The sequence below is a fragment of the Coptis chinensis genome, chromosome 2, assembly GCF_015680905.1.
Source record: "Coptis chinensis isolate HL-2020 chromosome 2, ASM1568090v1, whole genome shotgun sequence".
Taxonomy (NCBI): Eukaryota; Viridiplantae; Streptophyta; class Magnoliopsida; order Ranunculales; family Ranunculaceae; genus Coptis; species Coptis chinensis.
This window is the reverse complement of record NC_141457.1, coordinates 56993667-57054614: the sequence shown is the minus strand read 5'-3', so window position 1 is coordinate 57054614 and position 60948 is coordinate 56993667. Positions and strand designations below refer to the sequence as shown.

The window sequence follows — 60948 nt, the reverse complement described above, 5'->3', positions numbered from 1 at the left end:
TTGGGACACCTCATACTTCACTTTATGCTTTTGCTTTTGCTTTTTCTTTTTGTTTTCTTCTTGACCAAGATAGGTTTTGGAGAATGCCATATTTTAAGATAAGGGCCTCCATCTCTAGTCTTCTGAGTTGAGGGCTTTGACCTTTGACTGTGATCGTTGACTTTGACTTTTTCAGCACTTTTTCATAGCAACTTATGGTATTCATGATAAGCATGATTAATGCTCCTTTTGGTGCTAAGACACAACTTTTATGATAAGTGGTCTGAAATTCTCTGTAACCTGAAAAAGACAATAAAAACTATGAGTTGTGTTTTCATTAAACGTAAGAAGGGCTGTAATATAGTAATATAAGGGTAATAAAATGCACATTTGGGAGCTGATCACCACCCCCAAATAGCATCTTGCTTATCCTCAAGCAAAGATGAGAGAAAAAACTAAGATTATAAATGAGTGATTTATTATAAGTTATACTAATCTCGTTTCGCTGAGTGCGATTGCATTTACCATATGCAACAAGGCTTTAAACCACTAGGAATTCCCTAGTGTATTCTTAGTGGATGAGCTTTAAGCTTTGTGAGAGTTTTCCAATGAAGGTACTCACAAACTTCTTCTATTTAGTACAAAGGGTCTTGTTTCCTTATTTATTCTCAGAAGTCTATACATCTAATTAGTGGGGGAATAAGGACAAGCTTCTTTGAACTTAGAATAATATATGTTCAATATTTTAATCATCTAAAGATAAATATGCAAAACATGAGTAATAAAATGCAAAAGTAGAGTCGTTTCTGAGTCTTTTGGAGAGCGTCCTTAAGGTGGGTTCTCACAGGGGTGTGTTGCAATCACAACTCTCTAATAGATTCACTCAAGGTTTGTTCTCTCAAGTGCAGTGGGCACTTATGTTTCTCACATACTCAAATGATGTCCAAAGAAACCAGGGTCGATTGGTCACGGCTGCCACTTACTATCATACCATCATATTCCTAATTGAGCTAGAGGTCTTTTATTAGGAGTTACGGAGCTAGGGTGATGGTTTAGAAAAAAAGAAGGGAAAAACAAAATCTGATAAGTTGAGAAATTGGGTCTTCAAGCTACTTATAAAAGCTACTTATAACCAGAGAAGAACCTCATTTTGTTCTTTTGCTTCTGAATTTTGTTACATTCTTTTAGCCCTTTGGTTTTGTGACTCTATATGATTTTGAATTTTTGGGAGTTCTAACTTTGCTTTTGTTTTTGTTTCTGATATCATCTCCTTTTGATTTTGAACTTTTGGGAGATTCAATTTTTGACTCATTTGATTTTTTTAGAGTTTTGGTTTTTTATGGGTCTTTCTTTTCTTTCTTTTTCTTTTCTTTTCGAAGCAAATAATTGTTCTATTTTTGTACAAGATCTTCTCTTCTCTTTTTATGATATCCATCCAGTTATCAACTTATCAGCTAGGTAAGCTTTTTATTGTGTATTGTAACGGGTTAGGAATTTTTTGTGAATAATAAAAAGGCTTTTAAAAAAGGGTGAAGGCTCAAGAGGGGTAACTAGAGAAAAACTATCTTTTTGGGGTTTTAATGTTTATTTGGCTATATCGATCCAAAAAGGGCCTAAATTCTCTCCTAGGATATGGCGTGGTGATCAAGTAAATGAATGTGTAGTTTTTCTATCCGGACATCTTTTGTGTCATCACTCAATAATCATTTAGATGAGGCTTTTGGCTAGATTCTCACAAGATATGGAACTTAAATATTCTAACCTTGGTTTCGGAAACTCACTGCTAAATACAAACAAATGCTTATGCATGCCATTCATGAAAAGATGCAGAAACTATTGTATGTATATTAGTCTAAGTACGAAGAACCAATCTTTACTCTATTCTTACTAGCAACATGCACGTGTGATGCACGTAGAATACCATGTAGAAGTTCATGTATAGAAATACTGCTTGGCATGTAGTTAGAAGTTGGAGGAGCTAGGTTCTGTACCTGTCGTAGGTACAATGTTAGAAAAAAAACTGGGTATTTTAAGAACAATTGTTAAGGTACTAAATGCCAGCATATAAAATGGTGCAAGTCTGTATATATTTTAAAACTTGTATTCTATATATCCTAATAGAAGACAGTGATGATTTTGTTAAGTGCCAATCTAAGTTTAAATCTTCACAAAGATTATAGATGATGATCAGTTAAGGGAGCTGAAAAACGATATATACAAAAGAGTTAATTAAACGATATATATAGAACAAAACAGTGTGTAAATAACACATAAATTTACTCAAAAAATTTATAAGTTTCTTATAAATATTCTTGACAGAAAATCATATTGTTATACAGACATCATTCCTGACCTTTTCCCCAAGACATATTTTACCAGCTACCAACTTGGTTTATAACTGATTTAGTCTTTATTCTCATTCCAAATGAACTAAAGAAGAAAAATATCAGAAAATTGAAGCGGCCAAAGCAATTCTAGAATGATCCCTGTAATTCCATAAAGGATGGACTCTCACAGGATTAAACCCTTTGCTTGCTTATCCAAAAAAAAAAACCTTTTGCTTGCCATTAAGTCTCTTATAGCTTGGATCCACTTTCTTTCATGTATATTGTAGCCTTTACTTCAGTAGGAAGGTTAACAGCAACCCCTGCCATAAGGATATATAAACAAATTTTGAGCTAAACTTGGGGCTTGATAAAAACACCTTTGCAAAATTCGCACCTATTTTTGTGCCCAAAATGAATGACGACTTCCTCTAATAAGGTGCAGGTATGTCATGTTTGTTAGGCCAAAGAGGTATATCTGCAACAGCTGCTGCAAGCATTCTTTGTCAGTTACAGATCGAGGTAGAGTACTGTCATGAGACAAACACACAATGCGAGTGCATTGCCTTTTATTCAGGACTACATTCCCAATCCATGCTTCTAGTTTTGGTCAAACTTTAGGTAGCGAATCAATTATATCAACCTGAAACAACACTACATATCATTCTCCGAACAAAACATACAACAAACACACACAATTGCATTATTAAATAGTATTTTTAAGAGGATTTTAGCTTCTACGTTGTGTAAAATATAAGCAAGGTTTTACTAAAAGGGGCTCGCGTCATAGTTTAATTAAATAAGTATATCAATCTTGATCGATAAAATTTGCTTAGGTAGTGCAAGGCGTTTTGGTTTCAGTTTGATGCTCCTAGTTCTTACACCTTTATTACGCACACCAGAAGCATCTTGAGGAAGTTTCAGTTCTTTATAGGCTTTCTCCTCAAGTTGTCTTATGAAATGTGATCCATCAACTTAAAATAGGAGGCATGTGCACTGAATGTAACTCATACTTTCCACCATTTACAACCAGTTCAACAACTTCTTCAAGAAAAGATTGAAGTCTTTGGCTTTCTTCCAGAGTAAGACCAACAAATTTCAATGCTTTGACCTAGAAGCAAGATCATGTAATAGGGGTCATATAGAAAATTTGTCACTAAACCACTTTCTATCTCTTAACACTACCAATTACAAACTCATATCCTCCGTTAAGAAAAATAAAATAAATAAAAATAAAATAATAAATCTCGTGAGTAGTCCAATGAAGTATTACCATGTTTCTAGTAAAGAAACGACCAATAGATGTCAAGCGGAAGCCAGTGAGTGAGAAGTGACTTTTGTCCAAAGGCAAATAGCAGGGGACAAGGGAACCCTCATCAAAGTCCTCTCATATGAGATTTTCAAGAAAAAGAAACATGTTATCATATGTAATTTAAAATCTCAGCTTATTAATTATGATCTAAAAGAAAGTATTAACTAATCAACCAAAGAATTCTTACATCAAACCTTGCAAGCTTCAGGAGATTCAAGGCATTGTCTTGTTAACACGATGTCAGGAATACCATAACCAAGCTCAATTTCTGCCTATGTTCACAAAGTAGGTTGCTTATACTAAAAGTTTGATGAAACGTGAAAAACTCTGAAGAGAGCCAAAACTGCTGGAGCTCGATGTGTATATCAATCTAAATGTGGTATGTGGACATGGTTCATCGGCATGTGTTCCAACAATTGCAGTTAAACATTTACTCATCAAGATATGTCTCAAAATAGCTTAATCGCTTAACACCTGTAAAAAAAACTCAAGCATGCAAGTAGTTGCCTTCGTATCTAAGCATTATTTAGCATCTATCAACTCAGAAGTTCATAGGAAACAATGACATCATAGACGTGGCTGTAGTTGCACAAAAGAAACAGATACACAGTGAGAACATTATATAAAGTAGGAGATTACTAAGACACATGCAGGTAGTACATACATACCAGGATACATGTAGGCTACAGGTTTCGGTTATATGGGCATGTGCATTAAGATTAATGACAATAGGAATTTTAGATATATATTTACAAAGGTAAGAAAATGTGATTAATTATGACTGTAAGAAGGTGTCTACCTAAGAATGTATGTGCGAACGACATGAGCAGAGGACATCCTTGTAAAAAATATTCCTGGTAAATGTTCCAGTATATCCATCTAGTACCCATTTCTTAACTAAAATTTTAGTTGAGATTCTGCATACTCCCTGTGATAGAGCATACAGTAGCCTTGTTCCATTGCACAACCCATTTGCTAGATCAAAGTTTTTAAGGAGAAGTAATAGTAATTAAATTTTCACAACTCGGCTCATTAAAAAATAAAATAAATATAAAAGATAAAATATAAAAGATAAAATATAAAAGAAGTGTATGTGACTTGACAGGTAGAAACATTGTATCGATACCTTGATGGTGCATGGAACACTCTGTTTCCATTAAGCTAAATGGACTTTGTTAACCAAAAAAGTATAAACAGTTCACTTGCTAGAGCTAGTGCTGGAGGTTGCAAAAATTAGGACAACTGAACACATGTACATTATGAGGTTTATCTTTTTGTTGTTGCCAAATAAGTTTGTAACACATGGAAGGAGAATGTGATTATATATCTAAAAACAGCAAAACAGCCATATTATTTATACATAACATAAATTGACGACAACAACACTGTCCATATATAAGAGCTATGAACATAGGAATTTTTTGATAAATACAAAAAAGCTTCGAAGCTACTTACGGTAGAAAGAAGACAATAACCTCTGATAGACATCATTTTCTTTGGAGTTAATTGAGGAGAACACGTTAGTGTAGACCACATTTCTTGTGAAAATTCCCAAGTAACCTGGTTGGTTCCCCTTTTTTACTAAAACCTTGGTTGTGTCTTGTTAGGCCTCTTGAGAGTGCCACATAGAGTTAGCCTTGGCTAAATTCTTCGCAAATCAATAAATTTTGTAAAGAGCATAAACCAAAATTGTAATTTGAGAAAATGCTTAACTAATTTTTTTGCAAAACGATCAAGTGGAAGATTCTACAAATGTTTTCTTGTATAACGCAAGGTGGCAAACCAACGCAAGTTAGCAAATCAATAAAACATAAATAAAAATATACCAAAGTAAGCCTCTAAATATTTATCCAACTACTTGCTTGGTTCCTTACTGATCCAGAATATAAAAGTTGGAGCAAGACTCAATGAGTTATCTTCATAATCATTCCATGAATTTCTACTCAAAGAAATTGTTACAAATAGTTGCGTTGAAACCTCATGGCAATGCTAACCTGGTTTTCGGTGCCGGTATTCAGTTTTGATGGAAAATTCAAGGGCTTGTTCTTGTTACTTGCACAAACAGGGATTCAATTTCAATCCAAGTTTTATAACTTTCTTCCTCTTACTTGGCTTAGGTCGTTCTGTTCCTCTTCTCTCAATTGAACCCTGCCTTCGACAAAACCTCTAATGACAAAAAAATAAAAAAAAAAAAAAACTAAACTAAACCCATTATTGAGAAAAAAATTCAAACCTTGAGACCTCTCAGCCAAAGGATGAAGTTATTATCCAACATTAGTTGCTCATACAACACTTTGAATGCTGAAAATCAAGAGCAATCAGTAGAAGCTCAAGTGAATGGGGGAGACGAAGTGAGAGGAAAAATCGAGAAGGGTCGAGATAATACCTTTTGATAAAGTACCCCCCCCCCCAATAGGCAGTGAAAATACCAAAATACACATGTGACCTACACCAAAAGTAATGTTCCTTGACCCCCAGCATTTTTTTTATATAGTAAAGATGTTCATTGCACTATCTTGTTATAATTCATGCTCTGATCAAGTTAGAGTTCTCCTGAGAACAACTCCTCCGTACATTATTCTCCCCCAAAGAGCTTCCCAGTCCCCATGTATCTTACTACATAAACAACTATTAGAAAAAAAGAAGAAGAAGTAATATTTAGTAAAGACTAAGGAACAATGAATTCAGCATAGGTATGTATGGCAGACCCCAAAAGTAGTTGTATTCAATATATATAATTATGTGAAGAACATCAGAAGATCAAAATATAATATAACAAAAAACATTGTCATGCATTTACTATCACTCTCTTTGCAAAAAATAGGACACAGACACAATCAAAAGTTAACTATTCCCACCAGACCAACAACTCGAATGTAGGGTTGGTATATTAAAGAGTCATGATTCTAGTTCAAAGAGAAAAGTACTTGTTTATGATGTTTGTAACTTCTGGAATTTGCAAATTTAGAAATAGCTTTGTTGTAGCTGTAAACGACAAAGCATATTCATGATATTCGAGACAATCAATTTATGAATCACCAAGCCGTACAAACATCTATTAAACTTATATAGATTATAAATCACTATATTTATAGCTAAGTATGTGTGTTATAGCCGAAGTCATACCGTAAAACAGTGATCACCAGAAGGCGCGAAAGATGTTGATGTGATCAAAATTTTAGATAACAATCTGGATAGCTTATCATTGAAACCATAAAGCTTTAGATTAAGTTTGTTAACAATAATAGACAAAGCAGTATCCAATTTGGAAACACCAGCCTGCACAAAAAGGTGTCGAGGATTCATGAAGAGCGGCAATAACAGTATAAGCAAAATTTAAATGTAATCCGGATTCATTGAACTTAGGATAAGCAAAATTTAAATGTAATCCGGATTTCCATGAAAGAATCAATCAGAGCCTGATTTGATAAGCATCAATCAACCCGTAAGAATTCCATAATAAATCTTAATTCATGGTTAAACCTCTCTTACCTAGTTCAATGATATGTTGCGATTGATTAAACTCCTTCAAAATAGATATTACCTTATTTCAGTACTAGCAGAGTAACAACCTTTGCCTTCTTTTACTTTCAAATGAATATTCCTTCATGTAGCGGTCCAAAATTGAAGATAGAGGAAGAAGGTCCAAAAACTCACACACACGGAGAGGGTTCGAGAACCGTGGAGATAATACCTTATACTTTGAAAAGACTAAAATACCCTCACATTGAGATAACAAAAAGACAAAATTGCCCCTGTGACGTGAGTGAAAAATACTGTTCATCAGACCCCAGATTTTTCTAATATAGTAAGATAATGAGACTTCTAAACTTTTTATTCATCATAGAAAAAGAAAAAATACTTTTTAATACTAAATAGAAAAATATTTTTGGTATTTTTCGAAAAAAAAGTTAGAAAGGAAGAAATATACTATTATATCTAGTATATAAAAAAATTCATAGTTTTTGCAAAATGTTACTATACCACCCCCCCAAATAGAACTATGCTTTGTCCTCAAAGTATGAAGAGATAAGGAAATAGATTACCATAGAAACATGAGCAAAAACGGCGATACACCTGTATTATGTTCTTCATGATGAAAATACGCTACCCCCAATTAAGTTTGGGGCGTGAGTTGTTTGATATAGAATGAGAAATACATGGTTTATCATACTAGGGATAATTATTCTACTATGAAATCTTTTTAGGTTTTTGTATTTTTGAAAACATATATGAAATGCATGAAAGAAAAAATGGAAAAAAATTTGCATAATGTATCTGTTTTACCTTCTACTCATATACCAAATTCCACAGTAAAACAAGCATATAATTAAACTTATACTAAATGTCATATATGTAAGAAAGAAAAATAAAAATAAAAATATCCAACTATACGGACACTAGGGAGCTGCCTAGTCAGAATCTATGCGTGACTCGTCACGACTTCTAGAAGATCCTTCTCCTTGAAGACGTCAGGTCCTAGCATGTCCATCACTATGCGGGAGCACGTCTCTGATGCTCTACAGTGTTCTAGTGACACTGTGCTAAAAATGTCGTTGCTCTATTTGGAATAATGGCCGCCCTCTCTCACGAGGGGGTATGTTGTTTCGCTCGATGGTTATTTGCTCGCTATAATGTTCCCCCGAAGTTTTCTCGAAGCTAGTGGAGATACGCATGCACAATCCTCTGGCCTCCATGGAGGAAGTGAATTTTGTCCATGGGCTGAGTGAACTGTCAAGTGGCATTTTCAATGAAGTAATCCACTTTTTTAGTTTGGCGTGCTTGCTCGGCGGCTCTGGCGGTAGGTGGAAGCCATAACTTCTGGACGCAGTGGGCATAGATTGGACCTATGGTAGCGTCCTTGACCTCTACTAGGGCATCTGTGGCCTCGAACCCCTAGTGTTGCATGATCCTGGTGACCAGCACTGGTAAAGGAGCGGTGAACTTCTTGGGTTTACAAAGCTGCTCCCAAATGAAGGTGATAATGCAGAAGATGTTCTTCTGCTCTTGAAGAATCCATAGAATATGGAGCATCACCATACCGATATCAAAAGACTTGGCTGAACCTAGCAGGTTGTAGGCTGTCCACTGAGATACTGCCAACTGATTCCTTTGCAGTGAACTCTGAAAAGCGCAGTGAGACTTGGGGTTTTTCACCCCCTCTAGAAGTGTCTCTACCATCATCACATCGATGGTCTTGTTGTATGGGGACTGTTTCGTCTGAACATAAGCCTTCAGAGGAATCCCCATAACTCCACTCACCACCTCCTTTGCGAGCTCCAGCGAGCGACCATCATTGACAACCGTGATGCGGCCCTCCTCCCCTCTAAGCATGCAGTTATAAAATGAAAGAGTAAGAGAGGGAGAATAAGCCGCACCTTCCAACAAAATCAAGGGTTCCCATCCTCTTCTTCTAATCTCAGCCTTGAAGTGCACTTCAAATAGATCGGATTTGAAGAGGCTTTGAAAATTTTGCTTTGGCACAATTTTAAGAACTCGAGCCATTTAGAGTAGGGATTGATATAATTAGGGTTTTGAGTTGGAATGAGGGTTGAAAATGGAGCAGGCTGTGAAAAAATTGGGTGGTGGTGTGTATGGGTGAGAGGGTGGTCGCTAGCTATGAGGGGGCGGGGCGGTCTCGAGCTGGCTAGGGTTTGGAAATTTGTGAGGAAGAAGATGGGAGGTTGGCAGTCATGTGGGCTAAATAGGGTTGATGCCATGTGCCTTTTTAATGAATTTGAAATTTTGGCCCGAGCCCAAATGAAATCAGGAAATTTCGATCTTGTCCTTAGTGCCTTGCCAACTTTAAGAGCCGATCCGCGCTTCGTTACTCATCCGATCTTGACTCGTGAGGTACCAAAACGATCAGCATCGAAAATGCAATGTAACGATATAGGGTACACTCACATCCAATGCTGGGAAAAAATAGATGATGGAAAGAAACGAAAAAGAACTGTAGGAAAATATGTACATATAACAGAAGGAAAATTTAATTAATTTTTTTTGGGTTTTGAATAAGTTTGACTGAAATTTAAAAAGGTGGGTCGTTTTAAGTTAGATCCCCAAGACTTGGAAGTTTTTGAAAACTTAAGTCAATCCCAACCAGATGGTTGGATTACTCTCTTAGACCGAGCGTAATGCACTGGGGGATAACACATGTAGACTTTATAAACAGAATTATTATGAGGTTGAAGACCGGGGCAAGTTGGTGTTTGACAGTTCAAGCACCAGCCTTCTCTCATAGCTTGTCTCTTACGTGTGTTATCTAAACCAGGAATGATTTTCGGTATATGTGTCAATATCATCAGTTGCAGTTCTTTAGGAATTGCTTGCACACGATCATTGAAACTTATCCATCTAGTTTTAATAGGTGGAGGGTTTTTGTTTGCTACAGAAGACATTCTTGAAAAGTTTTTCAGAAAAAAGAGAGATTGAGAAAGGAAAAGATTTTTAAGACGGAAGGGAAAATATTTTTAAGAAAGGAAAATTTTGAAAATTTTGTACAAATTTGAGTCTTTTAACATCAGATTCTCGAGACAAAATAGAGAGGTGGAGGTAAAAGATAGAATTAAACAGAAAATAGTATCACTTTGGATTACTCTATTTGTTTAATTCTCGTTTGGAGACGCATCGTTTTTTTTTAGTTGGTTTTCTCAAGCAAAATATATCTCTAACCATATAGAGATTTTGACAAGAAGATAAAATTATACGTGAATCCGATATCATTTTGGTTACTTCGGGGCGTATAACTTTCATTTTTATATCTTCTAGTTTTGAAAACTATATATGGAGATATGTTTTAAGAAACTCGTACTAAAAAAACTGTGATTCTTGACGTTAATTTTTGCAAACATTTTGTTTTTGGAAAATCACTTGACTATTGATGTATTAAGAATCTAACATTAATAGAACGGAGAAAACAAACATTTATTAAGGGGTGAGAGAATGGGTTTTTCTTTTTGGCTTTTTGGGTTTTCGTTTCTAAATTACTTAAAACAATAACATAATAAAGAAGAAAACTACTAAGAAAAATCACTATGAGGAGAGTGATCCTCCCAATAGAAGGAAAAGATTTTTGAATTTAGGTGACTCAAATTGTGAACCATCCCATGGTTTGGCCTCCTTAGATCTTCCACCTCTTGTTTTGCAAGTAGGCAAATCTAGTGAAGAGGACCACTAGCTCTATTTCTAGATAATCTAGTCTCTCCTCTCCTACTCTCTAGTTAGCCCTAGTTAAAGCCATTCCAACTAGATTGTAAGACGAAACTCAAAACAACTAGAAATCGCCCACAGAAGGAAAAAAAATTTGAATTAAAAGGGCTCCAATTGCCAACCATCCCATGGTTTAGCATGCCTATATAAGACGAAGCATGCTAAACAACCATGAAAAGCAACTGTAAGACACCTCCACTCAATCACCATCTCACCTCTGCTTTGTTTCACATCTCTTTTTTTATAGAGGAAAGACAACTTAAGCGTCAAAAGTGAAGATTGAATGAAAGAACTTATGTAAGACAGAAAACTGGGAAATAACAGAAAGTAGGAAATGTAAAGTAAATTGCAGAAAAAGAAAACTATTTTAAAAAGAATGTAAAATAAAGAAATAAAAAATTGTATACTTGCTCCATGGGGTACACTGCTCAAACTACAAGTAAAAGTGTTAACGTGGAATATGCAATTATACGTGGACTCAAGGCTCCGACACTTACAACTACACACTGTAAGTGGAGGGTATGGTTACCTTATTGATGTATTCTCTTAAAGCAAAAGATGGAATGGACTGGAAAAGGAATACATCGAAAAAAGGAATTAATCCTCATAGATGGGATGATTAAGGAAGAGTTTTTAGCATTCCAGCTTCGTTCATGTCACTTGTTGCTTCAAATGTTGTGTTTGTTGGTTTCAGGTTTGGAATAACTTAACTTGGGAACACACCTTTCTGGGTTTTATCTTGGGCTAACAAGTTTAGAGATTGTTACATGGATGCTAGGATTTGGGTTTGTTGTTGCATGACAGATAGCATTATTTCAGTAGGCTTATCTGTTTAGACACTAGTTGATGGTGTAATAGGAACTAGGTCTCTTTGGTTGTTGATAGGTGGGTTTTGGTAGTTTTGGTTAAACTGAGATGGAACCAATGCTCTGTTCTGATTGTTATAGGTACCTTGTCCTTGTCCAACCTTGTCTGAATGTATTTGTTGGTTTGTTGAAACTTGGAGGTGGTTGGTTTTGTGGAATGTTGGTCCATGTGAAGTTTGGATGTTGTCTCCATGGTGAATTTGGTACATTGAATGCACATACTTCTTCTGCCTGAAGTGATGATAGGTTTTTAATCAAGGGACAGGTGGCATCTATATGATTTGGACTTAGACAGAAATTGCATGGTGAGGTATTTATGTTCATGAAAGGATAAGGGTTCGGTCTTTTTGTTTGGTTGTGAGGGCATCTATCTTTCTTGTGAGGGTTTCGATTAAGGTTTTGATTTCTGGGTTTTATTTCACCTTAAAAATACCACTAGCCTTAGTTGTACTGGGTTGGGTTGTTCTGGAATTATTTATGTCGCCCCAATGGGTACTCTTTCATCTTAGTTTTCAAGAAAGGTTCAGGCTTCAGTTGCACCTCTATCCAAAAAATTACCATTACTCATGATGTCGAGGGTTACTTTGTGTTATGGGAGAAGACTTTTGAATAAACATTGGACAAGAGTGGATTTTTCTAGTTTATGGTGAAGAGAAAATTGAATAGAGTAGGTCAGAGAATCTATCCCATGCTTTAGAAAATGTCTCACTCGGACTTTGTATGAAGAACTGTATCTTGCTTCTTATCTCTTCTGTTTTCTTCGGCGGAAAGTACTTCTTCATGAAGGAGAACACAACCTTTTCTCATGTATCGAAAGAGTCGGCCTTCTGCAAAAGAATCCAAGCGTGACTCTTACCAGCTATACTGAAAAGGAACACTCGTAGCTTAACCTGATCGTCGGTGACACCCCGAATGGTGAAAAATATTACATACTTCATGTATCCGGCGTAGATGCTCGTACGGTAACTCGTGTTATAATCCGTGGAAGATGGGTAGAAGATTGAACACGTTCGGTGGGATGCGAAATTCGCTCGTGAGCGGTATGAGTCATATACAAGATGGAGGCCCATCTTGCAACGGTGTGTAGAAGCTGGAGAGAGGCTCTTCAACTTGCACTACTTTGTCTGCCATCTTACTAGATGGAGGACTAGAAATAGGAGATTGTCTAGGATGACGTGCTCTCCTATGTGAGTAAGTTTTATTCTTTTTAAGACTTATAGTGCCTGAACGCAGTATCATGCACTTTTAGCAAGACCACAAAACTATCCTAACATGCGCAAATGGTGTAATGTATGCTCAAGAATCAAAATTCGTTTTTGCAAGTATGGCGTTTTGAAACTTTGCTTTGGTCTATAATTTACTATGCCCTGTTCAAGGGAACCCCTAGGATGACACTACTACACGTCTCAGAAGAGTACGCAGACACTTCACCAAGTGGTATGCTACCAAGAATCTCACTCATGATGAATCTCGGGGAGGGGAGTGAGGAAGGCAGTTGGTCCACCAGAATCTGGTAACTGATTACTCTAAATCCTCGTGGCTATATTTTTGTCCTTTTCTGGAGGAGCGTGACTAGTTTAGGCTCTAGTTGATTGATTTTAATTCATTTTCTTGGTCTAGGGCTTCAAAAATCAAGCAACGTCCGATTTACCTACATTGGGGAATGACTTCCCAATGGTTGTTATGTGGCTTGTGTTAAGCCTTATGTGCGAATGTAAATTGCAGTGCGGAAATTAAATTTCAAACAATCACGTAAGCATGCTTGAACACACAAAGTATCCTCTTACTTGGGCTTCGAGGAGGTGTAGAATTTACCTCTCAAGCCGTGCTTATACGCTGCTTGAGGAGAAGGCGACATCGGTTGGCGCGTAATCTGAGAATCAGGCCCAACCTTTCGAGTTTTACCTTGTTTTAAGGTATAATAAATGTTCACTTAAAAAGCCCACAAGTTGGGTTTTTGATAATTAAACAACTTTGCCTTCAAGGGCCGAAAACTTAAAACTAAACTACTACTATACTAATCTAATAGATTAACTAGTTTAGATTGACTATCTAGATTAACTAGAGTCAAATGGACTTAGAGTGTTGATTATCAAGTTGATTCAAAGTGCACGAGCGATGATTCACGACTTGCCTCGCACACTCAAACTTCCCAAGGCAACGAAAACTCTAATCCCTTGGTAAGTATATAACTTCAACCAAGTTCAACTCATGTTCATCCACAAAAATCAATCAAAAACCATTTATTCCTATTTTTTTTTTCTTTTTATCTCTAACTATTACAAACAAGTTCCACTGATTTATCTTACTTTATTACAAAATCCGGGCCTGGAGTTCAACTATACATCAAAAAACAACTAACTGGCAAAAAACTGGACACGTGTATGTGGAGGTGCCTGGGCGGTCGCCCTTCCAGTTCCGATGAATGTTTGTCGGTTTTTGTCCACTATTTCAGCTCTTCTCCAGCTTGTTGATCCTGAAGCCTGATTTGCAAAAAATTAAATCAGTAATGAAAAACAACGAAATAAAATAATGAAAATTAAAAAAAAAAATAGAAATGGAAAGGTGAGAATGATGTTTCCTCCTTAAATGCTCAACCAAGCACTCTTGCTCTTTCAATCCATGACGAGGGTGCCATTTGAAGTTGTAGATTTAGAAGTCTCTTCAAAGTTGATTTGAATGTGATGCATCCTAGATTGTTTAGAGTTTGCATGTGAGAGTTGAAGAAGAAGGAAGGTAGACTCTTAGTATATAACTTGTTTAGTTTTTTTAGCTAATGAAGAACATAAAAACTTAAATTGTTTAAGATGGAAATGATTCAAAACATTGAAAGACAGTATTGAAATGAAGATTGAAACAAAGAACAACAAAATAAGATTGATTGATTGATTGAAATAAAGCCAAATAACAAGATTGAAATGAAAATAAATAAATAACAATAAAGTAAAGACTTGAAAATGTAAAATACTAGAAATTAAATCCTACAAACCAATTGGTTTTGACCCTAAATGCAATGGATACCTTCTCTCTCCCTAACTTTTAGATTATATACCCTTACTTTATGCCTTTTACTGATTTATCCTTCTCCATTACAATTGGGACACCTCACGTTTCACTTTATGCTTTTACTTTTCCTTTTGTTTTTTGATTTCTTCTTGACCAAGATAGGTTTTGGAGATTCCATATTTTGAGATAAGGGCCTCCATCTCTAGTCTTCTGAGTTGAGTGATTTGACCTTTGACTGTGACTTTTGACTTTGACCGTTGACTTTGACTTTTTCAACACTTTTTCATAGCAACTTTCGGTATTCATAATAAGCATGATTAAGGCTCCTTTTGGTGCTAAGACGCAATTTTTATGATAGGTGGTCTGAAATTCTCTGTAACCTGAAAAATGCAATAAAAGTTGTGAGTTGTGTTTTCATTAAACATAAGAAGGGCTGTAATACAATAATATAAGGGTAATAAAATGCACATTTGGGAGCTGATCAGAATGCAAAAAGTATTAGGAATCTGACTATAAACAACCTAAATTATTATGTATGTATATATGTGTGTGTGTTTTGGTTGTTTTCTTTGATTGGTTTGCAATTTTCAATTTTCTTGTTGCATGCTGTAATTTTTTCAGCCTAACTTTTGCTCACGTTTCTCAGGTAATTTCTTTCCCTATCTCTCTTGATACTTTGAGGACAAAGTATCCATCTGTTTTTGGGTGGGAGAGAAATATTTTGCAAAAATTAGACACTTTTAGGTTATTTATTTTTCTTTCTAAAAAAAAAAAAAAAAAAAATTAGTCGTTGTATTTAGTAATAAAGGTCATCTTTCCTTTTATGTGATAAAAATTGTCTAGAAATCTCACATTAGCATTAGAATTAGGATTGGTTATTAGAAACTTATGTTAATACATACGCAATAGTTTTTATTTCTTTTCATGAATATTCATGCAATGAGTGTCATTGACTGTATGTACATAGCAGTAAGTTTATAAGACCCACGGTAAGAATACTTAATTTCCAAATCTAGTGAGAATCTAGCCAAAAAGCCTCAACAGAAGTGCATCCGAGTAATGACCTAAGGATGAAGCAATTCCGAGTAGAAAGAAATCACATGTCCACTTGCTTGATCACTATACCATATCCTAAGCGAGAATTTAGGCATTCTTTGGACCGATATAACCAAATAAAAAAAATATACAAACCCAAAAAAATGCATTTCCCCTAGTTTTCCCCGTTGAGCCTTTATATTAGCTATTTCATTTTTTTGAGTAGAAGTAAGAAATGTGCTTTAATGGGGACTTTTTTTTTAGGGGAATGGGAGTAACTTAGGGTAACCTGTGAAGCTGATCCAGTGCTCTCAAGGATTACCATAAGTAGTAATTTAGTAGGTAGACAATTCTTATCTAAGAGTTTTTTACTTTTTTTAGTAGCTTTTTTCAAAGTAACCGGCCGGAAAAATTTCAGCCAGTGAAGTTGGATATCGATCTTGTCTTAGCATATCAAATCTTTTGTGTTTCTTCTCTCGTAAAATCCTCAAGACCGAAGTTTAGAGAAAGTAGGTATCTTTACTATCCGGTAAAATCCGACCTAATGGATTACAGTGTGAGTTCATGATAGTCTTTGTAAAGGGTTCTTACAAACCGATCAAGTTAGAACACATTAACAACTTCGGTGGCCTTAGGATGGAGGCAAATAGAAACCCCCCCTTCCAATTCAGGAGCACGAACTGAGACGTGGCGTGGGCTGTTCAGAGGAAATGGAGTGCAGGAAGCAAATGTTGCTTTCAAAGAGTTCTCCCCGATCTTTGTTGACGGAGTAAAATTGAATTCCCACAAGATTTCTTTGGAACAAGGAATACAACAATGGGATGAATATGTGGTGGGCTATTTCCTAGGCTCTAGGATCGTGTCTTTCCGGTGGTTAAGGACCTACTAGAGAAAAAGTGGAAGCTCAAAGGGTCCTTTGAAATTACCACAGACAAAGAGCTGTTCTACATGAGCTTTACGAGCTCGGAAGATCGCCAAATGGTGTTAGAAGACGGGCCTGTTTTCATTGCTGGAAGAGTGTTTGTGGTAAAGCCATGGACTGTTGAAGTGGATAACCTCAGAAATAAAGTGGCTTCGGTACCGGTGTGGGTAAAGTTGATGGATGTCCCAAAGGAGATGTGGACCTTTGATGGATTGTCTTATCTAGCAAGTTTGGTAGGAGGAACACCTATGTTTATGGATGAGGCCACTGCAAAATGGAAAAGGTTATCTTTTGCGAGGTTTTGCATCGAATTCCCCGTAAACCATGAGTATAAGGAAACGATAAACGTAAAGGCTGGGAATCGAGAGGTGGTCATTCCTCTAGAATATCCATGGAAGCCTGTGTCCTGTAATAAATGCAACAAATTTGGCCATACAAGTGATAAATGTACAGGAAGAACCACTAGGGTGTGGGCAAGGAGGGCAAAGACAACGTAATGTGAATGTACAAAGCTACCGAAAGCAAGTAAATGTGAGTAACTTAGGAAGCCAAGAAGAAGGAGAGATAGGAAGTACTTAAGAAGCAGAGGGGGTAAGTGGAGAAACACTTGCAGTAGTGGTTGTACCAGCCACAGAGCAAGAGAATATAAGGCAGGAGTGTAGGACACCAAGAAGCAGCAGATTTACAAGCATTGGGTAGTGAGTAACGCGACGAACCACAAATGGGGCCACAGCAGGATGTAAATGAGGAAGTCGCACAAAGGTATGAAAGTTTGGATACCTCTGGAAGAGCAGTATGCTTGTACTCTGAAGCAAACCAAGGAGATGAAACTCAGTCGCAAGTGGTTTCGCAAACCCCCCTACAACAAGTCAGACTAGCCCATCCAGCTGATGAACTGTTCCAGGCTGAGCGAAAATATTTTTGAGGAGTTAGCGGATTTGGAGGATGACGACTTATCTGATGCAGAGCCAGAATTATTTGGAGATAGAGAGTCCACGCCAGCCACTACTAGAGTAACAATCGAGAGGTCCTCAGTACAGACTAGAGCCCAAAAGAAACAAAATACAGCTCAGCAAACAAAATCTGGAAAGAAAAGCAGGGGAAAGCCCAAAGGAAGTGGGAAGAGGAAAAACCACTAAACTCTTTAAATGATTAAAGCATGCAGCTGGAATGTAAGGGGTCTAAATGGGAGTACAAAGGCAGCGATGATAAACAAGTTTATTTTGGAAAGTAAGATTAGATGTATGGGGATACTAGAAAAAAAGGTAAAAATGGATAAGTTTAGTAGTACAGTAGAGAGAGTTTGCCCATCATGGGCAGTGGAACAGAATTATTCAAGCAATGAGTATGGTAGAATATGGTTTGCTTGGGATAGGAGTTATATGGATGTGAACAAGGAGGTGGAAGGAGGCCAGTTCATCCATTGTAAGGTGAAACTATTGCAACATGGCTTCTCTTTTTTTGTCACCATGGTATATGCTAGTAACCATAGAAATGAAAGGTTGATTCTGTGGGAGGAATTGAAGACTCTTAGTGCTAGTATACAAGGACCATGGTGTGTAATGGGAGATTTCAACAATGTGTTGTTCTCACATGAAAGAGTTGGTGATATGGCTGTGCATCCGAGGGAGACAGTTCCGTTCGCAAACTGTTTGAATGTGGCAGGACTCTTTGACCACTCTGCTTCAGGATGCTTTTATACATGGAATAGTGGAGGGGATAGTGTAAAGAAATGGTCAAAAATAGACAGATGCCTAATAAATGCAGCATGGTCTTCAATAAGGCTGGCAACAAAGGTGGAATTCCTAACGCAAGGAGTTTCAGACCATTGTCCAATGGTAATGACTTTTCTCTCTACAATCAGAAGTCATCCCCCTTTTTGAATTTGTAACTCTTGGATGCTCCACCAAGAGTTCGAGGAAACTTTGAAAGGCTGTTGGGACATAATGGATCATGGCAGCCCAACCTTTATGCTAACTAGAAAACTGAAGAGTTAGTTTGAAAGGAGTGTTAAAAGGGTGGGCAAGAACCTATTGTCATGATACGCAGAAACTAGTAACAGATACAAGAGCTGAATTGGAGTCAATACAAGTTAGAATGCAACAAAGACACCTAAAGAAGATAGTTCTCTCAGTGCCCAAGAGTATCTCATTAGAATGAAGTTGTGTGATCTGCTTAAGCTAGAGGAGGCTGACATACTCCAGAGAACAGATATAGATTGGATGGAGTTTGGAGATAAATGCAGCAGTTTTTTCTTTAACGCTCTCAAGGAAAAGAAGAAGAGAAGTCAAATATGGGAGATCACAGACATACAAGGAATCAGAAAAGAGGGAAAGGAACCAGTAGCTGAAGCTTTCCTGCAGTACTATAAGGACTTACTTGGGGTGACTTCTAGCACCTCGTGTGGGACAGATTTTCTGGAAAGTTTGAATGTTGTGGAGGTAAACAATACCTCACGCCAGTTCTTAGAGTCCCCAATCAGTGAAACAGAGATAAAGGAGGCTTTATTCGGTATGGAGGACAATAAAACACCGGGACCTGATGGATTTAATGCTTGTTTCTTTAAGAGGTGTTGGGCTACTATTGGTGAGGACTTCATTAAAGCTATAAAGCATATATTCATGTATAAGCAATTGACTGGAGGTATCAACTCCACTCTCCTTTGTCTTATTCCAAAAATGAAAAATGCTTTAAATGTTAGTGATTTTAGACCTATCGCCTGCTGTAATGTTATATACAAATGTGTATCAAAGGTACTAACAAACAGGTTGAAGACATGCATTCCATCATTAATCTCAAGCTCTCAATCGGCATTCATCCCGGGGAGATCTATTCAGGACAACCTCCTCCTTGCCTATGAACTTCTCAGAGGATACACAAGGAAGAAAGGGCAGAAAAGATGTGCAATTAAGCTTGACATCAAGAAAGCTTATGACTCAGTCTCATGGCAAGCACTTGAAGCTATTCTACAGAAATTCAAATTTCCCCCAGTGTTTATTGAATGGTTGAACATGTGTTATGCATCCCCTGTCTTCTCTGTGATGGTAAATGGGACACCGGAAGGGTACTTTCAAGGGAGACGAGGGCTTCGATAAGGTGACCCAGTTTCACCTTATATGTTCGTGCTTATTATGGAAGTTTTGAGTTTGATGCTCCAGCAAGGGCTTCAGGAAAATAAGATACAAGCCCACTCAAAATGTAAAAACTCGGCTATCTTCTCACCCGCCGCAGATGATGTGCTCCTCTTTTGCAAAGGAAACATGGAGTCAATCCTAGCAATCAAGGATAGCCTAGACTCCTTCGCTCAAGCAACGGGCCTCCAATTGAGCAATGAGAAGACCACTATCTTAACAGGGGGTATGACTGAAGAGGAAGGGGAAGTATTAGCAGCTGTAATGAACATCTCCTTAGTCTCTCCACCAGTTACATACCTAGGCCTTCCCCTTACAGCATCAAGACTGGGTATAAGGGACTGCTTGCCTCTCATTGAAAAGATCACGAGTCGAATATCGAACTGGAAGAATAAAGATTTGAATAGAGCAGGCAGAGTACAACTAGTGAAGTCTGTCCTATCCTCTTTTCAAACATACTGGGCAAAGACCTTTGTTTTGCCTAAAGCAGTTTTGGAAAAGGTGGGTAAGATATGCAACAGATTTATCTGGGCAGGACCAAACATGGCAAAAAAGATGCACCACTCGAGTCATGCTACTCTCAGGAAGGAAAAGGAACAAGGGGGACTTGGGTTGATAGACCCAAAACTATGGAATCAAGCAGCATACTGTGGACTAGTCTTCAAACTGGTACAGAGGTCAGAGAATTTGTGGGTGAAGTGGACATGGGAACATCACATCAGGCAAAATCATTTTTGGACAATGAAGATACCTCGGACTGCTCCCGGTCCGGAGAGGGATCTTTGAAGCACCGCGGAAGTCTCATGGAAATATGTGAGGTATGTCATTGCAAATGGAAATGCGACAAGTTTCTGGCACGACCCCTGGTGCTCGAGCCCTCTCTATCTAAATCAACAAGCCAAAACACTGCTAGCTGGCACAGTCAATCTAGAAGCGAGAGTAGTTGATGTAATCTCGGATGGCTGTTGGTCGAGGACTATTACAGAGTTACCTGAAAGCGAGTGAAGAAATGGACCATGGGAACCGAGATAAATTCCTTCATAAGTTGGGACGTCATTTGGACTCCGACAAGTTCTGGAAACTTCTCAATCTCCAAATTTTATGCAAAGACTCAAAGATGTGCGAACCAAAGTCAAGTGGTACAAGATAGTATGGGGCAAGCTTTCAGTTCCTAAACATTCCTTTACAATGTGGCAATTATTCTCAGGGGCCCTTCCTACACAAAACAGACTGAAGGTAAAGAAGGTGATTCAACGTTCTCGATGCTGCTTATGTGATGGCCACGAGGAGAGCTCGGCCCACTTATTCTTTGACTGCTGGTATTCAAACTAGTGTGGCAAGGTATGAAAAAAGCAATGGGATTATCGAATCGGTTCGCAGCTCACATGCCGAGTGGTGGTACGACTCATGCACCTCTCAGAGAACAAATACAACTACAACCGGTTATAAAGTGATATATGCGGCAGTTCGAGGCAATATGGAATGAGAGGAACTGGAGATTGAAGAAGCAACGGTATAGAACTTCGATGATGTCGAGTTCGAAATTTGAATAGAATGAAAATCTACTTGGGGAAGAAACCGGAGACGGTGAAAGAAGATGCAAGATCGAGAGCTGCCTGCCTGCTGAATTTGGGTATTGGAGCTAAGTTCAAACAAAAGGAGGAGAAGTGGGTGCGATGGCAGAAATCAGAAAAGGATATCCCTACTCTTAACTCGATGGGTCTCGCGAGGGTGGGAGAGCAGGTTATGGAGGAGCCTTGAGAGATAGTAATGGAGAGGTGCGACTTTCATATAGTGGAAGTTCAACAAGATGTCGGGCTTTTATACCGTGAGCTGCTTGGGGGTCTAGAAAGGGCTTGAAGGTGCGAGGGAACTAAACGTCTGAGAGAGTTGAAGTCCGGTCGGATTCTATGAGAGTGATCCACATTATGAACAAGACAGAGGAACCACCGTGGTAATCTTGAGAAACTTGGTGGCACAAATATGGGTCATGAGAGCTTAATTTTGATGAAGTAATCTTTAAGCATATATTTAGAGAAGGAAATCAGGTGGCTGATTATTTATCAAAAGTTAATAGGTCCTTGTGTAATGATATTTTGTTCTTTATTCCCCCCATGGATCAAAAACTCAATGTACTGATCAAAGGGGATAAGGAAGGAAAACTGTATTTGCGTTCTTGAGTATATAAAAGGTTGGGGCATCCGTAACCCCTAGCTAAAAAAAAAAAAAAAAAAGCTATTTCATTTTTCAACCATTATTTCCTTACCCATATCAATATCTGATGATCATGAGTTTGAGAAATATGATGAAGAGCATAAAATAGAAGATAAATACCTATACAAATACGAAAATTCGTTCTATTAGTTGGCGCTGATTGATGAATCCAGTTAGCAGTGTCAAAACCAAGAAAAAGTAAATTCCATGAAAGAAAAAAATCAAAGTTATAAACTCCAAAAATAAAATCAAATCAAATGGAGTAGAAAAGCCAAAAAGGTCGAAGTATGGAACAATTTTGAAACAGAAGAACACTAGGTTTTCTCCAATAATTATTTGAAGACTCTATTTTTTCTAACTCATTATTTTGTTATCCCTTCCATTCCTTCTAAACCACTTCCTAAACCCCGTAATACATAATACAAGTGCTCTAGCTCAATTAGGAATAGGTTAGTATGATAGTAAATGGTATATGTGATTGATCGACCTCGACTTCCTTGGATGTCATTGAGATGTGAGGAAATGTGTGCCCAACACACTAGAGTAAGCAAACCTTGAGTGAAAAATATGAGAGAATTTGTGTTTCAACACATACTTCTAAGCACCCAAAAGTGTAGTTTTAAACCCTTAATAGTATTACATTTAGGCCAATTACATTTATAATAAATAAGAGTTAGTATTGTTTACGTGTTTTTGTGTATTTCAGGTCTTGAAGTTGTTTATGTGATTAAAGACGTCATTTTGCATGGAAAACGAGTCAAGATAATTGCTAGAAGATTTCTATGTTTAAAGCCCAAGAATCAAGAAGAAAAAGCATTTTCAAGCCCAGTCAAAGCTAGGAAGTCAAAGTCAATTTGGGTAGGAAAATGACAAAAAACCGTTAGAACTTCAAATGGACATATCTTTGGATTCGGGCCTCAGAATTGGGCCTACTATATGTCAAAACGACCGGCTCGGAACGAGATTTCTAATGGTTCTAGGTTTGACCTAATCAGAGCTAAAAAAAAATTGGGCAAAAAGAGCACTGAAGTATTTTCTAGCAGCATTGGCTCTTTTAGACTTAACCTAATAGACTTTGGGCTCACATTAGAGGCCCAAAGTCTAACCTCCAGCCTATGCACAAAAATATGACCTAATCCTCTCCTATATAAAGAGAATTAAGGCTAAACTTAACACACTTCACCTCCTCATTACTTTAGTAGTAATTAGGGTTCTCTCTCTCTCCTTCATTAGTTTAGTTTAGGTTTATTTAATTAGTTTGTAATGTAGCCTCCATTAAACCCCATCAATAAAACTTTGTTTATTCAATTCTTCTCTTTATTTTAATGTCTTCTTATTATTGTTTTAGTTTAATTAATCCAATGACACAATGCTAAAACCTCCATTAGAGGGGGTTAATGAAGCTACGTGAGGATGATAGCTAATTATTTATAGTTATTGTTTAAGTTCATCGTTGTGAGATTCTAGAGATATAACTCATAACGGTGAACTAGATTAGAAACCCCATCAAAGATATTTGTGGGGGTGTTAATCTCTCATGCTAGTGAAACCATGATTAGAGATAACTTGATATTCACTAGGGATTAAACAAACAATTCAACAACTAGATTAATAGTCAATCGAATTACGTGGTGGATTACCCCTCTCTATATCCTTCTCATATCAAATAAATCACTGTTTTAGCATCTTAAATTTACTGTTTTTATCATATATTACTCTCTCATTAGTGAAATAGTTTAGTTTAGTCTAGATTCGTATTTAAGTATGTAAGGAACAAGAGTGGATCGAACATGATTACTCCTATATATCAACATGTTTAGAGAGTAGTTTAATATCTTGATAATCACTATTTTTCCCAACCTTTAATTACTATCTTTCAATCTAATAATAATTTAATTACAGTTATCACATACCTGTGAGAACCTACTTAATGACACTTTCCAAAGGATCCAGAAACGGCCATGCCTTGTACATTTCATTGTAAAGTTCATTGCATGTATATGCATATGTAGATATTTTGATTATTGTACATTTATTAACGTAGGTTTTAAAGGAATTAATCATCGTTCCCTGCTAGTGAGATGTATAGATATCTGATATCTAATTTATAGAACAAGCCTTTGTTGCTGAGTCGTTGTAGTATATGTGAAATTTGTGGGTATATTCTCTGGAAAACTCTCACGAGGCTATAACTTGTCTACTAGGGAATTCCTAGTGGTTTAAGGCCTTGTTGCATACGGTCAATGCAAGTGCACTCTGCGAAATGAGAATTACTTAGAACTACACATTTTTGGCTATTTATCTGTTTTAGTGTATCTTCTTTGCCTGAGGATGATATGAGTCCAAAACTATAGTTTTAACCCCTTAATAACATTATATATAGACCAATTATGTCTATAATAAATAAGAGTTAGTACTGTTTACGTACTTTTGTGTATTTTAGGTCTTGGGATCAATTATGTGAAGAAATATGTCACTTTTGCAAGAGAAAGGAGCAAAGGTTGGTTGCTAAGAAGTTTTATGGTTAAAGCCCAAGTTTCAAAGAGAAAAAGTCATTTTAAAGACCAGCCAAAGTTGAAAAGTCAAAGTCAACACGGACAGAAATAGAGCATAAAAGTCAACATAACTTTCGTAGGCCGTATCTTTGGGCTTAAAGAGCTTTCTAATGGTCCAGACCTTGATCCAATCAAAGAAATAAAAGTGGACAAAAAAGCTGTTACAGTAATTTCTAACATAGAAACCCTTTCTGAACTTAAGTAATTAGGTTTTGGGCTTGATTTAGTGGCCCAAAACATAGCTCTAAAGTTCATGCACAAAATTGTAAACCTAGCCCTCTCCTATATAAAGATGACTAAGGCAAAACTCTAAGGACGGTCACCCCTTAGTTAATTAATTAATCTATCAATCACCCATTAGTTAATTAGTCTCTTGTCTCTTAGTTTTTCTTTTAGTAAATCTAGTTTATGTTATTTAGCCTAGCCACCATTAATAAAATCCGAGTTCATTATATTCTTCTATCATGTCTTCTTATTCTTATTCTTTTATTTATGATAGTCCCATGATTCATAGCTAAACCTCCATTAGAGGGGTTTGATTGAAGCTTTGATGAAGACTTGATATGTTAGTATAGAATTATTGTTTTAAGAGTTTCAATTCTAGAGGGTAGTTCATTCACCATGAGAATAGGTTTAAAATTCCTCTCATGCTAATTATTAGTCGGTTAGAGATGCCATGAATAATTAGGGATAAAAAAGACCTAACCTTTATGTTGAACCTTGTGTGGAAACATAAAGAATAGGGTTGCAATAAAAATCTATACTAGCATGTTAGGGATTAATCAAGGTGGATATCAAATCTCCCTAATCCCCTCTTCTCTTATTCACATATTCGTATTTAATTGCCATAGTATAATTTAGAATATCTTAATTAGCTATTCCTACATATTAGTCTTATTAAACATTACTCTCATTAATATTGTTGAATTGTTTAAGTCAGTGAAATTATTACATTCTAAGCAATTACGAGTGGAACAAATCTTTACTCAAGTTATTGCTTGATAATTGAGAGTAAAACTTTGATCTAAACTTAGAATAATATAGTTTACTTATTCCTAGCAATAGCATAATTAGTTCAGATTTGGTAAACACCTTATTTTAAGATTATCATAGGACAAGCAAAATGATGTCTGGGGGTAGTTTGTTAAGCACCCAAAACTGTAATATAAACCATGTAAAGACATAACATTTTGGTTAAATATGTGTTTAATAAATGTAAATTAATTATATTTTCGTGTTTTTACAAGTTTCGGAATTCAAACGACAAAATACAAGCCAAACCTGCGTTTTAGCACATAATACGGTCGAATAAAGATTGGTCTTGAAATCTTCCGTCTCAGCTGTTTAAAGCTCACAGATGCCAAAACAAAGCTCATGGACTCAACGGGCCAGAACAGGTTAATAGTACCAAAAAGTCAACCAAATTCCGGAGCTCATATCTTCTTATTATGAACTCCAAATTCTGCAAGTGACCTGCCCAAAAGATCAGTGCAACATGCTCTATCCAATGCCAGATTTTGCAAAAAGTCAACTTTCAGGTCTCGCTGGTAAAAGCTACGGGTCCCACCATAGGAATGGGCCCCACCATATAAAGAGCCATGAAACAAGTCAAAAGAACAAACTTAAGCCCTTGAGCCAGCCAAATGAGTCATTTTCGGGTCAAGACTTGGTCAAACTGACCTAAAATAGCCAAATAATTAGGAGAAAGTTCAAATGGCGACATCTTCCGTCTCCTAACTCTGATTGAAGCAGATGACCTGTCAAAAAAAACTCTACGCAACGGTATATTGTTTCTACAAAATGGACATATGGTTTGAAATCAGAGATAAAACCAAGCACGTCACTATTCATCAAAGACGACGTAGATATTTTAGATTTTTTATTATTTAACTTTTTGTAAAGTCAAAAGATGAATAGTTACGAATAATGTTGAATAGTATCAAATAGTGATTACTATTCTATAAAGTCAAAAGGTTGAATAGTGATCAAATCTCAGTCGTTGGATAAGATTTTCGAGATTCGATCACGATCGTCCATTCAACTATAAATAGAAGGGTCTAGTTTTAGTTTTTCTCATTAAATGGTTAGCATTCAATCATAGGATTTAGAGTAGTTTATCGATGTTCTAGTGTAATGAAGAATTTAATTTCTAATTTTTAACTAAAATGTTTTTAATTCAGTTCTATTTTCTATTAATTAGAATAACACTTTAGTCCTGTGATCTTGGAGCAAAAACTCTGCCCGAGTGAGGATTATCTCCGTTAGAGAGGGTGTTTCGATAATTATAACGATTATGAATCGAGTAAGTTCACCCAGAGATAGGGTTCTGAATCGATTACACGCTTTAATAATGCTCGTTCAGAGATGAAGAGTCGTTATTAGGATCAAAAATTGAGACTAACTCTTTTAATGGAAATATGATTCGCTCAAACTGATTTTCTATCTCCGAAATCAAAATTTATTTTATTTTATTTTCATCATTTTCTCACCTACATTCACTTTCTCAAATTTATGTGATCATATTAGTTTTGTTTATAAATAACGTTTTGCAATTTTATTGAAATGTGGACGAAATGACAAACTCGACCGCTGTTTTACAATCAGATCAAGAAGCATGGGGGTGTATGCTTAAGTATGATTGTTTTGGATGGGAGTAGTGGGTTGTATCCTTTGGCATTTTACATTTGCATAGCTGAAGATATTGAGAGTTGGACAAAGTTTCTGGGTATCATTGCTCTATATATCATGAGGCATGAAAAGCCACTTACCATCATTTCAGATAGGCAAAAAGGTTTGAGCAATGCAATCCAAGTTGTGTTACCCAATTGTCATCAGAGGTTTTGTTTCAAGCATATGGTAAAGAATATGAAGAGAAAGTATAGGGGTTTGGAGTTGGAATTATGGGATGCAGCAAAATAGTTTTCATTTGTATAGTAGACAAAGAAAAAGGAAATCATTAAGAATGAAGATGCAGGGGCACATGATTGGCTAATGCTTGAGAATCCAAGTATGTGGGCAAGATCACACTTTGACACAACAGCAAAATTAGACTATCTGTCCAATAATTTCACTGAGGCTTGGAACAATTACATTTTGGATGCTAGAGACAAGCCTGTTGCAAAGATGATTTCAAAGATTTTGATGTTGCAAATGAAGATTCTGTACCAAAGAAAGCTGAAATCTGAGTTATGGGAGGATGATGAGTTAGTACCTAGGGTAAATGAGTTAATCAACAAGAGGTGTGAAGATATCAAAGATTATGATATAACTGGTTCAGATAATAACAAGTTGTGCGTATTATGGAATGCTACACATTAGTGGACAATTGATCTAGAGAGACAGGAATGCACTTGCAATGAATGGCAAGTGACTGGGATTCCTTGCATTCATGTTGTATGTGTTTTCCAACCTAGAAGGTTGTTATGGAAAAAGTAAGGTTTACATATCTTTATTTATGTTTTATGTACTTAACACATATTTTATTGCTTATTATGTTGCATGTACTTGATGGCAGCTTTTGTAGTCTATATCTACATGTTAAAGCTTATAAACAAGCATGTGCTAACCATATAGCTCCAATTGAGCCTAAAGATGATTGGGAGAAGGTGGGTGCTTGTAATTACATAAGTATAGATTCACTATATGTGTTAGACATATAAGATGCTAACTCATTATATTTGTATAGCTTTCACCAGCTAAGTATGTATTTCCACCCATTAGGCAGAGACAACCTGGAAGGCCAAGAGTTAATAGGAGAAGAGGAGAGGATGAGAATGCAAACACAACAAGGTGTGGAAAATGTGGAGAATTTGGGCACAATGCAAGAAGTTGTTGTTCAGTCTTTCGTGTGTATACGAAGTTTAATTAGATCATATACACGCTCAAACGCAACTCAATCAAATACCTTACTCACGTGCACGTTGGAATACACTTCGAGCAAGGGTTTTGTTCCACTCCTAAAGTCTAGAACTTTTTAGTTTCTTCACTGGAATCATTACACTAGGGAACTCGTGAGAGGGATTTTCTTGGTTATTATTCGAACTACTCTACTGTGTTACTTGAAGTTCAAGTACTAAAACTTACAAAAACTGATTTTCTTAACACAAAAGAGATAGAGAGAAAGAAGGGTGGAGAGTTAATTCGACTCATGTTAACTATTTCCATAATTAAGAAGCCTAAATCATGCTGTCTCTAACATGTTTTTGATTCATAGACAAACCCAAAATGAGTTAAGACGTCGATCCCTAACAACATGAACCTATCTCTAAGCCAATCTTGCTAGCATGAGGGGTTGAACTGATATTTCATCTCTAAAATACCCCTGGATGCACCAAAGGGTCGCGCGGGAGACTAGCCTCAGTGTCACCTGAGTTGGGTCGCGCACGCGACCTTATCTAGAGCTCCAGGCTCCAATCTTGGACGATCACTATCATTTTGTGCAGGATGTTAAATACAACATAAGTCCTAAGCAATGATCTAGGACTCCTCAACCGGAGTTTGATCTTCACATGAGCGTCATTAACTCTCTCCCAAGGAGGGTTTTAGCTCATGATCCTTAGAATCTATGAATTACAAAGAATTAAATTGATAGAACTAAAAGACAATAACAAGGAGAATCATAATTTTACAAGAAAGTACTTTTGTGGAAACTAGTACAAAGTTTAATTACAACTTAAAACTAGAAAATGTAAACTTTCTAACTTCGGAGCAAAATGAAAACTAAAAATAACTAAGGAGTCAAAAGTTGTGTCTTGCCAATGAAGACTCCCTTTTAAATCAAGAGATTGTTTCCTTTCTCTTTTGCCCCGCGTGAACTCAACTATCCCATTAATGCTCCCTTTTGATTTTTTCTTCAATCAAGACTTTTGGCACATTTAATTTCAACTCTTACCATCCAACTAATCAAGATTTTGTGATTCCTAATTAATTCTGTGCCACCTATCAATACTTTTGTGCCAAAATGCTTGACTTGTGTGGAAGTTTGACGTGTGAGCTTAATCACCAAATTTTGTGGGTTCGCATAGTTGGCCCACGTGCTTTGTCCAGTGGCAGGTTTGAAAGTAAATGTCTACAAAATATGGCCTAAGATAGAGCTTGTTGCACTGATCATACTGATGGTTCACTTGCCGGATTTGTAGTCCAGACTCAAAAGATATGGGCTTCAGAAGTTTGATGTTTTCCGGTACGTTGATCCTGTTCTGACCTGGAACTGTCATGTTTGAGTCCCCAGGCTTTAGTCGGGCTTCACTGAGCTTCATGAAGTTTTAGATATTGATGTGTCTTCAAAGTTGATTTGAATGTGGTTCATCCTAGATTGTTTAGAGTTTGAATGTGAGAGTCGAAGAAGAAGGAAGGTAGACTCTTAATGTAGAACTTGAGCTTTTAGCTAATGAAGAACATGAAACTTAAATTGTTTAAGATTGAAATGACATGAAAACATTGAAAGAAAGTATTGAAATGAAGATTGAAACAAAAACAACAAAGTAAGATTGATTGATTGATTGAAATAAGCAAAAATAACAAGATTAAAATGAAAAGAAATGAAGAACAATAAAGTAAAGACTTGAAAATGTAAAATACTAGAAATTAAATCCTACAAACCAATTAGTTTGGACCCTAAATGCAATGGATACCTTCTCTGTCCCTAACTTTTAGATTATATACCCTCACTTTATGCCTTTTACTTATTTGCCCTTCTCCATTACAATTGAGACACCTCACGTTTCACTTTATGCTTTTGATTTTCCTTTTGATTTTTGATTTCTTCTTGACCAAGGTAGGTTTTGGAGAATGCCATATTTTGAGATAAGGGCCTCCATCTCTGGTCTTATGATTTGAGGGCTTTGACCTTTGATTGTGACTTTTGACTTTGACCGTTGACTTTGACTTTTTAGCACTTTTTCATAGCAACTTCTGGTCTTCATAATATGCGTGATTAAAGCTCCTTTTGGTGCTAAGACATAGCTTTTATGATAAGTGGTCTGAAATTCTCTGTAACCTAAAAAAGGCAATAAAAGTTATGAGTTGTCTTTTCATTAAACGTAAGAAGGGTTGTAATGCAGTAATATAAGGATAATAAAATGCACATTTGGGAGTTGATCACTTCACGTGGGCTAAATCAGAATGCTTCATGTAGACACACTATTCTGTGCATAAATACTGGCTTTATCCTCATTTTTATGTTCATCGCGAAAACCAGTAGAAGCACAAAAATATAATTAATTCATTATTATTAAACACATAATTAACCAAAATGTTATGTCTATACAGGGTTTTATATTAAAGTTTTAGGTGTTATTAGTTGTCAAGGAGGAGTTGTGGGTGGTAATGATGCAATTAAGGCTGCAACTAGAAATGGTGAAAATTTGGAACCAACTAGGGGTACTACAACTAGAGGCAGACCCAGAAAACCAAGACAAAGAGCAATGAGAAATCATTTTCTTGCAAGACCTCTAAACCAAGAAGGTGAACAAGTTCTTGTAGATGGTGAACAAGCAGTTAGGGGTGGGGGTAGAGGTAGAGGCAGGGGAAGGGGTAGGAGAGGATAAGAGATAGGAGATGTTGCTAGTGATGAACCTTATATTGATGATGTTGCATCTAAGGGAAGAGGAAGAGTGCAAATTGATGTTGATGAAGCTTCTACTGGTAATGTGGCACCTAGGGGAAGGGTACAATGGGAAGAGGAAGAGGGCAAATTGATGTTGACGAAGTTTCTACTGCTAATGTGGCACCTAGGGGAAGGGGTGGAAGAGGGGTGGAAGAGGAACTAGAGGGAGAGAAAGAGGAACTAGAGGGAGGGGAAAAGGACTTGCTAATGTTGATGTACCTATTGAAATACCATTGAGTGTTCTCAACCACCAATGACTCAAACTCAACTAACCCCTCCACTGCCATCTACTGTTAGACCCCAACTGGTTATACTTGCAGCACCAACTTTACCAGAAGAATCAAGAAGGACAAGGTCAAGGAAGTTATAAGTGCTTCTGGTTATTCCTTTTTTTTTTTTTTTTTTTTTTTTTCGTAAACACTATGGTTTGATGTTGGTTTTTGTTATTGCTTTGGATGTGTAGACAAAATATTTTGTAGGTACCCATATTTTGGTTGTTAAGTTGGATGTTATGTTGCTACATTTTAATTGTTTTGCTTGGCTTTGAATGGTGATTATGATATGATGTTAAATGTTGTTGCCACTTTTTGGTTGTTGGTTTGATTACTTAATGTTGTATTGAATGCTTGTAACAGTTGCAGGTACTCTATTAGTGCTAGTGCTATGTTAATGCAAGAGTCTAGTTAAGGCCAACACAGATGGTTCGGCCTTACGAAACCCAGGCAATGGGGGTGCGGGAATTATCTTCATAAACTACAAGGTGGAAATTATGGGTGTCTTAGTACAAGGCCTAGGAGTAACTACAAACTATGAGGCAGAAAGCTTGGCAATGATTTTGGCTACTGAAACTACTGTGGATAAAGGCTGGCACAAACTCTGGATTGAGAGTGACTCAATGGCTGTAGTTCTTGCATTCAAAGGAGGTGAAGTTCCATGGTGGCTGAGAGCAAGATGGTATAGAGCCTCGAATCTTATCAACTGGAAAATCTCACATACACTTAGAGAAGCTAATTTTGGAGCAGATGTGGCAGCAAAACATGGATCGACTTTGAGTAGAGGAGTTTTCTTTTGGAGTCCCAATAGATCTCCTTTCATTAAGTCATTAGAATGTCCTCACCGGACTTACTACAGATTTGATTAGGAATTGTTCTTAGAGTCTGTTGTAATCACATTTTGTCAGAGTTGTATCCTTTATAATATATTATTAATAAAATATCCTACTTGCATGCAAAAAAAAAAATGTTAATGCAAGAGTCAGACAATGATAAAAGACCATTTTTCATTCCATTACTTTCCCAATATCAATTTTCTTACAAGTTCACTCACATCATTGACAGATCCTTCAATTTGCATGTTAACGGGTCCAAAAATAGTCAGTTTTAGCTTCCAACCATCAATCATTTATTCTACTTGTGTTTTTGTGTCAGTTGGAAATGATTTATCAACCCAGACAAAACCTTTGCATTTAATTAGGTCATCCATTGCAAGAAAGAAACTTTTTATCCTTAGAGTTCTCTTGAGCACTCCAATACAGCTTCATCTTCTGTGGGCACCCATTAACTCATGGACAGTTCAACCATGGACAATCAAGCTTCCAATGACCAAGCTCCCTGCATTCAAAATATTTTCATGTATTCTAATGAACCTGAAATGGTAAAAGTTAATTATTTATAAACAACCCCCAATTTTAGCTAAAACATTTGAATCCCCCCAACACATTCACAAACCAGTTAATGAGAAGAATGATGAAGAAGATACTTCAAGATGAGAAGTACCACTAACTAACCTTGTCGTGAACGTTGTTTGTATTTGACTCTGACGCTTCGCCACCACCCATTTTCCTCATCTTATGCATAAATTTGTAACTTGATTTTGGTTTTTTATTTAGGACAGAAGATTTGGAGTGGGGGAATATATATAGAGCTAATAGAAGAGAGATATAGAGGAGAGAGAATAAAATAAAGTCAAGATGACCAATGAACTCAATGTAATGGTGAAAGGGTAGAGTTTTCAATAAAGAAAATATGGATGTTAGAGAAACAGAACCGGGACAGATGGGGTAATTATGTGTGAGTTGCCAAATCACTCGTTACAAAGAGTGTACCAAATTTTGGGGGGTTTTATCTTAACTAAAAAACCCATATTTTTTGGCTAAATCTATGGTGCGCAGTTCGTATGGTATGCTATCAAATCTGGGCCACTCATACCAAGGGGTGCGTGTGTATTGCATGGCAAAAGTACTGATCCAAAGGCCCACATTACCTGCGCACCATACATCTTGCGCACTGAAGACATGCTCATATTTTTTACATCGCCTGACTTTGAATTCTCTTCAGGCACTTCCTCTTATTCGTTTGGCGCGTTTGTTGTGGTATATTATATATATATATAGACGTATAGTAGTTACTACTTTGTAGTGCCTGCTTTATTGTTATTATGAGATCTCTACTCAAAACTTCAAATACAATTCATAATGCATCAAACATCCAAACAACTTCATATCTCACACCTACAAAACTCAACACTATACTCAAGAAAACCATAGAAACTAAAAACATTAGCCATGCAAAACAAATACATGCACAAATAATCACAAACAACTACACGTCCCTTCCTTTTGTTCTCAACCACCTCATCAACTTATATGCTAAATGTAATCATTTTAATCAAAGTCTTATATTATTTTCCGATACTCGGAACGTAACTAAAAATGTTGTTACGTGGACTTCTGTTATTACACAGTCGTCTCGTTTTCATAGACCCTATGAAGCTTTAAAGTTTTTTAATCAAATGAGGGTAGATGGAATATATCCAAATCAATATACATTTTCTGCTATATTACCTTGTTGTGCAGACACTGGGGTTATAGCTCATGGTGAGCAGATTCATTCTTTGATATATAAGGATGGGTTTGAATCAGATTTGTTTGTAGGTAGTGCATTGGTTAATATGTATGCAAAGTGTTGTGATATGGAGTTGGGAATGAGAGTGTTTGATGAAATGCCTGAGAGGAATCTTGTTTCTTGGAATTCAATGATTGTGGGGTTCTCTCAAAATAAGTTGTATGATCTGGCAGTTGAGTTTTTCAGAGATGTTATTAAAGAAAGTTTGATATCTCCTGACCAAGTTAGTTTTTCTAGTGCATTAAGCGCGTGTGGGAATACAGGTTGGTTGGTTTTTGGAAAGCAGGTTCATGGGGTTGCGGTTAAGTATGGATTGGTGGGATTAGCTTATGTGCAGAATTCGATTTTGGACATGTATAGTAAATGTGGTTCTTTTGACGATGCTGTGAACTTGTTTAGTACCATGGAAGATAGAGATGTAATAGCGTGGAATGTTATATCAATGGGGTGTGTTCATAACGATTGTTATGAAGAAGCTTGTAACTATTTCTGGTTTATGATTCGTGAAGGAATATCACCTGATGAAGCTTCGTTCTCAACTGCCTTGCATGCTTCTGCGAATCTTGCAGCACTAGATCAAGGAATTTTGATACATGGCCAGATAATTAAATATGGGTTCATTGAGAATGTGTGTGTGTGCAGCCCATTGATAACAATGTATGCGAGATGTGGGTGTTTGACTGATGCCAATCGAGTTTTTGAAGAGATTGAGAATAGAAATGTGGTGTGTTGGACAGCTTTAATTGCAGCCTACCATCAGCATGGCATTGGAGACCGAGTAATTGAATTGTTTGAGGAGATGCTAGCTGAAGGGACGGATCCTGATTATATTACCTATGTAAGTGTTCTTTCAGCATGTAGCCATTCAAAGCGTGTAAAAGAGGGGTTTCACTACTTCAATTCTATGAGTAATGTGCATAAGATGAAACCTGGGCCCGAACATTATTCTTGCATGGTTGATATGCTCAGCCGAGCTGGTCTATTGTATGAAGCAAAGGAGTTTATCGAATCGATGCCTATAAAGCCGGATCCGTCAGTGTGGGGAGCTTTACTTGGAGCTTGCAGGAACTATAATAATCTTGAGATGGCGAAGGAAGTTGCTGAGAGGCTTTTTGAGATTGAACCCAACAACTCTGGGAATTATGTGCTTCTTTCTAATATCTATACACATTATGGAAGGTTGGAAGAAGCAGATGAGATAAGGAGAAGGATGGGGGTTAACCGGGTAAGGAAAGACCGTGGATGTAGTTGGATTGACATCAAGAACAAAACCTATGTGTTCACGGTTCACGATAAATCACATCCTCAAACTGTTCAGATTTATGAGATGTTGGGGAAATTGGCTGAACTAGTGAAGAAGAAAGGTTATGTTGCGGAAACCCAACTTGCAGTGAGTAGCAAAGAAGAACACAAGGAACAAAACTTGTGGTACCACAGTGAGAAACTAGCTCTTGCATTTGGACTTCTGAGCCTGCCAGTTGGTGTCCCAATTAGAATTAAAAAGAATCTGAGGAGTTGTGTTGATTGCCATACAGTTATCAAGTTGGCTTCAGAAATATTCAATAGAGAGATTATTGTCCGTGATATCAATCGGTATCACAGATTTTCTGGTGGCTTATGTTCTTGTGGGGACTATTGGTAAAGAGTAGCTGAAGATACACGATCCCTGAGTCCAAAGTTCTTCTGTTGTGATGAAGTATCTCAATCAACTGGTAAACGGGATCCAGAGTTGTTGCACTACTTTACTGAACTTCAAGTTTTTAATTTAGAAATTGTCATCTTGAACTACATAGTAGATGTGGCAAAGATAAAGATGAACAAATGACCCAAGAAATTGAATACTCAATTAGGCAATTAGCCTTTGGAGAGTGTTACTCATAACTGCAATGGTCCCAAAATAAGGAGAAATGCGTGGATGCACTTTTGCCAAATGTTTATGTTTGAAAAATTAGAAAATGTGATGGATCTTAAGACTACAGGAAGACGAAAACTTAACCATTTGATCTTCAGGTATGTACATTGTTCTTTTTAAAAGTAGTAGAATTTTCAGAAAACTTGTTGGTGTTTTATGGAGTACCTCTTTGTTTTATTGCTGTTTTCTAACTTACATGGGTTGCAGATTATTTAGGTACTGCCCACCATGAATTTCACTTCACCATCCCATTACTGAAATGGAAATCAAGTCACTGTGCTTCTTATGTCTCGTAAAATTTGATGTGACATTGTGACAACCATCCACACCAGCACTCCTATGCTTCTGATTTCTTGCAAAATCAAGTCTCCAAGAGCGAAGGTAACATATACGGAGAAGGCTCTGATGAGATATTTGGTCGGTAAGATTTTCAGAGGCATCAGCAAGGAGGAGTTCCATCGGCCATCGCTAGGCATGCTGCAAGGTTAAAAGTATGTTTCTTCATGATGCTTGGTTAAACTTGACACAGTTAGCTGCATATGTTCAAGTATAGATGATACAAAATGTTTTTCTCCTTCTTAAATTACAGACGAAGGCTCTCCATCACTATGATTGCTTCAGAACCAACAATTCAACCTCTGCTTAGGGCCTAGAAGCTCGGGTACCATTCTTAGACAAAGAATGTACTAATGTTGCAATGGTTATGGACCCCGAGTGGATAATGGTATTGCCTAGAAGCTGCATTCCTGCAAGACTAGCTCGAGTTTTCTAAATTCAGTTGTTATTACTTTTTAACTTATTCCAAGTGGGGTACTGTCTTATTATCGCTGATTTGCTTCAGATTAAACGGGATTAATGACATACCGAGAAGTGGGTACTCAGGAGGGCTTATGATGTTGTGGACCATCCCTACCTGCCAAAGATCTGCTTGATTGTCATAATGTCATCCTTACTGAACTAGTATTATTAGTTTCTGGATAACAGTAGTATGTTTCTGACATTTCTGTTGGTTGTTCTGAAGCACATTGGTGTTGGATGTAGTTGAATTGGTGGCCTCAAGGCCCATGCTGCAGAACATGTAATCTCAATCTGCCTCTTTGCGCTTGTCTAAATCTCTAAATCTCTAAGTTTTTTTTTTTTTTTTTGCCTACGGACAGTAGAATGCTTATAGCAGCTGTCCGTTGATGAATCTCAAATGCCATTTTCTTTTGGTTCTAGGCTGCAGCTAAAAGGATGCACAATGCCAGGCAAATTTTCCACACGGTACACCTGCTAGAGAGAAGGTAACTTCTACTGAATGATCTTTGAGAGGTTATCTCTACACTTCTACAGGTAATCCATGTAGAGTTTACGATTGTTGTCAGATTATTGCTAAAACATAGAAAACTCGTAGATAAAATCTGGTCTTCCATTGTATTGCTATGCAGAACTCAGAAAAAGTAACTCACAAGTGGCGCAAATGTTGCTTGCAGCGCAGCCCAGGCAGTCAAGTGCGACACTTCTTGTTCAAATAATCTGGCCCCTTCAGGCAGGGATGCAGTAGGTGTACATGATTCGCTGATGAAGAACGAGTGTCTGCTCCTCTTCACCATGCTAAGATTATTTAAAATGTACCCCAAGAATGGTTGATGTAGTTGCTCCACGCACTGGGATCCAAACCTAGCAATACTCTTAAATGGGAACCTTACTTTATAGGGATTTGAATTCAAAGCCATATTATGTTAGGACTTCTGTTAGTCCCTTATAAGCACGAAAGAATATGTATAAATTCGTATATAAATTAATAAGAATCTTTTTTCTCTCCGCTGCATAGCATTGTGGAACCTTGTGCCCATCGATTAAAAACATTTCCGTGTTGTTCTGTGTAAACCAATGCATGGCCATCAATCTGATATTCAGATATTTGTGTTCTATTGATGGAAGGCCACATATCATTCTTTTTACCACTCATAATCAATGCATGCGCCCCACCCCCAATTATCCCCTCTCCAGTACAGGTTTTTTGTCATTGTAAATTTGTAACAACCAATACCATTCTTGCTGTGCAAGTCTGAGCTTCTGAAAGGAACAAATGATTCAATTTACTAACTATGACTGGCAGATTATTAAGAATATTAAAGCAAATGTGATTTTATGCCTTTATGGTGATGATTGAGAAAGAGCCGTCTAATGGTACAATAGTTGAGACGACCCAATTGAGCAATTGGGCCATGCTTGTAGACTGATCCAATGGGCATGTGCATGAGCTTGGGGATAGCGCTTCTCAGCCACACGTAGAGCGAGGGTAAAACTGGAACATTAGAGAACAAGTTGCCCCAAACAAGTTAACGAAACGAAAAATTTTAAAAATAAAACCATAGAAAGAAAATATACACGAAAATTTCCGCTTTAGCGTTAGTTTCGTTTAGTGTTCTTACCCATTCTCAAATCCCTAATTCCAATCATCGAGTGTTATTGCCACATCAACCCACAATCTGTTCGCAAAAGGTACTCTCTCTCTCCCTCTATCTCTTTTTAACCCAAATTCTTTACGAATCAGTTGATTTTTTTAGTTTTGTGGCAATTAGTTAAACTTACTGTTTCAGTAGATTTCTTTTAGAAACAATGAGTTTGATTGGGGATTGTTTGGTTTAAGATTTCATTTTGGTTTAAGCATTAGTTGGTTGTTGGGATTGGGGGTTTGTTTATGTTATGTGTGCATAATCTAGAATCATAGGTCTAATGTCTATAGTCCTGTTTAGTTAGTTGGTTAGTTTCCTTCATTTTAGGCATTATCTCGTAAGTAGGTTAGTGGTTAGTTATTAAGTAGCTAGTACTATAAATTGTAGTGTATCTCATCTACTACAAATGGAGAGAAGTATATTATTGTAGTTTGCACTTGTGTGTGGATTAGGAAGTCAAAGGTTGCTCAATAAGCCTTAATATTATGTGTTTTTGATACAATCACTTCTAGATTGTATCAATTTCCATTGGATATTCTGTGGTAGATGTTGGGTTGCGCGTTGATATAGAAACCCTATATATTTGATTGATTGTTGGCCTTTGGTTTTAATAATAGCGATTCTAGAGTGTGTTGGATTCAGGACTCTTGATTCAAGACTTTGCGGGGCAGTATACACGCACCTTTTGCTGATAGGAGGGCCTAGAGATTCGAGAGTACAGGTACAACCTGCGTACTCTAGATTTTGCATTTTAATAATTGTTGTTTATTTCTTTTTTGGTTAATATTACTCATCATAGTTTATTGTTTTTCCAAAATCTAGATGCTCTATTGATATATATTGTTTTCTTCAAGAAAAGTAGAAAGGATTAAAAGTTACGTATAGCTTTTTTTTTTTTTTTTGTTTTTTCTTCCAGTTCTATCATCAGTTCATCACCAAATCACTGTTGAGTATTAGTGAATATAACTCGAACATTACTTCTTCCAGTTCCTCAAATGAGTATGTCAAGTTGTGTATTTACTTTGAAGCAGTCATGATCTAGACCAATCATAGTCTTATCTAGTTATGTCCTTGTTTTGGCCTTCAGTAGGACAGAACAACGATTTAAACAAGTAGTGATAGCTTAGCATTATCTACTAGAAAAACTGGAAGAATGAGTGAACAAGTTGTCAAACAAGTTAACAAAAAAAACAAGAAAAAAAAAAAGGTTTCCACTTTAGGGCTACTTTCGTTCCCCCTTCGGTCAAACAGAAAATCCAACCGTTCACTTCAATTTTGGCGGCATTCTTTAATCAATTTCACCATGTGCATAGTAGAAGCTCTATAAAAATATCATCATCTCTTTCTTTCTTTTCTTTACACTCTCTTGTCTCAAATCCCTAATTCCAATCATCGAGTTTTAAGAGGGGTTCAGCACGACAGGTATTAGATTTATTGGTTTCAAGTTAGTTAGTTTTAAATCGACAGGCCTAATTTTTTATTTCATTTGTTTTCAGTATTTCAATATAGTATATAGTATTTATCTGAGTTTCTTCTGGAGATCCGTGTATTTGATGTTTATATGCAAATTAATGCCATAATCTCGGTATAAACACAAGTTATAGTATAAATGGATTTGGACACACATTGAGAAGAAAGCAGTATCAATCAAGGTACATGGGTTATTGGACTGCTTGTATGCATAGGTTAAGGCACTAACTATGAATGAATATAGAAATAAATGTTTAGGTTTATGGGATGTCAATTGGAAACCTGTGTGCATGCTACATTTGTACTCTCCTCTTGGCCAATGGTAGACGCCTAGACGAAGGGGGATGGAGTCATGGGATGACATTTCTGACAGAGAAACAGTGTTCTCAGATGATTTGTAATTGAAATTAGGAATGTAATGCGTGTTTGTAATTGAAATTGTCACGGCAATGTTTGAATTAGCAAACTAACTTTGTACTAAAGGTTGAGTTGTTACGTCTTCATTTTTCAATTACTTTCATTTGCATTTCTAGCATGCTACCGGCTGCATCTGGGTCGCAGGGGCTAGGAGAGCCTAGATCCAGTACCTTGCCATGCAACACACCCTCACCTTTTGCTGGTGGAGGGCCCAGATGGCATGCGTACCCATAAACAGGCGTACTCTAGATTTTGTCTACTTTTATATTATTAGCAAACTAATAATATATGCATGTTTAGTAATAATTTTTGTTCGTTCTTTCTCGGTTCATACTTTTATCCATCCTTCTTGTCATATTAGTTGATTTTACTTATCCTTAAATAATTTTGTTAGTTTTGTCTCAGTTCATAATTTTATTCATGATTGTTGTCATATTAATTGATTACTGTATAGTGGTTCGTTTGGTCTTGTAAATACATATGAAGGTTGTTAGTCATTGTTAATCTGTTTCTATATCAGCTGGCAAAAACATCCTGGATAAGGTTGGTCACGATCTCTTTGTGCCATTTGTTTAATAAAGTCTGTTTTTTTCCCCTCAGTTTTACCACTACTACTTTCCTCTACCCACAACACCAACGTACCACTTCTAGTTGTTTGCTCTTCCGCTTTCAGATGTTAATTTCAATAATTGATTTTGATATTAGTGAGTTAGATTTATTTATTTAATTTTACTAGGGTTTGATTTTTAAGATGTTATTGTCGTCTTGACGCATTCATGTTTACACGTATCAAGAAGCAACGACAATCCAGGTTGGCAGTACTACAACTGCCCCAATTGGGTGAGCCATTTTCGTTTATTGTTACTAATTTGAGTTATTGAAAAATTATATATTGGATTCTAACGGGTGATTTTAACATGTAATTTGGGTTATTTTAGAAGCCTGGGACGCTTAAATCTTCAAATAAATCCCAAAAATCAAGTTGTGATTTTTTCGTATGGGCCGACGAAGCCGTGTTATGTCCGTGTGGAGGTGGTCTTTGTAAGGTATTTGGTGTGACTGGGAATGGAAAAAACAAAAAACGACGATATTGTATTTGCCCAAGATCAATTGTGTATGACAGAATTGTAAGAAATAAATTGTGTATCATTTTATTTTTATTTCTTATTAAACATGTTTATCTAATTGGGTTGTAAACTTCCAGCATTTAACTACAGGATCAATCAAAAGGTTGTAGGTTTGTCTATTGGGTTGATAGTAGAACACCAATCTCAGAACAAGGTTCTAGTTCACGTCTGAACCCCCATTTCTACATCTGAAAGGCGTCTACGTATTCGAGAAGCGATTGATTGTACGGTACAGAACACCTTGGCTGCTGAACTTTGTGTTGCACATGAAAGTGCTAGTGCATGCCGCGACCTATTACTGCAACTTCGTGATTTAGAATTGGACAAGTAATTAACTATGCGTATTTGGTGAAATGTTTGTCATTGGATGACAATAACTTGTTGGAATTGTGTGTCTTCGGAATACTGAATTGTTGGAATTATTTGTCTTTGGAATGCCATGACTTGTTGAATTTATGTCTTAGAATTACCATGTCTCTGATTTTGTATGACAGGAAGCCTAGTTTAGAGGCATCCCCACGTAGATACATTGATCTTTCTTACATGTTGCAGACAACGAATGACAGGTCTGTATTATACATTGTCTGTATCATCCTTACTTCGGCAGACCAAAGTGCTTGACCCCATCAAGTTTGACATGTTAAGCTAGTATCAAGTTTGATGAGGTTAAATATCAAACTAGTTACTAGCTTAATATCAAGTTTAGAGTATTTAGTTAGTGTTTGACATTGTCAAATACTTGTTAAATATATGATATATCTCAGTTTTTGGGGTACACGATATATTGCTCGAATTTGATATTTTGGTCCTTGCCCCAAACTTCAAAGTTCCAAACAAAGGCAGCATAAACTAAATTTAATTTAGTATAGTACAACATCCTATTTTATTTGAAAAAATAAATAGACCAATTTGACATCTATTTAGAGTTTAATTAGATTTAGAAGTCTAGTTTCATTCCTTATTAATCAAGTATGGCTTGGATATCTATATATATAAAGAGGTCATTGTAGCTTATTCCATTCAACAGAAGAGCTTCTAGCTCAATTGGTTATGTACATCTCTCCTCATGGGAGATAGAGGTTGCAAGTTCGAATCCCACCAAATGTTGGTTGGGATTTCTTTCTTGTGTAATTATGTGATGGGCCTTTGGGCTAGGGTATTGGCGAGAGCCTTCGGGCTAGGTTCCCTTAAGGGTTGATGAGGCATCGGGCAACATATGCCCTCGGGCTTATAGTCCTTCAATGTTACAACATTGCAAACATCGTTGAATTTGAATTTGACATTTGAATTTGACGTCGAATTCGAATTCGAATTTGACATTTGAATCTGAATTTGATGTTGAATTTGAATTTGGCATTAGAATTTGAATTAATGGTACATACTATATACCATCCATTATTATAAACGACCTCGGACGATCGTTTGGCTCTATAGTCCAGCGATCTGAGCAGGTCGTTAAGGCCAGTTTCTTCTGTACCGCCAAATATGGATGTTACATACTATATACCCATTATATGGAATGATACATACCATATACCATCTTTGCGAGCACCATTATCACTAGGTTCTCACTATTCTTACCGAAACTTTTGGACTGCCAAAGTAAGAATGATACATATTATATACCATCCATTATTATAAACGGCCCTGGAAGATCGTTTGGCTCTATAGTCCAGTGATCTGAGCAGGTCGTTAAGGCCAGTTTCTTCTGTACCACCAAATAAGGATGGTACATACTATATACCATCCATTATATGGAATGCTACATACCATATACCATCCTTGTGAGAACCATTATCACTAGGTTCTCACCATTCTTATTGGAACTTTTGGACTGCCAAAGTAAGGATGATACATACTATATACCATCCCTTATTATAAACGACCCCATAAGATCGTTTGGCTCTATAATCCAGCGAACTGAGCAGGTTGTTAAGGCCAGTTTCGTCTCCCAAAGTATGGATGGTACATACTATATACCATCCATTATATGGAATGCTACATACCATATACCATCCTGTTGAGCAACTAAGAATGCCGCAGTGAATAAAAGTCCAAAATCTATTACAACAATCATGGTAGTTTAAAGAAATGATCTTAAGACTGCTTATGTAAACTTGATCTAGTAACTCTAATTTTCTTTTCTGATGGATTAGGAAAAGTGGTAATTTCTGAGCTCATTAGTTGTGTACAAATTTTGGATTATGTAAATGGGCTCCAAAGCATGCCGGTATTGGTCCTCAACCTGTGAGGACCTATGAAGTTGTCAATCCTTTAAGAGCAGTTAAATACAGGGACCAAAATATCGAATTCGAGCAATATATTGTGTACTCCAAAAACTGAGATATATCGGATATATTGATATATTAGTGGATATATATCCTTCTGTTGACCGGCTAAAATTTTGTTTTCTATGTCGATAAATTGGAAATATCATTGATTATATCATAAATATCGTTGATATACTAATAAAAATCGGCCTAAAATTGGTCAAAGTCAACAATTTATATCGGATATATAGTATAAATCGGTCGATATATATCAATATATCATAAATTGTGATATATATCGGGTAAAAAAAATTCTATATTCGGTGGAATCTCGATGGTATTTTGGGCCCTGGTTTATATATCGAAAATATGGAAGGGTTGTCACCGAAAAAAAAAGAGCACAAAAGAAAGCGAAAATAGAAAATTTCATGAGTTTCCTTACGAAATGTAACAAATCGAAAACTGCCATAGCATGTGCATTGCACATGTATTTTGCTCCCCCCCCCCCCCCCACCAGGTTTAAACCAAACCAAAATCTTACGGGACAAGCTTCTATTTAGTCCAACCCTACTACAAAACTCACACTATAAATTCCATGTTCATGTTTTCCAAATAGTTTTATATTTGCCCGCGTTCCATCTTCTTTTGAAACCAGTTAGAAGGTTGCAATATTCAAAAACAAAACTTTCATTCAATCAAATTAAGTTCTTGAACAGAAATGGATAAAAACAAAAGAGCAAGTGCAACTTTGGAGATGGGAAAGAGTGTCGTGGAGAGAAATCCAAACGTGAGGATGAAGATGTGTCCTAAAGTAGATAAATTACAGAAACCATCCGCTTCTAAATCTACCAAAGCACCCACTTATAAATCTCCAAAATCATCTCATCGGTCACAGGTAAAATCTCTTATAAACTTGTTTTATTAAACTTTGAAGATTTTGTTGCATATTTGGGTTGTTTTTTTAAACTTTGAATATTTTGTTGCATATATGGGTTAAAATTTTATATAAATTTCACAAAATCCAACTTGAAATGCCATGTTCAGGAAAGAGATATATGTGTGTTTGGTCTGCGCAAAGGAATCAAATAGCATATGTTAGAGTGTTAGACCCTTGCGTTATTTTCCTAACATTTCACAGCACATCCAAAAGGTGGTTCTAGATAAGAAATTTTGATTGGACTGCTCCACTATGCTACTTAGTTGACCTTCCGAGATTGCCAATAGGGCTATGGGCTTCCTTTCGAATATACATAGAATTTAGGCCACTTATTTGGCACACTCAATGCAGAATGTAGAAGTACATTGAACTCCCTTGAAGGGCATCCAGCAACTGGGTGTGCATGATTTTGATCACTCTCCCTTTTTGTGTCGGTCTTCCTTTTGAAAGGAAGGTTCATAGGCACTCAAACTTAATTGACAAGCGGAAAATACAATTTGCAATTCCTTAGGCAAATAGTCACGCGGTAGTTACTTCTCACAAACCAGTAACAATTATACATTTGGCCTTCTATTAATGGACTTAGCAGCCATGAAGATTTTGATTTCGAGTGCTACCTAAAGAGCATCTTCTGTGGCCCTTAAATGTCATACAGTTGACTCCTTGCATTATACTGTTCATTTACTGTGTGTCCCAACATTCTACAACGATATCCTGTTATAATTATTTCGCGATTGTAAGCTTCTATTATACTTAGTTTGTTTATATTAGGATTTTATTCCGGTTTTTCTTTTGTCTTTGCATCCGTTTGATTTAATTATTGGTTTCATGCATTTTTATCGGCATTTGATTATTTTATGTTGCATCGTTATATGTTGTGTATGTCACAGAGTATGCATGCATGAGTTGTGTTAAATGCAACACGCTTGTTAGATTTTATTTGTGAATTTAAGTGTCATCGATTTGTTATATGCTGCATGACGGATGATGCACCATATATATTATGCCATGTGTATATATTATCTAATGTAGTATACAATGTTTTTACAAAACTATCCCATGTCTTATATCTTCCATTACATTGTTCACAACAAATATTTTATATCAGGAACTGAGAAAGGACAAATCTAGAGGGAAAGACAAAGCAAATGAGCAAGAGCAAGAGCAAGAGGTAGTGAGGAACAAAAAGAGAAAGGTAACTCCATTCCGGAGTGAAATGTCGTCTTTGGTGAAGCTTATGGGTGAACACTCTTTTAAAAGTGCAATCAAAGAGTGTCACTTGGAAGAGATGAAGAAAACCCCTTTCTTCCCACTATTCAAATGTTGCTATGATTCGAAGCTGACCGAGAAGATGGTTTCAAAGTCTAGTCAAGTCATCAAGACTATCATTGAAGCATTCAACGCAGAGGAGGGGTGTAGGCACATTGCCTAACCACGATTAATCCTCCTCTTGTGTGAGTGGGTTCTTTACACAGTCTCTACACTAGTTTAAGCTTGTTTGTTGATATTGTTGATTGGGTTTAATGCTTGAGTTATTTGTTGGTACTTTTGTCTTGGGTGAAAGATCACTCCTTTGGTGGTTGATCTAGTTGTAGTTGCACGTTTCTGCGATCAGTCGCAACATAAATTATTATACCAATAATATGGCATTTATACTAATAATATGGCATATATCAATAAAATTATGGATTATATGTTAGTCATGATAAATAATGGGATGTAGTTGTGGAATATGTAATTTGAACTTCTTAATTGAATTTAAGTGTCCTTTCAAGCTAATATTCCCTTGAAAGTTAGTAAGGAGCTCAGAGATATCACCGATGATGAACAAATCCTTCTAACCTGATTGTATGAACCAAAAGAGACTGAGACTACATTAGAGATATGGAGGAGAAAACTAGTAAAGCCCCGAGCTGAGAATGTGCAACTTTGGAAAAATTACCTTGAGCTGATTGAAACAAAATGGAGCAAGGAATATGATTCTGGTCAAACAGGTGGTCACATGGAAGAGGGAGGTTTGATGGATGATGATATCCCTGGCATGGATACTCACGATGAATTCCCCGGTACAAACTCCACACCGACGGAAGGATCCACCCAAATTGTGGTTAATTTGCAACAAAATGATAGTGACCCAATGATGGAAGAACCAGAAATTGAAGAGGAGAGGAAAGAAGATTGTTTGGGTGAAACAGGTGCGAATGTGGGAGATGTAGGTTTGATGGATCATGTCAGCCCCAACTTCGATACTCCCACAGATGTATCTCGTGCTAAATGTCTCAGTACAGACTCGATCCCAGTGGAAGTACCCACCGAAATTATGGATTATCTACGACAAGGAGGTGCCTCGGTGATAGAAGAACCACAACTTCAAGAGGAGGGGCGACAACATCTTCAAGAAGCAGAAGGTCACCCGATTATGACAGAAGAACATCTTATTCGGGAGGAAATGCAGAAGCGAAAAGTCACAATTAGCCCGTCTACAATGGTGAAAATAGTGAAGGAGGAGGAGAGGAAGCAAGAAAGAAAAGAGAAAAATGATAAATACTTTTTGTTCTATACAAGAAAGCGAAAAGGAGATCATAGATAGAGAAGAAGAGTTAAGAGAGAAAACCAAATCTGTAATTAATGAAGATACGTTACACAACCCACACTAATGTAGTATATATCTAATCATATTAAACTAAGATGGGGAAGTGTAATTGCCTTGGGTGGAAATACTCGGACTTGGTAGAAGTTGGAATATGGGGTTAGATAAGGATGGATATTTGATAAGAGCCCAAAACTGTAGTTTTAACCCCTTAACAATCGTATTTTTAGACCAATTATGTGAATAATAAGTAAGAGTTAATACTGATTACGTGTTGTTATGCATTTCAGGCTTCAAAGTCCATTATGTGTAGAAATGTGCCACTTTAGCGAGATAAAGGAGCAAAGGTCGGTTACTAAGGAGTTCTGTGATTAAAGGCCAATTTCCAAGAAGACAAAGCCTCTGTAAAGCCCGGTCAAAAGATGAAAAGTCAAAGTCCACGCGGGCAGAAACAGTGCACAAAGTCAACAGAACTTCCGAAGACTATATCTTTGAACTCAGACCTCGGAATTGGGCCTACCTTACGTCAAAATGACCGACTCGGAAGGAGCTTTCCAATGGTCCAAGCCTTGGCCCAATCAGAGGAGCAAAAGTAGACAAAAAGTCTGTCGAAGTCAACTACAGCTGAAGAGGCCTTTTTGGACTGAAATTATTGGGTTTTGGGCCTGATTCTCTGGCCCAAAACGTGGCTCCAAGCCCATGCACGATTTTTGGATCTGAACATATAAAAACAAAAGCTTAGCTTTTTGTTAATGGTAGATAGTTAGGTTAGAAAATAAGTTAGGTTAGAAAGCTAATGTTAATGGAGTTTAGGGTTAGAAAAAGATAGATCTAGATCTAGTTTTGAGTTTTATCCCATTAATTAATTAGTTTTCATACCTTATTTTAATATAGATTATTGAATCATTGTTACTTTTCATTAGATTAATAAAGTTAGTTGTTTTTTATAATCTAGCTTCATTTTCCATTAAACATCTATTGCAATTCATTGATTTAGTATTTGTCACTATTAGTTTAAATCAATTCTTACATGAGTAGTTTCCTTTTAAATTCGAACAAGCAAAGTTCAACCCTTTATACCATGTCTTGTTTGATTTGCTTGGGAAATGATAGTATAATGATATTAGAAAATTCACATCACACATTACTCTCACATTGTTCTTTTGGTCGAGTAGTTGAATTCTAATTAAGTCTTGAGGGTTTAAGAGTGGAGCTAATCCCGACTCTCTTATATTTACTTCGTTATTGAGAGTAGGAATATTGATATAAACATGTATTTACGTAAATTGATTATTTGTGTTTACGCATAGATAGTTAGAATACGTAAAATCACTTTTATCAATATTTGATATGTATGTGGGTGGTTAGTGAGATCTTGGGGGTGTTCTAACTTCGGTCTATCGTAGAAGAGCATTGTCCAATGCATTGATGCATTTACCAATGGTTGGATGTAAGAATAACTAGGAAAACTGAAATAGTAGACCCCTTGAGCATGTTAAGTTTTATGTTTTTTATTTCCTTGAGCGTGGTATATCTAGGAAAACTACAAAATGAGCCTGCCTTACAAGTTTAAGGTGTCTCATGACAGATTTGTTAGTCTAGTTGTCCTTGTATGTTGAAGCTTTAGCTTAAGATGTCTTTGTAGGCAACACATCAGATGTCTAAAACAACAATGTAGGGGCATATAATTGTTAGTTACAGGTGGCATATCTAGCAGTATGACTGGTGCTTACCAGCGATAACTTGTTTGGGCTCTACTCTCATATTAGCACCTATTTTTTCCTTCAAACATGTCCCCTCTCCCATGTTTGCTCGAACTATATATTCCATTTCAGTTTGTGCGCTTGCAGCTGAATATGGATCTTAAACATTGGTATTCATACTAAGAATCAAATTGATTGCTCGCTAATCTTCTGCACCACCTATGCTTTGGAAAAAATTAGATATTTGCTTTATTCATTCTACTAGGTGTTTATATATTTTGTAGTCAAATATCATGTCGATGCTTTACTTTTACTTTGATTCTTATATATAATTTTTCCATGTGTTGCTTACTTGGTTACCTTGTATATGGGTGCATTTACTAGTTATTTTATATCAAGTTATATTTGAGTGTCACCACCTCTTTTCAATTGCAGAACTCAAGTTTGCCGGTGTGTTAATGATGTGGTGTTATTGATTGGAGCTAGGACCAATAGAAAGATCAACTGTACCAAAATTACCTACTAATAGTGCACGTGGTGTTGGTCTTACACCTGTTCATGATCTTAATGTACCTTATGAGCCCACTGAAAAGTATGAAGCGCCCACTGCCGAGATGCTCTATCCACCAGTAACGACCTTAAAGTTAATTTTATTTATGAGTTTTTAGTTAGTTTTAGGTTGTTAGTTGATTGGGAATTTGGGTTTTGGATTTTGGATTTTAGACGCCGTTACAGATTCCAATGCAAACGCCGTTACCAGGGATGGCTCATATGCCTTTACCTGGAACGGTACAGACGTCGTTGCTAGGAAGTGGGGAGAATTCGATGTATCAGCTTCCCACACCTAGTGATTATAGTAGTGGACATGAGAGTGTTACTCTGAATGAGGTGAAACCTCGTATGCCTTGTCCGTATATGGTAAGTTTTTAAAGCTATTGATGTGGGCTTTTTGTTAGTAGTTTCTAGCATTGACCATTAAGATTTGAGATTCATTTATTGTTTGTGCAGCAAATACCTTCTCCTTGGAGAAACCAAAGGCCTCTTGGAGTAGATGCTAATGTCGATGAGTTTAGTGGCATTGGTTAAGGATAGAGACATATTTCGGGCGAAGGATAGAGACATATTTCGATGAGACATATTTCAGGAGTTGCGGCCAGGCCATTCACTCAGAAAAGGATCTGGGGTAACTCATAGTTGATATTGCATCACTTTGGGGGTGCTATCATTACTGGGATTCATGAGTTGGATAATTGTAGATTCCGTGGGATTCAATGAATGTGTCACTTCTGTTGTCACTAGCATCCGAAGGTAACAAAGGTAATAAAGTGCTTTAGAATACCTAAATGTTGATATCACAGAATCTGGAAATAGTACTAGCAATGACATAATTTTATAATGCGAATGACACAATCTATTTGGTTTCCAGAATCATAATTTTGTAATGCGAATGATAGAGAAGCATGACATGGTAGTGGGCGGTACGATTCTACTATTGGATAATCAATTGATATAGATGTTGTTTATCATACTTAATGGCTTATTAAGAGTTGTATGCCCTTTTTGGTTTCAGTTGAATGCTAAGAGTTCGTTATTGGAAATAGGGCCATGCTTATACACTGCACCCGCTCACTTTTGACATTAATCATCCTCAATAGCATCTTTGCAGCAGTATATATCTCATTGTCTTCCTCATGTGAAAAATCCAACGGTGGCCTTAAGGTATTTTTCTTAATTTGTCTCAGATGAAGCATGCTATTTCTTTTTGATAATTTATGTTTTTAGGGTACCCAAGCCGTCACCATTCTATTCATTAAGCTCAGATTTCCAAATCATTTTTTTTGTTTGGCTCTTATCAATTTTAGGTTTGCGTCCTTCATTTATATATTTATTTTGAGTGGAAGTGTAAACTACATTGGATATCACATATATTATGAATTGTTGGGCAATGGGTAGAATTTTTTATCCTATTTAGTTCATACTACGATCTATTTGGTGTCCTTGCTTTAATGTGATAAATCCTCATCTCTATTACAAGACCTCAAATTAGCTTATCAATTAGCAGATCCCATAAAGGGTCCAAAGTTTCAAACGAGCTGTGGGTTTAATATTCTTATATAGTTCATCTGCTATTCCGGGCTAACTTGGTTTGGAGAGAAGGAGTTCATTTTTTGCCCAATTAGAAAAAGTTATGTGATGCAACCTTAACTTCATCCTGATAACTTTGTGATCAACATACTTTCTTTGGCTCTCTTGATACCATTTTTCGGTATATTTCTCTTTTATCCATTTTTTCCCCCTTTGTGTGAGTACTTTCCTCTTAGGTTTTGTTGTTAATTACTTCTTAGTATATGGAGCAAAGGGGTGGAACCAACAAATGATGGAACAAGGGGGGTGGGGGTATCTAACTATTGTTCTAATACCATTAATAGCGATATTTTTTGTGTGAACATATTTATAACCTTGATGAAGTTTTAGGGAGAATTGAGATTTTGGTGTGAAGTTACAAATTTCAAATTTGTCACTAGATTATATAAGTCAAAACATATCAAGCGATGTGCAAGAAACATAATCTCAATAATTATGTGATTTTTATTGCATAATCTCAATACAGCGAGATAAGAACGTGGTTAACTGTATGTCAACAAAAATTTGATAACCACATAATTTCAATAACAATAATTGCTGTATAATCTCAATACGTAGTTATCTCAACCAATTATTAAAGGCCTAAGTCAAATAATTATCTTAGTCAAATACGTAATTATCTTAGATAAACAATTTTGCTCTTAATCTCTGAACCAATTATTGTTCAGAGATTATTTCTACATAATCTCAATACTCAAATGAGATATTTCTAGCTGTAGATATCTGACTTAGGCCCTAGATTCCAAGTATCATGGATTTTTTTAGCTTATTGCAGGTTGGCAGGGGAATGTATTACAAATTCATAGATTCTATGAGCCAAAGATTTAAGATGAGCAAGTTATAGGAAAACTACATTGATTAGCTATTTTTATTTATAGATGAAGCTAGACATAGATTTAAGAGGATCGGAAGCACACATACATGCCTAGCCCAAAATGTTAACCTGCAAAGATACCAAGCTTTATGAAAATCCAGACCAAGTTCTCTGACGAATAATAATGTAGTAACAAGTATGTGCTCTAGGAGATGCATACAACTAATATGTCGAAGAAAAACATAGAAAGCTCTATAAGAGCATTAGGCAGAACCTTAGTCCTCCTATGGGGCAGACTGCATAGGTATGATTCATCTGCATAGATATCATTTATCAGTGCATTCGCAATGATGAAAATTTTGCAGTAGATGTCCTTTGACTTGGCATGATTATTTGATTACTATGTATTGCCTGACTTTCTCTTCTAGGTAATCTGTTCTTGGCTTCACTCGATATTACATTTTGTCTTTATATTTCAGTAGCAAAAAAGGTGCAAGATCCTTTGCATGAGCCCTTTAGTAAGAATTTAGAAGAAAATACGTATTCAACTGAAAGAAGTTCAATTTTTATGTTAGAAGCGGAGAGATCCTGTACTTTGAAGTGGATATTGAAGTGATCGCCATTTGCCAAGTGCCAAACAAACGTGGAAATGGGAAATGTTGTGGTAAGTTATTGAGATCAGTATGGACAATGGTGTTAAGTGACTCACATAGTTGCATGTGCAACAGAAATATGGTCGTCTACAAAATTCGACCTACATACTGAGTTTCAAGTCAACTCACAGTGAGTGATTCACATTAGCGAAAAGCTGAAAAGGCATTTCCCTTGGATTGCTAATATTATATAGAGTGAAATGCAAATTACCCTACTATATGCTAAGGTCACTCAGTTTTCACTAAAAAGTGTTTGACTGAGCAACATTTTGGCTTACTCTCTTTTAGTTTTCTTAATACATTTTTTTATTATTATTATTTAGATCTTCATGTGTACTATTTTTGTTCCTTTTTTAAGGTTTGACTAGGTAATGTGTTCTTGATGTTGCAAAGAGCTATGGTTTCTCATGTCAATGTAAAAAGTGAATTTCTGACGTTTGTTTGCATGTTGTTCATTTGGGCCCTTTGTAGATTTTCTGTCTTAAATTGATTCCAATTTCAGTTCAGGACTTGAATTATTTATGAGTTTCACGTTAACTCTGCCGGATTACCAGCCCAAAAAACTTTTTGTTTCTTATAGCTACTCAAGAGGAAGCAACAACTACATACGACGTGATAGCAATCGAGTACATCAACAAGTCATAATGCACCAAGTTTGGATAAAAGCGTAAGTGCAATTTTCTTACAATTTAAATCACTTACTATGAAATTTTGTTATCTCTAATATATGCATTGATACAAATCTCTTCATGCTTTGCCAGTGACAACATTTGATGTATTCAACAAAGAACTTTCCTGTGATATCAAAGACATGTTCCGATTAAATATTTGGTTATTTTGCATTTGTATATGTACATGGCTTTAAGCTTTCTCTTATGTGTTCTTTACTGTCTACTCCATATCTGATATTATGCATCTGTAAATATGTATGATGTTTTGCTCTTTTCCGTTTTGTTCACTGGAGAAGCATCAGAGCTTTTTTTAAGCTATTTTAAGAGTTATGCATATCTATTTTAAGTTGATAATATGAATACATGCATCGCACGTCCATGATGCTAGATCTCTGATTATATGAGCAAATAACCAGTATGGTGTAGAATTATATGTATACACAGTATATGAGCAAATGTTTTACTGCTTAAGTTTAGACACTTGGTCTATATGTTGTTTTACTAAATAGAATTCCAAAACCATTTACTACAAATAGGCAGAATTGCTATTTTCCTTAGATAGCCTGTTTTATATATCTCTCGGAAATCTTTCTAACAGAAGGTAAGTATAATATTGAACCTTTCATTTGAATAGTGGAGTAGCTGTACGGGTTCCCTTTCTTAATGTAAATACGCTTTGGTTGTCACTAATTTCTCTCACCTTATTGGTCTTTGGTTTTGTAGAACAAGGAATATCTTTGGGAAATATTTGAAGTAGTGCCAATCACGTGGTGGTTAAGATTTGTTTTAGGCACAATTCATATGTTATTATGCAAATAGACTTATTCTAGCATTAATGAAGGTTGACCATATGAATTTCTCACTCTCTCTTTTCTTTTCATTTTCCCCAGGATTCCTTTGTTTGGTGAATTCACATGCTAGAATGTTGTCATGGCTGAACTTTTTATTGAAGCAGGTAGCATGTACGTATCTACTTTCACATGTCCTTCCTATAAGCTTTAGGAGATCACCCAGTATAGGCGTCCAAAGGCCGGGTAAATGTTTATGCTAGGTATACTAATAAAGAGAAATCAATTAGAAAAGAAAAATTCTTAGAAAAAGAAGAAGAGTAAGTTGGAGAAAGATAGGAAGGATATTTTAGTCTTCAATCACTCTGTTTCTAGGGATTTTTGACATATGCCCACTGCTATATGGAAATTTCAAGTAGATGACAGCACTTAACTCATGAAATATAAAACACAATCTACTAGCTACTATTGACATTAGTAGTGGAGAGATATGCTTGTCTCTTAACCGCTTTGATAAAGCTGATTTCTCCTACCACAAGGTCTTGACAGTTTTCAAATCCACCCAAGGGAGATGACCAACCTTCAGTTGCATTAGTATTTACCCATCTGTCTGATCTCTATTATAAGATAGGTAGGCTCTGAGAATCTAACTCTTACTGTGAGAGCGCCTTAAGAATATATGCAAAACTTGTGCCAGGAACCACAGTAGAGGAGAGTGCCCCTGGGACGATGGAAATATCTGCCATATTTGAAGATGTGGATGAACCTGAGTAAGCACTAAAACTTCTTCAGAGGGCAATGAAATTGTTGGAAGACACACCTGGTCAGGGAAATACGACTGTAGGAATAGAAGCACAAAGATGGGTGTGATGCTTTACATGGTTTCCAGGTTGGAAGCCACAGGAAGGCTTGGAGCTCTTTTGAGATTGTTTTAGCAAAACTTAGAGCCAGTGGAGAGAGAAAATCAGCCTTCTTTGGTGTTGTACTGATCCCAAATGGCTTGGGTAAAGTTGTACAAGATTGATGTGGCAGCTGAATCGTTTGAAGAAGCAAGAAGTACATACTCGAACAGGAGTGTGGCCCATGTCATCCAGATACGCTTGAAGTCTATATCAATCTCGCATCAACTTATGATGCCATGGGCAGGTGAGGTTTCATTCACCTTTTGCTCTTCTACACCTAGGTAACTTAAGTGTCTTTGTAGGTAACACATCAGATGTCTAAAACAACAATGTAGGGGCATATAATTGTTAGTTGCAGGTGGCATATGTAGTAGTATGACAGGTGCTTACCAGCTATAACTTGTTTAGGCTCTACTCTCATATTAGCACTTATTTTTTCATTCAAACATGTCCCCTCTCCCATGTTTGCTCGAACTATATATTCCATTTTAGTTTGTGCGCTTGCAACTGAGTATGGATCTTAAACATTGGTATTCATATTAAGAATCGAATTGATTGGTCGCTAATCTTCTACACCACCTATGCTTTGGAAAAAATTACATATTTGCTTTATTCATTCTACTAGGTGTTTATATATTTTGCAATCAAATATCACGTCGATGCTTTACTTTTACTTTGATTCTTATATATAATTTTTCCATGTGTTGCTTACTTGGTTACCTTGTGTATGGGTGCATTTACTAGCTATTTTATATCAAGTTATATTTGAGTGTCACCACCTCTTTTCAATTACAGAACTCAAGTTTGCCGGTGTGTTAATGATGGGAGCTAGGACCAATAGAAAGATCAACTATACTTAAATTACCTACTAATGGTGCACGTGGTGTTGGTCCTACACATGTTCATGATCTTAATGTACCTTATGAGCCCACTGAAGAGTACGAAACGCCCACTGCCGAGATGCTCTATCTACCAGTAACGACCTTAAAGTTAATTTTATTTCTGAGTTTTTAGTTAGTTTTAGGTTGTTAGTTGATTCGGAATTTGGGTTTTGGATTTTGGATTTTAGATGCCGTTACAAACTCCAATGCAAACGCCGTTACCAGGAACGGTTCATACGCCTTTACCTGGAACGGTACAGACGCTGTTGCCAGGAAGTGGGGAGAATTCGATGTATCAGCTTCCCACACCTACTGATTATAGTAGTGGACATGAGAGTGTTACTCCGAATGAGGTGAAACCTCGGATGCCTAGTCCGTATATGGTTAGTTTTTAAAGCTATTAATGTGGGCTTTTTTGTTAGTAGTTTTTTTAGCATTGACCATTAAGATTTGAAATTCATTTATTGTTTGTGTAGAAAGCACCTTCTCCTTGGATGAACCAAAGGCCTCTTGGAGTAGACGTTAATGTTGGTGAGTGTAGTAGCAGTGGCCAAGGATAGAGCATATATCTATCTTCAAGCTATTGGTAGTAATTAGGTTTGAATCTTGTAGCTTATGTCGAAGGGTGGGAGGAAGGGGAGAGAGGGAATCCTCCTCAACCCACGACGCAGGTTATACTCTTTCTTTAAATATGTTTATTTGTTTTTTTTTTGGGGTAGGGCTTGGTTACATTTTGAAGGAAACATAAACTTGTATGTGTTAATTCTGATGAATGTAATCTAGAAGTCATTGCAATTCTAAATTATAGATAATAAATCCAGGATTTCTTAATGATGTCTTATGGCAAGCGAAAACAAGATGATTTTGCTCCTCATTTTCATGGGGTGGATATATACCGCAACAAGATGGGGCTGGGGATGGCGCATATGATGTTTTTCAAACAGAGGTACCTGTTTATTACCTTTGCCAGAACATTTATACTGTCTTCATTCTTATTAAAATAGATCTCATGGGTTCCTCCGTATGAATGTTGTGTTTTGTTCAAGTTAATAATATCTGCTTGAACCTAGCATTGTTAAATTCAGCAATATTTTATTTACGATTGTATCATTGAATTGCATGTGCAATTAGTGCTAGAAATAAACAAAATATCCACAAAGTACTACTGAAGATAACACTGATATTCTTACATGAACTGCAATAATACTATTACTCGAAGTTTGAGAGCGTTTGTTCTTGTTACATGTCAGCATAGGCATATAGCTAGGGATTGTCAAGAGAATAATAATGCTACTGCTGGTGCTAATAGTAATAATGGAGATTATGTGACTCGCGATGTTTCTTGTACTCATTACTGCAGGAATCTTGGCCATAGAGCTAGGGAGTGCATTGCAAAGGAAAGTGCTGATGGCCAAGGCGAAGGTTGTTATAACTGTGGCGATTTTGGTCACTTTGCCAGAGACTGTAATAATAATAATTGCAGGGGAAGAGGCGTGTGTTTTTCTTGTGGTGGGTATGGCCATCTGGGTAGGGAGTGTTTTAATGAGAACAGTGGCGGTGCTAGACGCAATGGTGGCAGCACAAGTGGCGGAAACCAATGCTACAACTGTAAGGAGGCTGATGGCCATTATGCAAGAGACTGTCCCAATGCAGCTGCAACCTTAGCAACAAATTAATTGAACCCGATTTAGAGATTGAAGGGTAAACAAATACCTTGTGATTTTCCCAATTTTCTATATCATATAGCGGTTTACTATTGTTTTGTTAGTTTTGGTAATGAGACACCACTCTTTAAATTCTTTGTTTTTTTTTTTTTTTTGTCTAATTGGGGTTACTATTAATTAATTAGTTTTTTTAGGGACAGTGAAGAAAAATTGTTGGTGTGTCAATAGATGGTGGATTATTCTTATATTAATATTCCCATAATGATATCGTTTTTTAGTACAATCAGTTCACTTTGTTTTTTCTTAGTTAGTGGAAGTTTACTATCTCGTGTTCTGCCCTTTTGTGTATGTTTATCTTTTTGTTGTGGAGTATTGGTGTTTTTCACCACTCTAGTTATTTGTTTGGAATAGGAAAAAGAGACCATAAAGGAATGAGAATAAAATAGAGGGAATATAGGAAGTTTGCCTTATAAATTAGTAGTACAATTTACCCAAGTTATTCCCAAAATTTTGCTATGAGAGATTGAGAGTTGGAAAATAATGTAGGAAGGTGCTATTCGACTTTTACTAATTTTAATTAGAAGCAATGTTGAATTGGAAACAAAGACTTGGGTGGGAAACATTGAAATCAGAAAGTAGGTTGGAAAGGACTGGCTAGAAGTACAAGAAATCAAAACAAGTTACTTGCCTAACGATTGGGCCTTTTCTGGCACATAGCTCATGGTTATTGAATGCACCAGTATTCGTCGTCAAGTAATACTAAAATAAAGTTTTCTCTGTTCGTGTTTTCATACTTTATCAACTCATAGAACCTTGTTTTTGAACTTTAAATTGTATTGTTAGTGAATAGAAAACGTGGTCAAACTTCGATGGTTAGGTTTTGGAACTCATAGAACCCCTTTTTCTCTACAGTTCGCAAAATTGTTCGTGTAATTCGTTTCACCATTGCTTTGATAAACCAGTTGAAACCATCTCTTCTTCATGCATTCCTTAATTATGCTTTGATTCTCGGTTCTGAAGCCCATACTCGTTTGTCAGCTTATCTTCCAAAGGCATCTTTATTTCTTCCCTTCGTTTTCTTGTGTATTATTTTCACGCATGCTTAATTAGTATATATGTTATGCAATGTCAAGTAGAAAAACTCCACAGCTATATCTTAGTGAGTCCACGGAGTGTGTAGATTATTACGATTGGAGATTAACACGTTTAGTTATGACACTCTGTTAAACACATCTATACGTACAACTTCTTATGGCAAGGTTTATATCTTTGTTAACCATCAGTCAAGTTTCCTGCATCTTCAGATGCATATCTACATGCCGTTTTATAGTCTCACTGCTTACATACTTTAGGGATGTGACGGAAACAAAGACATGCTTTGCAATATTGGACAATTACTTGTGGTATTTCTTGGATATCACCTTGGAAGGATTTAGATAAGCCATGTGTCTAGACGATTATCCGTTTGTGCTTATCAATAATGCATAGACCAGGTTGGATTTTGAAGAGTACAAGATGGGTAACTAAGTGGGTGCCCACATTTCTTTTGACTAGGAAGGTTTAAGAAAAACTTTTTTCTTGACCAATAAAGAATGAGGCGCTTCAAATTAATGGTATATATATTTGGAATTTCATTTTGGGAAAGGGAAATATATAATACCTAATAGTTAACATCTCACAAGATCGTTTCTCATAACTACTTTGACTGAACTGGTATTTCCAAGTGAACTTAAACAAAACTGTTATAAACAAACCTTGGAAATTTGTTGCAGGCCCTTTGCTAACTGTTAAGCTAGAATTTATAGTTTGATATATACTGTTATGTTGCAGGATGATGAGCAGGATATGGAAGTCGATACTGCAACATCCGTAACTTCAGTGAAGCAATCCTTGCCTGAGCTCGAGATTTATTGCTACTTGCTTGTATTGATTTTTCTAATTGATCAGAAGAGGTTGAGTGAGGTGAAAATCTGCAACTCTTCCAATTTTTTAAGTTAAACTCATTATGTTTCATTTCTTTTCTGTTTTTGTTTCCTGAAATTATTTCAGTTTGTTTCTCGTGTTTCAGTTTTGCCCAACTATCTTATTTTTTCGCGGCTGGTTTAGTTTTCTTTCAGGCTAAAGCTTGTTCTTCAGCAAGCATTGGTCGCTTAAGGAATTATATGCAGGAGAACAGTTGATGTTTTAGCATCCAGACTATTTTTCTATTACTCATTCAGTTACGAATTAACGGGTGATCTTGCTGAAATTCAAGGGTAAGTTATATACAAGTGAGCCTTTATATTTAATTTTTAATTGATGTAGCATACATGATCCACAATTGTTGATGTTTTCCCCCATCTCCTTGAACTTGGACACTTGGTTGCTTTTTTCTCACCAGAAACCTCTTGCCTTGCATCGGATTGCTACATTGCGCCATGATGAGTTGGGTCAGGTGTATATATTAGTAATAGCTACTATTTTGGTGAAGCACCTTAGAGTATATCATTAAGATTTTGGTGGTGATGCAGGAAACACTTCTGAACCTGCTACTTCGCAATTACCTCCATTACAATCTATATGATCAGGCAAAAAAGCATAGATCAAGGGCACCGCATTTTGAAGCACACTCAAATCAGCAGGTAATTTCTATTTCCTCAACCCGTATATTCCTTTTGAGATTCCTGAGATGGTGGTCATGCAATATGGTCTTTGTGTTACAAGTTGTTTGGGATTTACTTTTTGTTTTGTGTGCGTTACTTGATCTGTTTCTTAGAAATATAATGAAAATGAAGTTTACGAGTTGAAGGATATTGCAACCGATGTGGCTGATTTGTTGTTGTGGACACTGTATGAACCATGTATATGATGTCATTTTTGTTGAGATTCTTATTGAGCTATGTTTATTTTCATTAACATTATTGTTGAATTGGTAGTGTTCTACCATTTCCATTGGTCACAACCAAGGGACTTACGGCTGTAGTGATATAACAACTTGTTTTGTCATTTCTTATGGAGCCTGCTGAGTGTCTTCTCTCGCTAATTAGTTATACACTCCATCAGGCATTGTTTATTTTCTTTTATGAGGGTGTTATAAACTATCAGATTTGTGAAACAATTTTGTAGAATGTGATTGATGGTGATTTGTGCGAGCAGTTTTCAACCGCTCTCTGTTGAAAGAAGTAAGAAGATTTCGATGAAATTTGGATAGAAGAACACCGTAAAAGATATTGAAGAAACTCGAGGATGTCCAAAACAAGATCATCTGAATAGGCTTCTGTGTATTGATAAACGTATAAATGAATATAAAATCCTACTCACAAATAAGCGATGAAACTAAATGCAAATAAAACTAAAACTCAACTCGTGTGTTTTTATCAAAGATTATTCTGCTCTCGAATCTATCGAAATATAGTGGAGTAAAAGATTCGTTCCACTCTTAGTTCTTTAGCATTCAATGTTTTCTAATATTATCAGTCCTAGCCAGTTAGTGAGAGTAATGGTGGGAATTTTATACT

The 60948-nt window shown here is 36.5% G+C and overlaps 4 protein-coding genes, 2 long non-coding RNA genes and 1 pseudogene across 29 annotated transcripts; 6 read left to right on the top strand and 1 right to left on the bottom strand.

The window, feature by feature from the left end:
• Positions 1–264: 264 nt before the first annotated feature.
• Positions 265–7288, bottom strand: LOC147516773 (uncharacterized). 12 transcript variants are annotated; one of them, XR_015211162.1, is made up of 5 exons: positions 5849–7288; positions 3577–5781; positions 3317–3414; positions 1901–2946; positions 265–279 (listed from the first exon to the last, which is right to left on the bottom strand). It is a non-coding gene; the product is annotated as an uncharacterized LOC147516773 (long non-coding RNA). The 12 variants fall into 12 exon arrangements; XR_015211155.1 differs by lacking the exon at positions 3317–3414 and having other exon boundaries at positions 1901–2626; positions 2701–2946; XR_015211163.1 differs by lacking the exon at positions 3317–3414 and having other exon boundaries at positions 3577–3687; positions 3803–5781.
• Positions 7289–17927: 10639 nt separating this feature from the next.
• Positions 17928–18539, top strand: LOC147516772 (uncharacterized). Its single transcript, XM_086593372.1, has one exon. The coding sequence runs from the start codon at positions 17928–17930 to the stop codon at positions 18537–18539; it is 612 nt and encodes a 203-aa protein (XP_086449498.1).
• Positions 18540–31932: 13393 nt separating this feature from the next.
• On the top strand, positions 31933–32304 carry LOC147516771 (uncharacterized). The gene has a single exon (XM_086593371.1). The coding sequence runs from the start codon at positions 31933–31935 to the stop codon at positions 32302–32304; it is 372 nt and encodes a 123-aa protein (XP_086449497.1).
• A 1026-nt stretch (positions 32305–33330) lies between these two features.
• On the top strand, positions 33331–37786 carry LOC147516770 (pentatricopeptide repeat-containing protein At3g49170, chloroplastic pseudogene; annotated as a pseudogene). Of its 4 annotated transcripts, none has more exons than XR_015211151.1 (6): positions 33331–36076; positions 36186–36469; positions 36568–36702; positions 36820–37056; positions 37197–37261; positions 37451–37786. The product of XR_015211151.1 is annotated as a pentatricopeptide repeat-containing protein At3g49170, chloroplastic pseudogene, transcript variant X4 (transcript). The 4 variants fall into 4 exon arrangements; XR_015211150.1 differs by having other exon boundaries at positions 37406–37786; XR_015211148.1 differs by having other exon boundaries at positions 37197–37310.
• A 503-nt stretch (positions 37787–38289) lies between these two features.
• LOC147516769 (uncharacterized) lies at positions 38290–41885 on the top strand. Of its 9 annotated transcripts, none has more exons than XR_015211138.1 (5): positions 38290–38465; positions 39062–39140; positions 40907–41146; positions 41245–41433; positions 41511–41885. It is a non-coding gene; the product is annotated as an uncharacterized LOC147516769 (long non-coding RNA). The 9 variants fall into 9 exon arrangements; XR_015211142.1 differs by having other exon boundaries at positions 39046–39140; XR_015211139.1 differs by having other exon boundaries at positions 39037–39140.
• Positions 41886–47328: 5443 nt separating this feature from the next.
• On the top strand, positions 47329–50019 carry LOC147516768 (uncharacterized). Its single transcript, XM_086593370.1, has 4 exons — positions 47329–47389; positions 49420–49562; positions 49657–49851; positions 49942–50019. Exons 1-4 carry the CDS (start codon positions 47329–47331, stop codon positions 50017–50019), a joined length of 477 nt encoding a protein of 158 aa, XP_086449496.1.
• Positions 50020–54999: 4980 nt separating this feature from the next.
• Positions 55000–56347, top strand: LOC147516767 (uncharacterized). Its single transcript, XM_086593368.1, has 4 exons — positions 55000–55150; positions 55739–55881; positions 55976–56170; positions 56264–56347. Exons 1-4 carry the CDS (start codon positions 55000–55002, stop codon positions 56345–56347), a joined length of 573 nt encoding a protein of 190 aa, XP_086449494.1.
• The last annotated feature ends 4601 nt before the right edge of the window (positions 56348–60948 follow it).

Coding starts and splice junctions, on each gene's coding strand:
- LOC147516772 (XM_086593372.1), top strand. CDS start 17,928: ATGGATAAGTTTAGTAGTACAGTAGAGAGAGTTTGCCCATCATGGGCA.
- LOC147516771 (XM_086593371.1), top strand. CDS start 31,933: ATGGGTGTCTTAGTACAAGGCCTAGGAGTAACTACAAACTATGAGGCA.
- LOC147516768 (XM_086593370.1), top strand. CDS start 47,329: ATGGGGAAGTGTAATTGCCTTGGGTGGAAATACTCGGACTTGGTAGAA. Junction 47,390..49,419: donor GGTAGAAGTTGGAATATGGG/GTTAGATAAGGA, acceptor GATTGGAGCTAG/GACCAATAGAAAGATCAACT. Junction 49,852..49,941: donor GTATGCCTTGTCCGTATATG/GTAAGTTTTTAA, acceptor TTGTTTGTGCAG/CAAATACCTTCTCCTTGGAG.
- LOC147516767 (XM_086593368.1), top strand. CDS start 55,000: ATGGCTTGGGTAAAGTTGTACAAGATTGATGTGGCAGCTGAATCGTTT. Junction 55,151..55,738: donor ACTTATGATGCCATGGGCAG/GTGAGGTTTCAT, acceptor GATGGGAGCTAG/GACCAATAGAAAGATCAACT. Junction 56,171..56,263: donor GGATGCCTAGTCCGTATATG/GTTAGTTTTTAA, acceptor TTGTTTGTGTAG/AAAGCACCTTCTCCTTGGAT.